General features: G+C 39.8%; 1 long non-coding RNA gene across 1 annotated transcript; it reads right to left on the bottom strand.

Moving 5' to 3' along the window:
* Positions 1–47,992: 47,992 nt before the first annotated feature.
* On the bottom strand, positions 47,993–64,007 carry LOC125963146 (uncharacterized). The gene is made up of 4 exons (XR_007474965.1): positions 60,728–64,007; positions 59,441–59,608; positions 49,421–49,625; positions 47,993–48,380 (listed from the first exon to the last, which is right to left on the bottom strand). It is a non-coding gene; the product is annotated as an uncharacterized LOC125963146 (long non-coding RNA).
* Positions 64,008–72,089: the final 8,082 nt, after the last annotated feature.

Below are 72,089 nucleotides of genomic sequence, written 5' to 3'. Positions count from 1 at the left end.
ATTTTTCTCATGGAGCCTGTATACAATACACACAGCACTTACTAGGTGTTCAATATACAGAAGTCGCTTGATTTGTTACTAAAATTCTTATCTATTTTGTGAAGAGTAAGTTTTCTCCCTAATCATTTGAAATATGTGGAACATTTCAAAAGTCCTAATCAGATCAGAATTGTTATTAGTGAACTCTGGATTTCCAAGCACACTGGGACCATTTAAAAGCATGAGTTTAGACCAATACAACTTTTTAAATGTCAAATTAAATACCATTTTGGGCTTTTCTCTAAAGGCATTCGACCATTCCCTGCTTACCTTGAACATAATAAACTGTGCTCCCACCCAAGGCTTTTGCCCTTGCTTTTCAATTCAGCTAGAACGTTCTGTCCTCTCAACTATTCATACCTGCCTCTTACTTTTCATTCAGGTCTCAGCTTAAATATTCCCCTTCAGGAAGGGACTCCAAGACCACTCAATTTAAAACAGCTCAAACTCACACTCTCTCTCACATTACCTTACTCTGTTTTCTTCATTACACTTAAATATCAGTACACATTTTCTTTCATTACAGTGAAAATATCTCATGCATCTATTTGTTTATTACCTAGTTTCTGACATTCGAGTGCATGCTCTCTGGGGGTAAGGAACTTCTCTGTAATGTTCACCCCTCCATTCCCAGTACTCATAAAGTGGTGCACAGCAAACACTTGATAAATATTTGCTACAGATACGGATTTTGAAGAGACTGAAAGTTGAAAAGCGAGCACTCTCTTACTCAGAAATGGGGTAACCATTTGAAACTTAAAACCAGTTCTCATTTACACGTCTACTTCCTACGAGACCCCTAAGTTCTTAGAAGAAAGAGACCTGAAACCAGTTACATGGAGTTGACAGAGGATAGAACTTGCTTGATAAAAGAAGTGGCGGCAATACAGGCTGGTAAGAAAAACTGGGCCCCTCCTCTGTCTTCTCAGCCATGCACCAAATGACTGCAGGTAATATCAAAATAATCATTATTTGTTGAAATGAAATCAATAAATATTTAAATGAGTCCACCTTGTCAATTATCATTTCTCTCATTTCTCGTTCTACGATATTGGTATAATTCACTCATGTTTGACAACTCCCTGCCAACAAAGATCAAGTTCATACATTAAATTAAAATGATCAAGAGTATAAATAACATTTATGTGTCTATGAGCAAGCAAGTAACATTTACAGTGCATTACTCAACCTTGAATATAATACCATCTTTAGCTTCAGTAACCTTGGGATTTTTTAATAAGCATCAGAATCCTGAGTTCAAAGGGTATACGTATCTCAGGACCATGCAACTTCTTTTCTTCCTTCCTTATCTCTAGCAGAGCTTTTTTTTTTTTTACTTAACTCCAGGATGAAACTCATCAGGTTTTCTTTATATTCTCTCAAAGCAGTTGACACTTCAGTGACTTAGATGTTCGACGGCATTTGTTCAGATGCCTTTCTGACAATGATCCAGTGTTGTAATATCTTTCCACCCCAAAGTTTCTCACCAAGAGAAAATTGTTTTCTTTACCATTATACACGCCAACAGACTAATTCAAATCAATTCCATCTGAACCTTCACTAAAAATGTTTTCTTGGTTTTGCTACCTTAGATGCCTGAGATCTGCCCTGATATGCATTTTGTCACAAGTAGGCAAAGAGCTAGAGTGCTGGAAGGAATCTTTCTGTGAGGGTTTAGCAGCACTAATTGAAATTTAAATGACAGAGAATATGAAAATAAAACGACAACATTTTTCTAGAGACAAGCAAAATTTCCAAGCCATAGGATGCCTTTCCAAAGAAATAATTGAAATGCAAGAAGCTATAAAACTGGTTTTAGATGAAATAGTGAATCATCCTAGTCAGATCTCGCCACGTGCCAGCCACTTATCAACCCACTGCTACATCCTCAAAAGTTTCTGCTCCTTGCATTCTTGAATGATGATGTTTCTAATGATGGTTCTATATTTGGTTAGCTGTAACCAAAAATTTTGATGAATAATCAAAGTACTATTCAGTAGGATCTGCGTGGAAAAATCCATGAAGATTCTCTTTGGTGAGTGACTACAGCAACACTGTGCAATATTTGGTGTTTATGGCCCCGCCATTTTGGTTCTACAAGTTGCCAGTCAGCTCGACAATGTGTTAGGAACCTGAGAGAATGCAAACAAGTGTACTAAATGGTATGATGCTTGTGCTGGTCATCACTCGTGATCACTGGTTATCATCCCTCCAGATGCACTCTCCACCATTTTTCATCTTTCTCTGTACCCTGGAAAGGTGGTATGCATGAATCACATCGATGGGTTCACTTGTCCTCTGGCTTCTGGATCGGTTTGGCCAATAAGAAGTATCAGCAAGAGGTGAAACGCTGAGAGGAGAGTGAGATGAGTATTTATTTCCTGCAGGCTGTCTGTGCACAGCACAGCTCTTGGCGGGTGGCCCTCTCCACACTGCTCCCTCTGCCTCTGGGTTTTGGCGACTACTCCACTCACCATTTGGGGCCTAGAGGAGAGAATGCTGTTACTAACACTAAGGATACTGCCTCACGGTTTCCTTCTACCTTCTTCACACATCTGTAAATCATCCTTTATTAAACTCTTCTAAAATGACCCAACTTGAGCTTCCACTGGCTTCCTCATGAGACCTTCAAAGTTCAAATGCCTGTCTTTGAGGAGTCTCCCATGTGGTAGGAAAGAAAAAGCATAATCTGTTAAGAGAATGATAATCAAATGACTTCAGAAAATGACAAAATCAAATATTAAACTATGGAGTCTCCATAAAATGTTACTGGGATTAAGAGAAATGAAAGACTAAAGCTGGACCTGAGGAGGTTTCCAACAAAAGATGGAACTTCAGATGGAGTGGCGAGATAGGAGAATATTTGGACAGAAGAAAGAGAGTAGATCTTAAATACCCTCACCACAAAAAAATTGCTAATTATGTAAGGCAGAGAATGTGTTAACTAACTTTATTGTGGTAATGATTTCACAACATATACATGTATCAAATCATCATGTTGTAACCTACAACTTACACGATATCATATGTCAATTATATCTCAGTAAAGCTGAGGAGAAAAAGAAAAGAAGGGATAAAGAATCTCTGGTGGGAGAGTGACTTTGGCAAAAGTACAAGTATTACACATATATGTGTGTATATACGTATATATACTTATATAATAGAATGTGAGAGGACAGTTAACTGGGTAGTTAACTGGTTCATATGGTTTCCAAAACCTCCAGTGGTGAGGTAAATTTATGGTTAAAATACTGGCATAAACTATCCAATCTGGACCAGGCAACGTACGGGTGAATTCCACCCACAGGGATCAAGGCGCCCCAGTGAGGATGAAGAGACCAGCTGCAGCTCCTAACACTGACACTGACACTGACAAGTGGGTTCAGTTGTCGGCTACCATATTACGCAAAAGAACAAATAAGAGATGCAAAATAATTTGTCCTGGGGCTTATATTGTTGTTTTTTTTTTAAAAGCCTCTGATCAAAGTTTTTTCTGAATTCTCATCACATCAGACATCTCTGAAGTTTGAATGGACAGTTTGTGTCTTTTACATAATACAGAAGCCCCAGTTACACCACACTTCAGAGAGGGAAGTAGTGGCATGAGCTAAAGACCCATGTGCTACTTGCCCACGGTGATCATCATAACATAACAATCTCATTCGGTGCTGAGATTCTCAGAGCCAACCTACCCTCAGCTTTTAGTCTGTTCTGGTGTGTAATCCAGAAGCTCTGAGTTTCTGGTTTCTGACCCTTACTTTCTATATTACCCCAATTCTCTGAGATTCCATGGCCACACCTGCCCTTCCCATGTTGCTAAAATTGCTGTGAGGAACAAGTACACAATGTCCATGAAAGCACTAGATAAGCTGAATAAAAGGTCATTCAAGTGAGACATACTGCTCAGGAGGATGGAGATGGTGGGAAAGGCAAGGTAAAAATATCTCCCTCAAATTCTTAGCAACATAAACGCATAATTTTGGTGTTCATCCCATAAAATGATTTAACAGTATACTAAAGGATTTAAATGTCACGAATCTATGGGTTCCCCCAATTTGCTTCAGTACCAATACTACTATGTGAAATACTATGTTGAAATATAACATCGGCTTTTGAGCATTGTTTCACAGATCCTTTCACATCAACTAAAAGAATGTCTCCTATACTTTGTAGAATATCTTCTATCCTTTACTTCATAGAAGCTTTTGAAGGCAACTCAGGCATATTAAAATGTGTGAGTCAAGCTTCTCTCGCTTGCAAAAGCAATGTCTGTTGGAAGATGTCAGTGCATCACATCACGAAAATTCCCCCGATCTACTATGAAAATTCAGAAGGGTGACCCTGACTGTGACCTTCTTTCCCTGAAGTAACTCCAGTGCCTGCATCTGTGCACTGGAATAACTATAATTATAAAAATACAGTTTATAACCTGTGGGAAAAAATGACCCCCAAAATGGATGTGCCTCTCCTATCACAACAGATCTTAGGGATGGGAGAGTCTACCCTGAAATGAATGAGTCAAGGACACAGAAGAGAAGCAAAAGAGAAGCATAGGGATAGGATTTTACATGGTTTTGATGTCCAAAAGCAAAGCTCAAAAATAACACTTATTCCAGAAGCATTGTATTTACCTAGTATGAACTGGTTAACTACTTAGTTAAATGATCAAAGAAACATTTTAACCACAATTAATGATGTCCTGCTTTATGTTACAAAAATTATTCACAGCATGGCTTTTCTACAAAAATATCATGTGGGTCACTCTTGAAAGAAGGCAGCAGCCATGGCGTTTCATATCTGCCGGTGCATATTCCACTGCGGGAAATTAGAAGGTATTTTCTCTATAAAAGAATGCCTCTATGGCAATTTTTCAAGCCTACACTTAAGTTATGGCTTCTTCTATTATGGCTTTTGGAGCAGCAGCTCTTTCATTCCAGAATTCTGGCTGTACATTTTATTGCAGTAATAAAATAATAAGAACCTAATCTCTTTTGAAAGGGTTTGCAGAAAGGATGGGTGCAAAATTGGCACAGGACAGAGTTTTCAACCTTTCCCCAGTGAAGTACAGACTAAGTAGGTCACAGACAATCTGATTTTTTCCTAACTTGTCTTGATTCCAGCATGTCCTTACATGGTATGCAGAGCTCGCCAATATTCATGACGATTTCAGAGTAATAAGACATAGTTCATACAATATTTGAGTCAATTCCACAAGGTTGCTACATAAATATTGAATGTGCAGAATGAACTTCCAAGTCCCTTCAGGATTCCTCAGCTGGATCCCCACAAGGCTGGAGCTTCTGACACCCTACTGCTTGTAAAAATGCTTTTGATCAAAGAGAACGCAGCAAATGTATGCAGAGAGATTCCGAAGACCTGTGCCTTTGAGTGAAGGACAGGACACACATATAAGGCAGTCAAGTGCAGTGCTTCTCCTGGCTCCCCAGTGCCTTGTCCAGACCATGTTTCCATCAACCACTTGACCAAGTCTATAACCACATTATCTGATTATAGTGCCCTTATCTCCACTCTTGTTATATTTTAACCAACTGACTGCCAGAACACTGATTATTTTGGAAACTAAAAAGTTTTCCTCTTTAGTAAAAGCCCTGATCTGATGCTGGAGGTAGAGTCATGTAGTAGGTACGAGTGGATTCCGGAACAAGATTCAAATCCCGTGTCTATCATTTAATAGCTGTACAGTTTTGAAGAAGTCAGCAAAACTCACCAAGCTTTTGTTTCCTTATCTGTATACTGATGGGAATAATAATAGGGTGGTTTTGTATAAACCCACATAAACTACTTAATTTAGTGACTGTCATGTGATAAATGCCCAATGAAGATTTGATGATGATGATAATCACTGGAGAGAGCAAAATCCACTTAAGAAGCCATCCCCAAAACTTCGGCTAGAAGATGGTACAGTAAGAGCAAGTTTACTCTACACCTCCTTCCGAAAACCTCCACACAGAATGGAAATATATCCATCTACATGAACCCAGGAAAGAGCAAAAAACCCCAACCCAAAGTTCGTAAACAACATCTGCCAAAGTTCAGTGAATTGTGGGCTTAAATGAAGAAGGATGCTGAAAGCCAGAACTCCCTTCTCCCGTTCTTGAGCAGTGTACAAAAATCCTCGAAGGTATAGGATCCTGAGAGGCTGAACTGAGACTCCTATACTTGGACCCATGAAGACTGTGGATATGTGTAGGCTACGAGGGTACTGGGGACCTGAGGGAACTGGGGGTTCAGTTCCGAGTCACAAAATGTCATGGGAGGTGGGTTGATGAAGGGAACACACAACTCCACTCTATTATTTTCTGCCCCAAAGTCCAAATCAGAAGCGAGACGAGAAGAAAAGGAAGAACACCAATTGGTTCTGCAGCAAACTCTTATAAGCAAAGATGAATAAATACTAAATAGTAAACTAAAAGACTTGTGAGCTCAGAGGCTCCACTTTGGTCCATGTTGATCTCTTACATGGTTTCTGAGCTCTCGGAGAGGACAAGCAGATATAGTGAAAAAGTTCCCTTTAGAATTATACTAAAATAATATTCTAGTTTAAGTATGCCCCAAAGAGTGCATGGCATATACTTGTAATAATAAAAATATATTCGTTGTCTATTTCAAATGCAACTTTAATTGGATGTCTTGTATTTTTTGTTTGCTAAATTTGGCAATCATACCTCACCCACAGATAAGAAAGAAGCAGAAAGAGTTCAACAGGACCCGTAACATAGATACTATAAAAACAGGGGGAAATTAGCATAGCAAGCAAAAGGAAGGAAAGATGTACTTCAGATGCATTGTCCCCAAGAAATCGAAGAAAAGTTCAAATAAGCATCTTTATAATCTCAAAGAAAGTAAAGGAATATGGACTATGGGAAAAAAATATCTCAAATAATAAATAAAGCAGCAGGAGGTGAAAAGTGATTTGACAAAACTGAGGAAAGGAATTGAAGATGATAAATAAAGCTACCTCAAAATAAAAACAATGAGGAGGAAAACACATTCCGCTAAGAAGGAGCCAACTATGTGGAAAAGAGACATGAGAAAATAACAAAGTCCAGAAGATAAAGGCAAATGAATGAAAAGCAGAAGGAAGAGAGGCACGGGAACTCCAATGGCCAGGTGGTGATGATGAACTCAGGTCTTAAGCCCTAAACAAAACTGTGTCTAGGGCTTCCTTGGTGGCGCAGTGGTTAAGACTCCGCCTGCCAATGCAGGGGACACGGGTTCGAGTCCTGGCCGGGAAGATCCCACATGCCGCAGAGCAACTAAGCCCGTGTGCCACAACTACTGAGCCTGTGCTCTAGAGCCCGCGAGCCACAACTACCGAGCCCGTGTGCCACAACTACTTAAGCACACGCACCTAGAGCCCATGCTCTGCAACAAGAGAAGCCACCACAATGAGAAGCCTGCGTACCTCAAAGAAGAGCAGCCCCTGCTCGCTGCAACTAGAGAAAGCCCACACGCAGCAATGAAGACCCAACACAGCCTAAATAAATAAATAAATAAATAAATAATAAAAAATGGAAAAAAAAACAAAAAACTGTGTCTTCCTGGCAGGGATATACTCACTTCATGAAATGTCATGTCAGGTCAAGCATATTCAGGGCTCGACAATCCTATTAGGCATTTCTTCTTTCTCAAATGGTTCCCACATGTTGGGAGTCCAACCCTTCTGATTCTTATTAAATAAAATAACAGGGCTTCCCTGGTGGCACAGTGGTTAAGAATCCACCTGCCAATGAAGGCGACACAGGTTTGAGCCCTGGTCCAGGAAGATCCCACATGCCGTAGAGCAACTAAGCCTGCATGCCACAACTACTGAGCCCGCGTGCTGCAACTACTGAAGCCAGTGCACCTAGAGCCCATGCTCCACAACAGGAGAAGCCACCGTAATGAGAAGCCCACGCACCGCAATGAAGAGTAGCCCCCGTTCAACGCAACTAAAGAAAGCCCGGGCGCAGCAACGTAGAACCAACGCAGCCAAAAATAAATTTATTTTTAAAATAAATTTATTTTAAAAATAAATAAATAAAATAACAAATCAGTGTGCCTATAATAAAGAGCATTTGAGAATCAGGATGGGATGGAAACAAACTTTGTGTCTGCAAATATCCAAAAATAAGTTACAAGATATTTCTAAAATACAACTGTCTGTAAAAATGAAAACATGATGAACACTTAGGAAGGTTTTGACCGAATTAAAAAAATATCACTCTACTGAAAAAAGAAGTTCCATAACAAAGAATTGTAAAATACAGTCAAGACACAATCTATTCTCTTAACTGAATTTTATACATTAAAAAGAGAGAACATTTAATCCCATCAAAATATAGAACTCTACGTGTATATTTTCCTTTGTAGTGAAGATGTGAATTAGAGAAGATTTTTGAATACTATATATCAATCAATAAATATTATTGTCTTAGAGGTTTGCCATGTTTGACCTATTTAGTCATATAGCCTCTGTGTCCAAACAGAACCCTGCACTGTTGTTATCTTTCCCCACGTTCAGTATAGAGAGATGGCCTTAGTTTTGTCAGTTGGCAGCACGCTTATCCTGAAGGTCTCAGTGTCCTTCAATCAAAACGTTATGTGAACTATCTGTTTTCCTGAGTCATCTTTGATTAGGAATTAATTTGAATTTTCTATGACCTCTATCAAGAGGATAATTCTCTCTCTCAGTGATGTTACTGTTCTCAAATGAAATACTCTGGACTTAAAGACACAATAATATTTTCATTTACAAGCCTAGACCCTGGTACATAAACATGTTGAACTTAATTCTTGGGAATTGTGTGGTACCTACATAAAGAGAAATGTGGACTGGGGCTAACAAAGGTGGCAAACAAGCTTCGAAGAAAATAAAGGAAAAAGACTGTGCTTCTTCCCTTCTCCCTCTCATCGTTAAATTAGCATTGCTATTGTCTCCCACGTACTCTGGGTAGTTTAGTGTTTGTGACGAGGTTGCTGTCAGATTCTGCAGTTGAGTGTTGATGGATTAGATATTAAGGAACATAAAGTTCTTCGAAAAAACAGGGCATGATCTTTGTACTCTTAGGAGAACATAGGCAGGAACTTATAATCGCTTGCTAATTACCCTGAGTGAAGTAATTTGTTTTATCTGCCATTTGGTTTCCTGCAAAATGCGGGGGAAAAAAAAACTATTATGGGATTTTGCTCAAACTAATTACTACTATTTTATCATGAAGACTGTTCAAGCGTAATCCTCTTTCCTTGGCTTGCTTCCTCCTTGAATTTAAAGTCTTATGGTAAGCCAAGAAGTAGTTTAAACATCCTAGACTGTAATAGATATTCCTGATTTTTAGCCTCCCCTATAATAATGTGCAATGATACCTCAGTATTCAAAGTCAACAGTTGTTAACAAGTGTTGTAGATGGCTTTTCTTGGTAGAAGGTTATGGAATGGGTAGTAGGTCAATATCAAAAGAAAACTTGCTTGAATCTATAATGACAGAGAATTTATAAAAGTCATTGTTACACAGTGCCTTACAATTAACAAAGAGCTGTTACATACATAATTTCATAGCCTCTTCCCAATCATCATGTGAGGTAGTGTGGTAGATTAGATTACTGTTCATAAAGAATTCACTCCATACCTCTTCCCACACCACAGAAGGAGCAATTCCTCTCACCGCTGATGTTGAGCTGGTGACTTGCTTTGGTCAGTGGGATATTAACAGACATGACAAAACCAAAGGCTTGAAACACGCTTGCAAAATTAGGCTTTTCCCATCTCTGTGAGAAGAACATGTCCTAGGAAGCTGGTCTCAGAAGAATGAAGGACATGTGTGTGGAGCAGACCTGGACCAACATGGAGCCTGGAGCCCAGCCTAGATCAGCTTCATCTCAGCTGACCTGTGGACATGTAAGCCAGAATAAATGTGTACTGCCATAAACCTTGGAAATACTGTGGTTGTCTGTTACACAACGAAAGCTGACTGATAAACCTGAGGCTATTATTCCTACTTTTGCAAAGAATGAAAAATAAGACTCAGAGAAGTAATGTGCTCAGAATTTTCCAGGAATTAAATAACAGAGCTATAATCGCCCATCTGAAAAGTGAAAGAAAAAAGGTCAATAACATTTATGAGGCTGTGTGTGGTACGTGTTTGAGGCCAACAAAAGATAAATCTACATGTTGCTAGATAAAAATAATACATATAAAAGCCTGTTTTCCCTTTTGTCTTATCCATTCAGGATGAGTTCTAAACATGGATGGCTTTGAGAATGGATACTGACAGTCTCAGTCACAATATTAATGAGATATATTGGCTAATAGAAACCCTGAAGTTTTATTTTCTTTATCGAGCCCATTAAGACGAAATCCAGCTCTGGCAGTATTCTCTCAATTGAATGGCTGGTGTGTATGGTTTCCTTGACTGAAATGACTGCTCTGTTGAGTTGAATGAATGGCACTGCTGAAAAGTACACTGTCAAATACTGATAGCTAATTAGATGGATTTTATCATAATAGTCAACTGTACTCACACAAAAAAAGAAGAGCTATTAAAGACCTTGACAAGAAAATAAACTGAGCCCCAGAACCTCGCTGTTTATTCAAAGCTCATTGCTAAGTTTCGCGCTCAAAGTAGGAAGATCTATTTTTTACAAAACCAGTGAATGATAAACCCAAGGGATTATGTACATATTTTAAGAAAAATCAGTACTGAGGTAAAGTCTATTATAGAATTCCTAGGATTCTTGACCAACCAGCTTTTTAGAAACTCTGGATTCTCCTAATTGGTCGGGCTGTTAAAAATTTTTAGGAATAACCTGAGAAAGTTTTTCTAATGCAGAAGTGGTCCAAGGACAAAGAAAAAAAATTGCTGATACTTGAGGCTAAATAAAAAACTGTGGATAATCTTTAAACCTTGATTGACAAAGATGTCCATATTGGGTGAAGTTTGAGGAACCAAAGCAAAGATAAAGAGTAAAACTGAGCACAAATTGGGAATAAAGTAAATTAGTCTGAACAGAAGAAGGAGAAAAAGGACAACTAAAGATCCTCAGTAGTTTCAGGAAGAAATTACCATGGTGCATTCAGTGGAAGCCCAGGCCAGAACTAAAGTTAACAAGTACCAGGGACAGTAATGAGGACAGGCCAGGAGCAGGGATACCAGCTCTATTGGATGGGAAAGGGGGTTGGTGGATACTGAGACTATTTAATTAATTTCTGTTCTCATAAAGTTTGATTCAAGTTAGCATAAATAATAATAGCATAAATAGCTATTACCCTGCCCACTACACTAGAGGGAGAGGAATTAAAAGCAGAAATACCAAAAAATACATTGACTCATAAAGACATTGAGATGGCTCAGGCTGACACTGCCACTTCCTCACAGATTCATGAATTATTCTTGGCAAATGCTCACGGGTTATTTAGCCAATTTGTAAGATTCCTTTCAACATTTCTTTATTCACCTTGTTTCTCTTTACCCTGTGGACTTTCCTGCATGCTGACACTTCTTCCGAAGGATGAACAGAGGAATGGAAACAATGCGATTTAACAAAAAGTTGAGGACTGCTTAGACCATGTGATGATAATAGGAGTAACAACATTAGCTACCGCATATCGAATATTAGTATGCTCCATGAAAATTGCTTTATAGTTAAGGAAGAGCAAAATGTAGCATTATCCTTACTCTCAAAAAGCTTAGAGGAGACTCTAATGATAATAATTTATTAAGCAGTTTCTATATGTCAATCACTGTTCCAAACACTTTTCTTGTGTGTATTAATTCATGTCATCCTCATAAAAAACCCTATGAGATGGGAGCTATTATTATCTCCATTTGATAGTTGAGGAAAGTGAAACCCTAGAGGTTTAACTAACTTACATAGTTCATACAAGTTCATAGAGTCTGGCTTTACAATCCATGCTCTTAACCTCGACGCTACAATGCTCCTTGTAATATCATAAATAGCTATGAAACAAGATATAATGCCAAGAATGGAGGCATTCTTTCCAACTGAGAGACTGTAGTAGGTGTCAGAGAGACACTATCATTTGAGATGAATAAAAAGAAAGTGAATTTTAGTCAGTCCACTTGGTCACCCTTAACTAATGTCAAAAAGAGGGGTGACTAAAATGATAGTTGGACATTTTTTCAAGTTCAAAGATCACCCCGATCTACACCTTCAAGGTACCAAACGCCTAACAGTATATTAGAAGAAAGTTCTTCAATTACTGCAAATACATTGGCTAAGTTCTTTCGGGCCTTTTAAAAATTGTAGGACTTCAATCTTTCAGAGCATAGAAACCACATATGTTATTCATCTACTGCAACATACTGATCCATGCAAAATGATTACATTTATAAAATATTCTGCATAATAGATTAGACCAGCAGTCAGCAATTACAGCCCATGAGCCAAATCCAGCCTGCAGCCTATTTTTGTAAATAAAGTTTTACTGGAACACAGCCATCCTCATCATTTACTTATTGTCTGTGGCTATTTTTACACTACAACGGCAGAGTAGAGTAGCTGCTGGCAGAAACCTTATGATTTACAAAGCTAAAATATTTATTATGTGTCCCTTTACAAAAAAAGTTTTCTGACCCCTGGATTATAAGAGGACTTTAGAATGATGTCCCAATTTCATAAAAAAATTTTCCTACCCTTATCAAAAACTGTCCCTGTGACTCATAACATTCAAAATAATGACTAAAACAGCAATATTATCTTTTCCCAAATAAATTAAAACCCAGTCAAACCAGATTCATAGCTGCTTGTTCTTTCACAACTTCCTTTGGTTTTTCAAAACTGTTCTAAGTTACTGATGCCACAAGAGTCATTCGTCATTTTCAAGTATTAAGTACATACAAGTAGAAGGAACTCTCCTGTGAGCTATAAAATTCACTTTAAACAGGACATAGGGCCATTCTCTAAAACTTCATACTCTGGCATGGACGGTATGAGTGCAAACAGGTGCCATGATAGGATGAATAAAAAACATCCAAGAAGGACATGTTCCTTCTTCCCATATCCCCCTTCAAAATTCCTCTCACATCTCCATCTCCTCACTGTGGCCAATCTAGCCAGCATTCTTCCAGGCTCTCTCCTCTGCAAGCCAAATATCGTGGACTGAATGATTGTGTGCCCCCCAAATTCATATGTTGAAGCTCTATGAGGTCATAAGGGTGGGGACCTAATCTGATAGGATTGGTGTCCTTTATAAGACGAGGAAGAGAGATCAAGGCATGCCCTCTCAGCCAAGTGTGCACACAAAAGTGTTATATGAGAACAAAGCACACAGATCACCATCTGCAGGCCAGCAAGAGAGCCCTCACGAGGAAGCAAATCAGCCAGCATCTTGGACGTACAGCTTCCAGAAGAGCGAGAAAAAGAAATCTCTGTTGTTTAAGCCACATAGTCTGTGATGTTTTGTTACGGTAGCCTGAGCAGACTAATAACTACACCAAACCTAAACATCACCTAGAGATCACCTTTCAAAAGTGGCACTGGGTTTCCCTGGTGGCGCAGTGGTTGAGAGTCCGCCTGCCGACGCAGGGGACACGAGTTCGTGCCCTGGTCCGGGAAGATCCCACATGCCGCGGAGCGGCTGGGCCCATGAGCCATGGCTGCTGAGCCTGCGCATCCAGAGCCTGTGCTCCGCGGCGGGAGAGGCCACAGCAGTGAGAGGCCCGCGTACCGCAAAAAAAAAAAGGCACTTTAGGCCTGTCACTTTCTCCTCAAGAACATACATTTTGTTGATGTGATTGTCTATCCCTGTGTAAATACAATGCTGTCCCAATTATAGCCCTTAGCCAGCACACAAGGCTTTCCATAATCTCAGTACTTCTAACTTTATTTCCAAACACTAACAAAAGTTAGGTGCCTTGCTCACTATGCCTGAATACACCTTGCTCATCTCCACAGCTCTGCCCTGAAGTGCCAGGCACATCCTCATCTTTTTTGTCCATTTTAAAAATCCTTCTTCTTCCTTATAACTTTAGTCACCTCTGACAGCCTACACTAACTTCTTCCTCTGAATCAAGCCTACTGCTTATATTACTTGTTTTGCACTACATATATACATATTGAAATAAACCAAGTATGTCTTCAAATATATTTTCAATCCAGTGGCAGTAGTTAATTAAAACACAAAACAGAAAAATAAAGTTAATTTTTGCTACAGTAACAACAAAAAATACCTAATTTATCTAGAAATATCTTCACCCAAATATATGGGATCTATAGAATAAATGAATAATGAAAAAACTCCGAGATAGCATATTTTTATACGAACAGTGAATATATATACAAATATTATTATGTTTCACATATATGCCAACTATTTCCAAATTAACTTACAGTAATAAAACAATATCAGAATCCCAATATGATTGTTTGAATCTTGATAACAATTAGTCCAAAATTAACAACTATAGAAGAAATTTAAATAGCTAACAAAATTTGGGAGAAAGAAAAGGTTATGCAGAAATACCTATATTAAACATTAGACATACAAGTTACAATAATACAGTATTGTATTGGCACCAGGATAAATCATATAAACATAGAATAGCTTATGAACAGATACTAGTCTATAAAAGACTTTAATATTTGTTTATAGAAACATTGTAAGTGAATGGAAAAGATGGACAAAATTAAATATAATTTTAAAATACTGACTACTAGGAAATAATGAATATACTCATACAACTAAATTACATATGAACTACATAGTTAACTCTAAAAACTGAAACCTTAAAAAATAGATGGGGCTTCCCTGGTGGCACAGTGGTTGAGAATCTGCCTGCCAATGCAGGGGACACGGGTTTGAACCCTGGTCTGGGAAGATCCCACATGCCACGGAGCAACTAGGCCCGTGAGCCACAACTACTGAGCCTGCACGTCTGGAGCCTGTGCTCCACAGCAAGAGAGGCCGCGAAAGGGAGAGGCCCGCGCACCGCGATGAAGAGTGGCCCCCGCTCGCCGCAACTAGAGAAAGCCCTCTCACCGAAACGAAGACCCAACACAGCCAAAAATAATAAATAAATAAATAAAATAATAATAAAAATAAATAAAAAATAGATGAATAGAGTAAATATATATACTCTGTGTAAAAAAGTCATTTCTAAGCCAAAAAGCAGGGAAATAAATACAACAATAGATTTGATTGCACAAAAAGGAAAAGTCTCTATATTTAAAATACTAGAACCAAAGCTTAAAGGCAAAAATTAAAAGCAAATCAGTGAAAAATCTTTGAAGCAACTATGGCAAAGGATTACTAGTCTTACTCTATGGGGACTCAAACAATAGGCAGTATGGTGGTATGAAAACACCCAAACGTTAACAGGGCTTCACCTCTGCATGTTTTCCTTTCCCTCCTCCAACTTTAAGTATATTTAAAAATTTCAGAAGTAGGGCTTCCCTGGTGGCGCAGTGGTTAAGAATCCACCTGCCAATGCAGGGGACATGGGCTCGAGCCCTGGTCTGGGAAGATCCCACATGCTGCAGAGCAACCAGGCCCGTGCGCCACAACTACTGAGCCTGTGCTCTAGAGCCCACGAGCCACAACTCCTGAAGCCCGCGTGCCTAGAGTCCGTGCTCTGCAACAAGAGAAGCCACCATAATGAGAAGCCCACGCATGGCAACAAAGAGTAGCCCCTGCTCTCCGCAACAAGAGAAAGCCCGTGCACAGCAACAAAGACCCAATGCAGCCAAAATTAAATAAATAAAATAAATTTATTAAAAAAAAATTCAGAAGTAAACAAAACGACTTATAAAAAAATAATTAGGAAAAAAGTGATTAGAAGAAAGGAGAAGGAAAATATTGATAGAAATGAGAGAAAGAAACTGCCAAGGAGGTTCTGATTAGCAGAGAAAGGTTGTTTTTGGTTAAAATGTCACCTCAGATTTTTAAAGTAGAAGACAGGTGATCCAAGAATTAGTGTATAAGTGATAGCAAAGGGTTCTCTCCTGGAACGTGTGTTACTTAGTATCTGATTCTGGAAGGGGCTTTGGTCAAAAGGACAAAGCCAAAGGAAAAGAACTTGGGAAAATGCTAAAAGCAAAAGCAATTTCATAAAGTATAATATCCTGCTCAATCAATTATATACTCTTAGACTGAATAAAATGCTATAATCCAATTGAAAGCTCGCTACTTCCATCTCATGGTTTATGAATAGTCACAAAAGTCTACAATTGAATTACTGTGTCAGTATTCACTTTTGGATAATAGCTTGATAATATTAATACATATAAAATCAGGGTAATTTTAAAGGGAGAAAATCATATTTTTAATATGGAACAGTATCAGCAGACAATTAGAAGCTGGAATCAAGAAATTGTTGTTTGTACCCTGCTTAAAATAATCTGTGTCAAAAATGAAGTGCCACTGAATTTGAGATCTGAATAGAGTAACATTTAATTAATCACTCTAACAATTATTTACAAACAGACTCCCATGCGCCTCTGGCATACGGAGGAGTCAATACAAGGAACGAAATCATTATTTCCCATCTTGAAGAGCTTTCAGGCCACTGAAGGTTACAGAAAAGTAAACAGAAAAGTAAACAGGCAGTGGGCAGTGATTACACAGTGTGATGAGGGCTGGGCTGGAGGCATGTAGCGAGCTTGGACAGTGTATAAGGAACATTCATTTCCAATATGAGAAATCCGAAAAAACTTTCTGAAAGAATATACTTTTATTAAGCTGAGACCTGAAAGAGGGTAAAAGTTGGCCAAATTTATATGGGAAAAAAATGAGTTAAAGGCACAAGGGAAAGGCATGTGCTCAGAGGCAAGAGAAAGCACATCTGGTTGTTAAGCATAGAAAGTGGAGAGCGAGGAAGAAACAACTGGAAGAGCTGAATCGGGCTAAGAAGCTCAGACTTCTCCTGAGGGTAATGGAAAACCATTTACACAGGAGTGGGAGGGGTGATATCATCAGGTTTCCACATTTCACAAATCATCTTGGCTATTATACAGAGGAACAAATAGAGAGGGGCAGGGAGAGTCAGCGGGTTCAGCTAAGAGTTTCGTACAACGAGCTAAGATGATGCCCTAAGCTAGAATATCATGCGGGAAGACGGAGAGACATCAACATATTTTAGAAATATTTAGGGGCCAGAATCTTTAAGACTTAGTGATTGTATGTGGGGAGAGTAGAGCCTTTGAATATGTGTAGATTCTTAAGTCATCAAATTTGTTGCTATAATTTTTCACAAAATTCTTTATCCTTTGATATCTGTAGAATCTGTAGTGGTTCCTTGTGATTAGTCTCTTCTCTCCTTTTTTCCTCATGAGTCTGGCTAGAGGTTTATCAATTTCATTGATCTTCTCAAAAAATTACCTTTTGGTTTCATTGATTTTCTCTACTTTCATTTTGTTTTCTGTCACTGATTTCTACTCTGATCCTTATTTGTTTCTTCTGCTTATGTTTGGATTCATTTATTCCTCTTTTTCTATGATTCTCTGTTTTCTAATCACACTTGCTTTTAAGCTTTATGCCTGGGGATCAGAGCACTAGGGTTAATTTTTCTCCACTTCTGAGTACTCTACCCAATGTCCTATGAATTATGAGGTTTTCCACTCTAGATGGTGGGAATAGTAACTATTCCTGTCCCTGTGTGAGCGCTGAAGGTTGTTCTCTTTAATCTTTTCCAGTGACTCCTTCCATGGCTTCCAGTAATTCCCTCACAAGTATACTGGATCAGTAGTCAACTGAAGACTGAACGGAAACCCTCTGCACGTTCCCTGTAGTTCTGTATCTGTGCCGCTCTCTCCTCTCCCTCACTCTATTCTGCATCCTCCAGCCTACTGGAGGTGGGAAACGGGGAAGACTGGATTGACCATCTCTTAGCAAGTCCTGCATAGATGTGCCCCTCTCTTCAGAATGTGTGGGTATGCGTCACCCCCACTGCCCTGAATTCTCAGACAAAACCCAGAAAAAAGAAACATTCTGATTTGCTTCCTGAGTCAACTGCCTTTGGGGTCAGGAAGGTCCATCCAAGGCAGTATGCAAGGAGAGAAGGTAAGTACCCATCTCTTAGCACTACTATTGGTAAGAACTGTACTAGTCAGGGGGTCAAGTGAGGTAAGATCCAAAGTTCTTCCCAACTCTAATATTCTATGATTTTATGCACAATGCTAAAGGAGTCATTTTGAAATACAGTATGAGAAAAAAAAGTACGTACCACAGACAAGAAGAAAAGATGTTATTTCATCATATTAAAATGAATGGCTAAATGACAGAAATGAGTGAAGGGGGATGGCGATTGTTTCATTAGCAGTGTAAGGGGAGTAAAAAGCATTATATCACTGATGTACTGTAATGTTTTCACATTTAAGGAGCATCTCAGAAAAGCCAACAACCTCAACTCAGGGTCATTCTGTGTAACCCTCATGGGCCATAGCACATGCAACATTAATTACAGTCATTAAGGAAGAAGTCTCTAAAATGCCTTCAACTTAGGGTCTCTCCCAGCGAAAGCTAAAGATCTGACAGACATTTACATTCCTCCGCTCCTGATTCAGCTTTTGTCTTAATAAGAGGGAAAAAAATTATAGGGCTGCAACATGTCACCCTTTTGAAGAGTTACTCAGAGGACAGAATCAATAACCTACTCCCACCTACCGAAGCCTGTCGTTCTAGGTGATTGATTCGTAATCCCCATCCTCAGCAAAACAGAGTAAAGGCTATTATTCTGGAGTTTCGCCAAATTGTGAGAAAATACAGGTCAATCCTTGCCGTTTGAAGTTTCAGAATATCAACAAATTTCATTATTTGAGGTAAAGGAGTGGCCCAATGGGTAGACAATTTCCTAAGTTATCTTTGGAATGCAGTTTATATAAAATCAACAGAAGCAAGTTCAACCATTTTCCCCTACCACCTTTGTTTTTGCCGAGTTTAATTAACACCTGCTCTTTCCATTTGAGGGGTTTCAAAACATAATACTGTCATCAGTACTGCCCTTAGAGCAGCCAAACAGAATCCCTGCCCTGGGTTCTCACCTTAGAAGGACCAGCTCTGGCCTTTCTCTGGCCATGATCCTCTGTGCAGTATGAGGAATCTGAAGGTCCAAGGGGACAGGTCCACTTGGAACCCATTCCCTCCCCCGACCTGGGATACAGAATACCTGGAATTCCCAAAGTCACTTCCCTGAATCTACTCTCCCGGGGGCTGGCAGGGCGACATCATGAACGCCCCTAAGCCTAAGAGCTTCATAAGATATGGAAGGGGTCTAGATGGGATGTGCATGGCCCCTTTTCCTAATAGACAAGCCGGGGTGGGAAGTAAAGGCAAGCTGATGGGCAAAGACCTCAAGTTTTACTTTCCCTGTGTGGAGCATGCCCTCACAGAAACCCCAGGCGAGGAGCACACCAGCCACCATAAGAAATGAGTCAAGCTGGTGAAGTCCGAGAGTTAAATCACATATGCATTGGATGAAGGGAAAACTGGGGAGACTTCACCCCTTCATTCTCCCCCTACCCTTCCCTCTCCTCCCTCCTCTCCTCCCCCGGGTAGGAGGCTGCTGAATATGGTGCCTCCAACTTCACAAAACCGGAAAGAGGGAACAGCAGCATCAGGGGATCCCTCGTCCCTTAAGCCACAGTGTCTGAAGTCTGAAGCTTGAAAGGAAAACACAAAAAACTCCAAAATTGAAATTCATCATCTTCTTTTCCATCACATCTTCCTATCTCCCTGCTTCTTAGTCAAAAAGACAACCAGGTTCATGGAGCACTTCTGTGCTCAACACAGAGGAATGGCTGCAGCCTGGGGACATGGGAGGCTGCTGGATTCCAGTTAACTCTGCCACTTAACTTTGACTGCTGTGTTACTCTGGATGAACTCGCTGTTTATTGCTAAATGGCAATGAGGGTCTCAAAGATTAATGATGGCACTGATTGCGGCTACACAACGGGACCCAGATGTTCCCATACTTACGGCTTCCTCTCCTTGACCCTCTTTCCTGCAGTTACTAGAGAGAAAACGCAAATACGGCATTTAGGAAACCTGACACAAGCCCAAACTACTGAGACTGTATGGGTCTAAACTTTGAATAACACTTTGTCTTATGCTCAGATTTCAAAAGTTACATAATACCATAACAGAGATACTAAAAGGGAAAAAAAAAAACATACTGCATACTTAAACGTGGGAATAGAGAAAAAGTTGAAGACACATTGAACATGTGTAACTGTTTGATATCAAAATCAAATTTTGATGAAAAAGATATACTCTGCTATATATCAAGTTCGTGTATCACAAAGTCAGTCATAGAAAATAATCCATGCTGAGGGCTCTGCAAAGAAGAAACTACATACATATATCATCCATTTTTGAGCTACTCTTACTGGTCAGTCATCTCTTTCACAGTATAGAAATTTAATCTCTCTCTTCCATTGCTCTTAATTGATTTCCTACCTACCACAGAATTTTGGTTGGGAAATCTTAAAAGAACTCTGGTCTATCTAGAATTGCAACCTGATCAAAGTTCTTACAAAACTAACAGATCAAAGACCAATTACAATGTAAACCTCTCAGTACACTCTGAGGATGAGGCGAGATTACTAGCTCTTAACAAATCTGGCTCCTTTCTTCTCCCTGTGTACCTGGCCCTCTCACAATTAGTCAAGACCATGATTAATTCTGGCAAATGGACTGAGTGGAAGGGAGTAGAAGAGACATGTCTCACTTTCGCACAGAGGCAATGAGAAAGTCTCACGTCACCCTTCTTCGCTTGTGCCTGTCTTCAGCAAACGTGGAGCCATGTGTCGTGAAGGTGAAATCACCGGTTGGTACCCACCTGGATTTCTGAGTCACTTACTGCTTGGAAGGAAGCTTCCCTGGAGAATCTCTAGAACTGCAATAGACTTTATGTAAGTAAGAATTAAGCCATGGGTGGTGGTTATTACTGTAGCATTACCTACCCTATCATAACTAGGATAGGTACATTCTGAAAGTGAAGATATTTAATATATTAGAGGTGGCTTCATAAATTTAATCATTAGACCAAGAGATCACTGAGTTGATTTGACAGCACATCTAATATTAACATACAAATAACTGAATTTTGATATTCCTAGTCCCAAAAAACCTTCTAAATTTACAATCAAATTGGTTTAATATTTACCTTGTCTGAAATTTAATTTGAGTGCCTACTGGTTACAATTACCCTGAGGAATTTCTGGCATCAGACATCAAAATCACTGAATCACTGAACCATGAAAATGAAAAAAAAAAAAAAAAAAGGAAAAACCAAAGACAATCTATTTTTCCTGCCCCAGGCCCACAAATATACCTTACCTCTTCACACACACACAAACACACAGAATCACAGAACTGATGCACCGTCCACTCTATGCCCTAGCTCTGCTAAGCATCAGGAATAGAGACCTAATAAGACACGATCTCTACCCTCCAGGAGGAAGTTAGGGGGAAAAAATGACACAAATAATTATGGTAGAGTGTAATAAAATTTGTTATCTAGGCTATGGTGGGAGTTCAGTGGAAGGAGAAACCAATTCAACCCAGAGGGAGGTGAAGGTGTCACCAGAGAAAAGGTGACACAAAGTAACGCGTGAGGGGAATAAGAATTTTCTAGGTGGGCAAGGAGTAGAAAGGTATTCCAGGGAAAGGCACAGCACATGCAAACAATCGAGTTGCAAAAGAGCTCACCATGTATTTATAGACTTGCTGGAATATAGTATGCTTGTAGGATGATTGTGGGATGTGAGTTTAGAAGAGCACAGCAAAACAGCATCATAAAGCACATTTTAAGTCAAACTCCTACAGTTATCTATTGCTGCATAAGATAAGCCACTTCAAAAGTCAGCAATGTAGGGCTTCCCTGGTGGCGCAGTGGTTAAGAATCTACCTGCCAATGCAGGGGACACGGGTTCGAGCTCTGGTCCAGGAAGATCCCACATGCCGTGGAGCAACTAAGGCTGTGCACCACAACTACTGAGCCTGTGCTCTAGAGCCCGTGTGCCACAACTACTGAAGCCCGCGCACCACAACTACTGAGTCTGTGCTCTAGAGCCTGTGAGCCACAACTACTGAGCCCAAGTGCTGCAACTACTGAAGCCTGCATGCCTAGAGCCCATGCTCCGCAACAAGAGAAGCCACCGCAATGAGAAGCCCGTGCACCGCAACAAAGAGTAGCCCCTGCTCGCCGCAACTAGAGAAAGCCCACACGCATCAACGAAGGCCCAACATGGCCAAAAAAAAAAAAAAAAAAGTCAGCAATTTAAAACAACACTCCACTAATATCTCTCCCATTTCTTTAGGTTGACCGAGCTTAGCCTGTAGTTCTTTTTTGAGGTCTATACTTTTGTAGTCAATGTTGCCGGGGGGGGGGGGGGGGTGCAGTCTATCTGAAAGCTCAATCAGTTGGGCTGGAGGCTCATGAGAGCTCACTCTCATGGTTGGCGATGGATGCTGAGAGTGCAGATGGAGTTGTCAACTGCAGCACCACACTCGGCCTCTCCACAAGGTTTGTACTTCTCGTGGGATGGTGCTGGGCTACAAGAGGGAGTGTCCCAAGAAGGAGTGGTCCAAGAAACAGGAAGTACCCACAGCCAATCTCTTAACTCCTGGGCCTGGAAACTGTAATAGCATTACTTCGACTGTTATTTTTTTTTTAGTCAAAACAGTCGCAGAGCCCATCCATATTCAGTGGGAATTAGCAAAGACTCCATTTCTCAAGGGGAAGAGTATTAAAGAATACGTGGCCATCTTTAATCTGCCACAGGGCAACAGCTTGAACTGAAAGCAGTGAATGGAAAGCAAACAGATACTTTTAAACAGGAAATGGATAGGACAGAGTTACATTTTGAGAATGATGATTCCGATGGTAGAGATGGATTGGATGGTGGAGGTGATGAAAGTGGAATGTGGAAGCTCAATTGAGAAGAAATGAGTCCATATGATTAACTAGAAGGGTTTGAAATCCTGATAGCCTCTATAAAGCTGCAGACGGGAGAACAGAATCACGAAAATTGTAGGAGGCATAAATGGCAGGACTTAGCCCCTACTGTGACATAGGGACAAAAGAGGGAAAGAGAGGAGATAAAAATCACTCCCAGGAGGGAGGGAGACGCAAGAGGGAAGACATATGGGAACATATGTATATGTATAACTGATTCACTTTGTTATAAAGCAGAAACTAGCACACCACTGTAAAGCAATTATACCCCAATAAAGATGTTAAAAAAAAAAAAAATCACTCCCAGGCATCTAGGTTCATGTCTAAGTTATATGAAAAAAGGAGAATATAAATTTCCATTATAGGAAAAAGAAAACTTAGAAAAAGAAAGTAGAATGGTGAGAGGCACAAAGAGGATGAATTTTGAATACAACTTTATTTTTAACACTATACATAAATAAATTTCTTCTAATGGACAAAAAACAAGTTTGTTTTTAAGGGAACAAACATTAGACAATGCATTTCTTTAGCACTCAGAGCTATCTTCCTGATCTTTTCTCTATTCAAGAAAGTAAGTGTGCGTTGTGAAAGGAAGAAATATTTTTCCTTCCCCTTTAAAATTTTATCTACAGAGTATTCCTTGGCAAACTTGTCAAGATTCTATCACCTGGTAGGAATTAAATTTAATATATTTGCCTATATTACGAGAAATAGGTGATTTTATAAACTGTAAATTTGTCATTCAAGACTCAAAACATTCATTTTCTACAAAGCAGTTTTCTACCACCTTCCATTTTTCAGAACCATCTTTCAGAATATAATTAGTTTACATTTTGATCCCCTACAAGTGATATAGGCTTTAGCCATTTCAAGTGAGCCCCTACTTGAATTCCCTGGCAGCACTGAACTAAGATCAATAATCTTCATAAACATCTACTCAGAGGACCCAGTAATCTCCACTCTGCAAATGAAATGGAATGCTAGCCCCAAATGCTTCCTATTGTTAAGCATTACTACTGCCCAAGAATGGCTAATGGCAGATGGGAACAAGGCACAGGCCGCACAGAAACTCCACGCTATTGAGGAAACTCTAAATGATCCAATGTGTCACAGAATGTATATATTGACTATATTTCTATGACCATGCCATAGAAAATGGTTTGAAAAAAATATTTTCATAGGATCTTTATTTTTTAATTAATTTTATTATCACACAGTATCCTCAGACTTCACCTCAGTCTGGAGAATCCCATTAACATGAGAGAACCAAATTTCTTTGGATCTCACCACCGCTCTAAGATTTCTAGCCCCATATAGGTATCCTCCACACATACCACAAAACCATTTACTTCTAGGGGTCATCAAGGAGTGTTTCATGAGCACTAATGAACAAGTTCTATCAGTTTACACTTGACACTATTTCTTTAACCTCTTGAACCTGCCCCCTTCAGTGGTGACTGCTGAGGCCTCCATGTGTGATAGAGCCTATGTGAAGGTACCTGGCCTCCTCCTCTGTCACCATGGTCACACCACTTCTCACTGGATATATACCACTTCCAACACCTTGTGGCTTTTATAATCTGGAGCCCTGAATGAGTTATCTCCCAAAGATCATCTCGTTCCTTCTTGTAAATGGTCTCCTTCAGACCCATTCCATCTAGCTGCCAGATATATTCAAATGGGTCTCTGGGCCTTGCTTCTATTCCAGGCAAAGAGGCCCACAAACATTACTAGCACATCTCACAAAACAAGCTCATTGAGCCTTTGAACCTAAATGGTACAAACTTGCCAAATGAAACTGTTTCTTTATTCATATTTGTTTTCCCCGGTTTCAAAACACATTCTGAGAGTAACATCAGTGAGTTGGCAGACTAGGAAGCTCCTGGCCTTCATTCTTCCATGGAAACATTTTTTAAATAACTATAGACTGGCTAAAATGACTTTATAAGAGTTCTAGGAACGAGTCAAAGATCTACAGCAACCAACCAAATACCTAATCAACATAGCTGAAATTTTGTGACGTTTTTACTTGCCTCTGTGCCCCTTCCTCCCCAGCGTAGTAGAGTCAGGAGGAAGTGGCCCAACTCCTGTTTCCCTCCCTCAAGCAAGGGTAGAACATACTTGCAACTTTCTAATCTGTCTGTGATACCTTTGCAGAAAAGGTCTGTCAACTCCTAATCTAAAGAAGAAAGTGAGTTGAGCCAAAAAGACTAATCAGGATGCTGCAAAGTAAGCATGGTTTGAGGTCATGTCTAGAATGAGTGGTTGACAACAAGAATACAAAAGAAATTAATCCAAGAGATAACAAGTGTACAAAATGTAGCAAAATTAAGCCAGAGAGGCAGTAATGAGGAACAAAAATAAAACCATTTCCAAACTGATGAATGGGAAAAGTACTGGCCAACAGGGAATTTAGGAAGAGAAAGCTTATTCTGGCAAGAGCTCTGGACACAACTGAGTTTGAGGTGGTAGCAAGAAATAAGTAGAAACTGACCGAACAAAAGTTCGTGTGCCCGATGCACAGGGAGGCCAAACAAACCAAAACGCTAGAGTTTGGAGCAGAGAAAGGTTTTTTGCAGGGCCAAGCAAGGACACGTGGCTCTTCCCTCCAGGATGGTTTGCGGGGAGAAGTTTTCATAGGCAAAATTTGGAGTGAGGGCTGCAGGGTGTGTGACTTTCTTCTGATTGGTTGGTGGTGAGGTAACAGGGCAGTGCTCCAGGAATCTCCTGTTCAGCCTGAAGTTACCATCCTCCACCTGGTTGGGGGCCTTAGTTCCTGCAGAAGAACTCAAAGATATATATTTTTTTAATAAATTTATTTATTTGTTTGTTTATATTATTTTTGGCTGTGTTGGGTCTTTGGTGCTGTGCGCAGGCTTTCTCTAGCTGTGGCGAGCCGGGGCTACTATCTGTTGCGGTACGCGGGCTTCTCATTGTCGTGGCTTCTCTTGTTGCGGAGCACGGGCTCTAGGCGCACAGGCTTCAGTAGTTGTGGCACGTGGGCTCAGTAGTTGTGGTTTGCGGGCTCTAGAGCTCAGGCTCAGTAGTTGTGGCACATGGGCTTAGCTGCTCCGCAGCATGTGGGATCTTCCCGGACCAGGGCTCGAACCCATGTCACTTGCATTGGCAGGCAGATTCTTAACCACTGCGCCACCAGGGAAGCCCTCAAAGATATCTTGTTATGTATATTACTTGAGAAGGAACCAGGATCCTGCCCCAAGGCTACACTATTGTTTGTTTGTTTCTTTCCTTTTTTTTTTTTTTTTTTTTTTTTTTTGCACTATTGTTTCTGCATTCCCTCCCTTCCCTGATTAGCAACTATTTGAATCTGCCCTTTGGAACTCAGGGAAGGTCTAAGAGGCTGCAGTCTATTTCCTACAAACCAGAAATGAGGGACACTGAAAGGCTTTTGTGCCCAGGAGGGCCCCCCAGGGTCCCACTCGGTTTCACAATCAGACCAGAGGGCAAGCTTTAAACTCTAGGTTAGAGTCATCAATACAGAGATGACTGCTTCAAGTTGTGGGAGATGATGAGCTGTGCAGGAGAAAAAAATAGAAAGAGAAGAGCAAAAGGCCAGGACTGTGAAGACAACAAAGATCTACATTTAATGACCAAGTGTGACACTTTGTCATTCATATAATACAGGTATTGCTAAATATAAAAGGTTATCCCCTGTATAATTCCCCAACACTGTAAAATGCATTCTCACATTATATGCTATTTTTAAAATCTCTGTTGAATGCCTAACAGGTACAAAGCATGTGTCAGGTGGTACGAACAGAAAAGAACCTGGTTCCTGTGCTCAAAAGAATTTCTAATTTATTGATGAAGGGCATGAAAGTGAAAGAATCGTGACATTGAATGACAACTTGGGGAAGAACGAGGATGAGGTAGGTCTAAGAAGTAACCAACCTCAAGGTTACGTGTTAAAATACAGAAGTTACATACATAATGCATGTGGGATACTTTAAAATCTCATTTTATTGCTCTATAGTAGCTATAGAGAGTGTTCCCAAGCCTAGAGGGAGGGAAACAGTAGCTCTTAAATCTTACTCATCTAACTGTCCACTATTGAACACTGCAGACATTAAGTACTTCCAAAGGGGTACCATGGTAACATCAATATACTTGCCTTTGACTTACAATTACCCCACTCTCTCTACAACATGCTCTTTGAGTCCTTTTTTTTTCACCGCTGCTCTACCTGAAGAAACCTGCTGTCCACTGTGCTACTTACACATGGAGAAAATAAATTTATCAATAAAACTTTCAGACAGATTCCTTCTAATCTATCAAAAAATCAGGCCTGAAGGCATCAAAGCTCACCCCAGCTGTGCTCTTTTTCTGCAAGGTAATGGCGACCTGCAACACAATCAGGGAAGCATTTTTCTCTCAACTGGCTTTTAATCACCTCATTTTATAATGTAAATAGCAAAAGTGGTTTACAATGACCCTGAGGCCATGGAATCCTCCTGGGCCTTCCATATTTCTACTGGCTAAACTCTAACAACACCCAAGGGTAAGGAAGAAATGTGCTAAGGCAAAATCCACACTGCTTAGAAAGTGTCTAAGGAAAAAAAAATGTAAAAATAACTCTGTTTTTAGACAAATCCCCTGATGGGGGGGGGGGGGGAATCTTGATAGACCAGTTAAGAAAAGTCTCTGCTTCTGAAGAGACCAACCTCTGGGAAACTTTCACAGATGATAAAGTTAGCAGTCACAGTGATTGAAAGGGGACATTATACTTTAAAATGTAATGCTGTTAGGACAGATGTGGTTAGGAAAAGAAAAAAAAAGGCTACACTGCATATATCTAGGAAACTAAAACAGCAATTAAAATGCCTACTTTGCCATATTTTCCTAGGAGTTAGTATATTTATCCCCTTTCGGTTAAGCAGGGAAGGAGGTTTGAGTTGAAGATGTCCTCCCTGTCAACAGGTTAAAAAGTGATCAACAGTCAGATGAACTATCATAAGCTGATGGGGTTTTGTTTTGCTTTTTTCTGACGGGGGTTTTATTCCACTCAATTATTTACTGCTCCTTTAAGTTCCCTTTTCCCCATCCAATAGGAAACTGCCTTTCTTAGAAATGAAAAGCACCCATCAACCTACACAAGTTTTATTATACACATAAAAATCCATATTTTACCCCCAGCCAATGTTTCATGGGGTCATATCACCCTGTCTTAATAGTAGTGTAGTTCTCGAATTAAGAAGGTTCTGTGAGAGTATTCATATAATAAAAAGCTTCCTGCACTTATTTTCAATTCACAAGCTATATACCAAATGAGAGTTACCTATGGAATCCAGGTACAAGTATAGCTTGGTTTTCCAATTCCTTTAAGACTAAACAATTTTTTTTTTCTCAGAGCATCTTAGAGTTGGCCAGGTTTTTGTTAGGGTGGGGATTGGATTTGGGGTGATCATCGAGGAAGGTGTTTTCCCTGGGTTTAGATACTGCTGTTTCATAACCAAGACTAGTGCTATCAAGTAAGAGATACATAAAAAGAGGCTCGTTTAAAAATCAGACTTTTAAGGAAAGAGAATGCATATTACATTTAAAATTCTGCAAAACCTGGAAAAAGGAGCAGTTGAGGAGAATGTGTGAGTAGTTGGACAAGTCTTTCATTCGTCCACAAAGCATTTATAGCACAAAATCATATAAATTCTAGTCCACATAACCAACATGACTGGGCCTCTAAACCATCCAGCTGGATTTGGGAGTAATTCGGCTGCCTTAGAAGCCATTCCATAGATCAAGAGGGTTGATTTGGTAAATCTGTTGCTTTGCAAGCGTTTCATTCTTCCATGTGTATTTCCCTTGAAGCTCTGTAACTGACCAAAACGTATAACTGATTCTGATAAGAGACGCACATTTTCCAGCCAAAGATACACAAATAAGTAAGTTTCAGGCCCGACATTTTGACTGTGCCTTCCAACCCTCCTTGCAATCCACCAATATCTTACCTTTCAAAACCCATCACCAGGAAATTTATCATCATTTTCTTGGCACTGTTAATTAAATGGATTACAGTGATTCATATCTGCAACTACTTTGAGTGCATTATTTTTATAATTTTATATTCACACTGCTTTTAAAACTACAACCACCATAAGCAGTACTATGTAAATATATAAGTGGCCACCTACTTTGGACATTTCCATAATAATGTAAGTTGTCATTGTAAATGCAGACTTTTTCTAATCAAAATTATAAATAATTATTACTTTAAAATGTATGTCTCAGAAATAACTAAAAAAAAAAATTATAAATAAATCCTGCTAAATTCATCTTCAAGGCTTCAAGCCTCTGGTTTACACTGGCACTGTTCCATAATGTCCAATTTTAGATATTAAATATTTAACATTAAGATTTCTTCTGTTGGCATAAGCAGAAAATGTGTTTCCTGGCTCTTAGAACCCAAGCTATTAATCTTATTAAATAACTAAGCAATTTGTTCTCTTCAAATACCAAAATAAAGTGAATTGACAGCTTAACTGTGCCACCTTAAAGACTATCTTATTTTTTAATTCACCTGGACCCCTGGACCCCATGCATTCCAGGTCTGCCTCATTGAGCAGACCACTAGTCAACAGCTGCTATTTAGAGCAACGAGCATTTCTGAGTGTTTAGTATGGAGAAACAGAGCTTACTTGAAACTCAACCTAAAACCATATTTAGTGAATGAGACAAATCTTTTATTCAAAGACTGAACTACACTTTAAAAGTCCCTAATTATCATTACACACTTTTAAAGTCTTGGAGCCCAGATGCTGCAAGGTAACTGAGTTTCACTTTATTGCTATAGAAACAAAAAGCTCAAAGCAAATAGGAAAACAACATTCAATAATCCATCCAAGACAACACCAAATTTAATTTGGCACACCCTAAGGGTCAAGCATCCAGCAAGGCAACATTGATTAAACTCCCTCAGCAAAGATCAATTGAAGAGATACCGGCAGAGTCACCACAAGAGAGAACCATCCGATTCTAAAATGGCAACAAACAGAAATCTGTGAGATCTGGGTTTCCACATTGCAATGGATGGATCTTGCATATACTGATTTCTACCTTATAAAAATTTGGGAAAAATCTTTATGATTATTTTTCCCTCATATTTGGAAAAACTTAACAATTACTTGTGTGAGTAAACAAAAAAGATGACTCACTTTGGGTTTGCAGTTGGTTACCTTTACTGGGCCACAGGGAGACAATCAGCAGAGTCAATCACCTGAAAAAATATCACATATCATTTAAGAGGCTATGGAAAGACACTCCCACTAAAAACATCTTATTTGCCATCTTGCCTCAATGCCTGAATTTCTATCAGCATTAAATCATTTCTTGTCCTCCTTGTCTCCAGATGTCTCCTTAAAAGAGCAAATATTCTTGGAAAGGGGAGTGTACTCAGGTTGCAGCTTCCATATATGATGCCTTTTTCGAATTACAAAGGTTCCTGGTTGGGCGAACGCTGCTGTACTAGAGCAAGGCTATGGCTCTGGGTTCAATTTCAGCCCTCAACAGACCCCACAGCCTGCAACATTCATGTACAGTAATACTAGGTTGCCTGCTGATGGTCAATAAATCCAGCTCTTATTTCCTTGAGAGCTTCCATATCACTGTTGATGCTTTTGAAACATCATCTCCTACTTACAATAGGCAAAATCTTGAGAGACCCCAAAATGAAATTTCACCATTATATTAGCAATCCTGAGAAAAGGCAGGTTTTAGGCTGCACGTGCCTGGTACCTCGAGGACAGTTGATCCAACCAAACCTCTTGTCCCTGACATCCTTGATAGCTGCCACAAAAGGAGACCCTCTATGTCACCTAATGTTACTTAGTTTCACCTCTCGCCATCTCCTCACCCCCAACCAACTCTTTCTCCACCTGAAAATCTTCCAAAACTTTTATTTCTGGAGCTTTAATTCAATGGTGTACTGAAGCTGGCTCATATGGGCCTGCTAGGCAAGTTGGGCACATCTCCTCCCAACTCTATATTCAGTAATGTTATGTTGGTAGCCTGAAATCAGCCAAAATCACAGTATTTATACTATGAAAATCAGCAAACACTACAAATCACGGCTTTTTCAAAATGATGAGCCAATTTTTAAACATTTACCAGCACACCATTGCTATATTTTCAAAAAATAAAAAATTCTCCTACTCTCTCGCAAAATTAGTTTTTTCTTTTCATTACTGTTTTTTTAATCAGTCAGCTAAAATCTGGTTCTCCCAAGATATCACCATTTATCTTGAAACCCTCTCAAGTTGAAGTAGGTCATTTTACCATATTCCTGTTACAGATTTCCTTCGGGAAACTCTTTAAAGCATTATACTGAAGGAATACTTTTTCTTTATACCATTCTAGCATCCCGTGTATATTTCTGTAATCAGCTGCCTCATCACATTAAATTTTGTTATGCATCTGCCTCCTCACTTTGCTGAAAGCTATTTGAGGACAGGAGCCATGTTATAGTAGTCTTTGTACATCCAGTAGATTCTTCCGGCTTCCTATTGCTGTTGAAAACCACTGCTCTGCTCATCCTCCTGTAGAAACATTTCAGTTTGCAAGATTGTATCGCCTGGCTCTACTTCCTTCTGCATCTCCTCCCTAGAGTCACATTTGCATCTCGAGCAGCTCCCTCATATTCAATGAGAACTTACAGTCCGTCCTCCTTTCAAACCTAAGACCCACTCTCGTGTTGGCAACTTCATCCCCCTTTAGGATGTCTCATGTAACTTACAGCCACAAAGATCCACAATTTTTCCAACCTCATTCTCCTTCAGCTACTATCTCCTAAGACCACGCCCCAGACCTTCACTTCTCTGGGAAAATTTCCACTTAAAATATACTATGGAAGTGTATATATGTCGATGCTACTCTCTCACTTTGTCCCAGCTTACCCTTCCCCTTCCCCGACATACACTACCAAATGGAAAATAGCTAGTGGGAAGCAGCCGCATAGCACAGGGAGATGAGCTGGGTGCTGTGTGACCGCCTAGAGGGGTGGGATAGGGAGGGTGGGAGGGAGATGCAAACGGGAGGGGATATGGGGATATATGTATACATATAGCTGATTCACTTTACTGTACAGCAGAAACTAACACACCATTGTAAAGCAATTATACTCCAATAAAGATGTTAAAAAATAAGAAAATAAAATATACTATGGGGGAGGAAGAATAATTTTCCCTCTACCCTTTCAGGTTCTTGGCTAAGACCCCCTGGAATAAATGACAGAGTAATAGGAGAAAAACAAACAGAAGTTTTATAACATACATACCTCCTGTATAAATGGGAGATATCCAGGAAAATGGAGTAACTCCCCCAAATGGTCCAAGCCATATAAACCCTATACTTCAAACATACCAAAAATGTTGCCATCTCCAAATGCGCCATGGTCTTACAACTCTGTGACTTTGACCGTTCGATTCACCCCATCTGGAACTTCTTTCCGCATCCACTAGCCTGTTAAGCTAACTCCTCTCAGACCCGGTTTACCCATCATCTTCTTTGGGAAGACTGAGTTAGTTACACCTTCCCTGTGCTCCTACAGCACCTAATCAATTTCTCTGTTACTGCACGTATGTATCACATTGTTGTGGCACGTTTACATGCCTATCTCTATAACTACACTACGAGCTCCTGAAATGAATGGACTATGTTCCATCCATTATTTCTGAAGGGGTTTAGAACAAGCTTCACCAAAATGTACCCCTTGGCATATGGATTATTTTGAGCTGAACACAGTCAAGACCCAAAAGACTCAGGAAAAGCTTTTATCTCCCCCTCAACTGCCTCAAAGAATTAAGATAAGGGCCTGGCTCAGAGAGAGAGCTATTACAGAGATAACTCTTATCTGAATGACCTATCTGTGTGGCAGGGCAAACATCTAATTACCAAGCATCTACGCTTCTTATCATCCTGTGAATTACCCTCTTCTCCTTTGAAGCCACAGGCCCCCATCTCATTCCTTAGCTCAGAATGGCATATAAACCTCAACTGCCCAGCTGGCCCTTGGGTCTCATGTTCTTATGGGGCCCCCATACATATGTAATTAAACTTGTTTTTCTCCTGTTAATCTAAGGTCACTTTGATTATTAGACCAAAGAACCAATAAGGGTAGAGGAAAAAATTTCACTCCTCAACATTTCATTCACTGATTCTAAAACTTTTTCCTAATTATGTAATGAGTACTGGGAATATAAACTCAACAAAGTGGTAAACAATAAACATTGCTTGAATAATTGATGAATGATTGCTTATTTCTGATATTTCTGTAGTATCTTATAATATAATATGACTATTCTTTCTTAAAATTTAGGAGGAGATTCTTCTATTGTTTTTTTTTTTGGCTGCATTGGGTCTTCATTGCTGTGTGCAGTCTTTCTCTACAGTTGCGGCGAGCAGGGGCTACTCTTCATTGCCGTGTGTGGTCTTCACACTGCATTGGCCTCTCTTGCTGCAGAGCATGGGCTCTAGGTGCGCGGGCTCAGTAGCTGTGGCTCACGGGCTCTTGACGCAGGCTCAGTAGTTGTGGAGCACGGACTTAGTTGCTCTGCAGCATGTGGGATCTTCCCGGACCAGGGCTCAAACCCGTGTCCCCTGCATTGGCAGGCGGATTCTTAACCACTGTGCCACCAGGGAAGTCCCCAGCTTATTTTTTAAACAATAAATTCCCGTAACAAAACAAAGACTACTTTCTTCTCTATCCAATAGGATTCCTATATCAATCAGAAAAAAAAAAGATTAGGGGGCAAATTAGAATTTTGGGTCCCCCCAAAAGCAGACCCTAGGACAAGGATTTGGGTACAATTAGTTTGTTTAGGAAGTGATCCCAGAAATCACTGTGAGGGAGTAGAAAAGAGACAGCAAAAAGAGGAAAGCTAATAAAAGGTGTGTTAATAAGTGATTTCTGCTATGGGTATCTGCATCGATAGTGTCTGCAATATTACCTCTGTGCCTTCTCAAAGGGAAACAAGAAAAGGTGTTTACCTTTTGAGGAGAAATTAACTAAAATAAAAAGCTCAAAGATGCTCTGGTCTCATTCTTCTAAACTTCAGATCCACCTACTTCAGGAACTTTAGGTTCCTCTACTGCATGACCAGGTCTTTGAAGCTCTCCACTGTGACTCCCTGTTTTACACATGTGCACTTCATCATTTACATTAATGAAGAAAAATTAGGCCATGAGACCTTCTAATCTGCTATGCCAAATGGAGTGTATACAGCTAAGTAATGTAAATTGCAGATTCTCCGCCCTAAACTTAAATGTATGGTAAACCTTAGATATTCATAGAAGTTAAGACCAAATGCTTAATTCTCAAATACTACCTTAGAACACTATTTCCCCCCATAAAATATGCATGCAATGAAGAGGAAACAAAATTGCCCTGAAAAGGAAGTACTGGCCCCACCTGCTAGATGAGTGCTCAAAACTCAATTTCATCCTGTAGCAAAATTCAAGTTTCTCTATTTCATGGACGTGTGAGGAGGGTTGAAATTGTAAATGTTAAAATTGCTAATGCCAAGTGTCTCCGTTAGCTTTTCTTGTATAACAAATCACTCCTAACTCATGAGATATAACAATAGGCATTCATTTTTTGCTCATACACTTGTGTGATCAGCTGTGAATTCTGATGATCTAGACGGGACTCAGGGGACTTCCCTGGTGGCACAGTGGTTAAGAATCCGCCTGCCAATTCAGGGTCCATGGGTTCGATCACTGATCTGAGAAGATCCCACATGCCACGGAGCAACTAAACCTGTGTGCCCCAACTACTGAGCCTGTGCCCTACAGCCCGCAAGCCACAACTACTGAGCCCGTGTGTCACAACTACTGAAGCCTGTGCACCCTACAGCCTGTGCTCTGCAACAAGAGAAGCCACCGCAATGAGAAGCCCGTGCACCACAACTAAAGAAAGCGTGCACGCAGCAACAAAGACCCAACACAACCAAAGATAAGGAAGTAAATAAAAAAAATTAAAATTAAAAAATTGGGTTATAAACTGGACTCAGGCTTAATTCTAAGCTGCATGTTGGGTTCAAGTCCGTTTCACGTGAGTAGCATCTTCCTTGGACCAGAGAGCTAGCTGGAGCATGTATATTTCACAGCAGAGGCACAGACACAATAGGGCAAGCGCAAATGCACTGGTACATTTCAAGTGTCTACTCACATTGCATTCACCTGCATCCCATTGGCCACAGCAAGTCACATGGCCAAGCCCAATATCAGTGGGATAGAGTGGTATGCAATCTTCCCATGAAGATGGAAAGGAAAAGGATGATTATTTGCTGAATAATCTAATCTACCACACAAAGAGTAGTCTCATGTTCAATTCTTCCTAGGTATAGAAACATCAAAGCAAGCCCCCTGATAATGTACCAAAATCAGACTATATTCAATAGTTAGAAGTTCACGGTGGAGTTTTTCCTAGTTTGGTCCATGAATATTTTGTAAACAACATTCAATGCATCTTCACATTTCTATGTTTTATAAACAGTTCAACAAATTAGATGTCAAAGAATCCTAGGGGTGGAAGTTCCCTGATAAGAGGAATCTCATAAAGAAATTATGGTATATTTGGAAACCAGAATGACATTTCTATCCTTTATTTGTTTACCACTTGAACTTTAGCAACTATACGGCAATGCATTAGAAGTCGGCTTAGTCATTTTCTTGGCGATTTTCCAGCCTCCTGAAAAATTATAGACCCGACAATAAGAGTTCAAGGATTTCATAATTCACCAAAATTGTCTAAACTTCTGGAAAAGCTTTTTTTCTGAAACGCTCAGCACTTATAGCCTATGAAGCTAAGGCTGACCTGCTTTCAGCCTTGAGGTCTTTCTCAATCTGTGGAATTTATGAATAAATCCACTTTTGTTATGGTATCTGTTTATGGCAAAGAGATAAAAAGTGATTCTCATTTAGATGCCAACAATAACAGCAGTACTAGCAGCAACAGCTATTCCAATTACAGCTCTGACCAGTGGCTACAAAAGTATCACTTTATACATAAGTCTCATGAAAGTACCCCAGCATGGCCGCATGATTCAAGGAGTTGCTTTTCCCCTTCTGATGTGCATCCTTACATTTGGGGGGAGTTATTCATGTTTCTCTTTTCTCTGATGCTCTTTAGGTTTCTGGTCAGTGATATTTTATCATAGATAGGGAAAAAAACAATACTTAATTAGGTTTTTAAAAGGGTTGGCTTTAGCTTTAACCATAGTGATTTTATCACAGCATGGGCAGAGAGAGGAGAGAAGCCAACACAAAGTAGTGAAAAGGAAGTCTCAGCAGGCAAGATGGCAAAGTATTTCAGTGAGAAAATTAGGTTGGACAGGAGACACACGAAGCTCACTCCAGCAAGCAATCGATAATGTAAAACTTGGTACTTAGAGGGCATCTTTTATTCTAAGAATGCAAAGAAACTTCCAGGCATGAAGGACCCACTCCTAACAACATTCACGTGTGCCAAGAAGCAAGTGCTGATGGGTCAGAGTTGCAAAGGAGAAAACGAGAAAGCTGGGTTATCGGGTCACACTGAAATACTGTCAACCAGGATCTGTAAAGTTAGATCTAGCCATCTATACAACAAGATATATAATGTTAAACTGATAAAATCAGGTGGTCCTAGAATGTCACAGTATGGCAAACAAAAAGGACTGAGAGCACATCAACCAGCAATGGGCTTACACCTCAAAAGCTACGGTTTGGACTCAGAGAAAGCATATATAACGTAATATCTTCCCAGGGGTGGTGGTTTGATATTTCTGGATACTTGAAGTCCAAGTAAAAGAGGACTTCATTTCTGGTTCTATTTCTGATAGGAAATCCCCCAAAGCACGCGCACGCACACGCGAGCACACACACACACACAATCGCCTTGAGAATCATTTTTTTTTTGGCCACGCCATGCGGCTTGCAGGATTTTAGTTCCCCGGCTGAGGCAGGAGACAGATGGGCCCCCGGGGCAAATGGTCTGAGTTCGTCCCTTGTGCATTCTTGAAATCAGGAGACCTCCCCGACTACACATGCCCAGAAAGGCTCCTTGGAGGTCAAAAGGGGAGTGAAGCCCACTAATGCTCACTTACCCATAGGCCTCTTCAGTAGAATCCATCTTGGCTAAGAAAGGCATGCACACACAAGGGAAAATCCTGAGATACACCAGATACGGACTTTGAACCAGGCAAGTCAAAATGATTGGGCAAAGGAAGCACGGAAGAAATGCCCCATATAAGTGATTTAAACTGCCACGAGGGTGCGATTCTCTCTCTGAGCCTGCCTGTGTGTCTATCCACACGTACTCTTTTTTTCTCTTAATAAATACTTTACTTGTTTCGCTACTTTCCATCTTCGTGGGAATTCTTTTCTGCAAAGCCGCAGGGCCAGGGCCTTGTCACTGACCACCGGTCTAGTGGTTAGGATTCGGTGATCTCACCCCTGCAACCCAACCTCGATAACTGGCCGAGGACCAAAACCGTGCTTCAAGCTGCTGCAGGCCGAGGCCACCCAAGATCACAACCAGGGATTCAACCCGGGCCCCGGCAATGAAAGCGCCAAGTCCTAACCACTGGATTGCCAGGGAATTCCCATAGAATAAAATATTTAAACATTCAAGATTATGAAGTCTAGAAAGGAATTAAACATCAACACAAAAATGTGGAAGTAAAATATACAAGCAAGGGTCCTAGCAAAAGTAATGAAATAACCTTATTGCCTACTATAAAAATACTAGCTTTAGTTACTGCAGTATTTAGAATTCTTTGATAAGCTCTATGATAAATAACAAACTCTTGATAATTGATTAAAAAACATAAAATGCATTTAATAATGCTATTTCCCATTCTGGTCTTATTATTATAACTTTATGTATATTTTAACAACTCTGGGAGTGGGAAATACTTTCTCCTCTACCCTTCTAGGTTTTTTGGCAGACACTCCCGACCCCAGAATAAAAGACAGATTAATAGGAGACAAACAGAAGTTTAATCACATGGACACCTCCTGTATACATGGGAGATACCCAGGAAAACTGAGTAATCCTCTGAAATGGCCCTAGCTACCCCTTAAATACCATCTCCAGCCAAAGACAAAAGAAGTTGTTGAGGGAGGGGGAGCCAGTTATCACTCAGAAAAGCACAGTAAACAAGGATGAGGTTGTTATGCAGATTTAAGTCATTGCCAGGTCCAGTGATAAGTTTCTAGAGGTTTAGAGTCATCCTTCTTTCCTGGTATAGAGAGGGAGAAACCAGTATAAATGGAGATTTTCCTTATAAATGTAAATGTCTCTTACAAAAGGGTAACTTCTACTGGGTTTTCAGAGCTTTTCCTGTGTCTGCAGTTTCTTAAAAAATAATCAGCCCAAAATAATCTTTATGCCAAAGGACATATTTTGGGGTGGCAAATTCTGCTCCCCTTCACATCTAAATAAGTAAATGCCCACTCATCATTCTCCTTTTCCAAAAGCAATAAAACCTCATTTCATCATGAATTAGAGTAAATATATAAACTCTTTTAGAAATCATTCCCTTAAGTCGTTTCAAAGCAAATGACACCTTACCTTCAGAATATGCAGATTCCACCATTTTTGCTAATGATATAGATTTGATCAACTGATCCCACATAATGTGTTTTGAGGACCACTATTTCATGTATTAATTAAATTTCTTCAGAAATTTTTCCTTTCAAAGAACTAATATTATTTACAAAAACTTCGCACTTAACATTTTGTTGTTGAATATTGAGAGCTCAAATGAGAAGGACAGCAATACAAAAGTTATCAGATTTGTTTTTTATGGTTCCAGCATAAAATCCTTATAACCTTTCCAACACAGTGATGTAACCTCTCACTAGCTACAGAAAACTATGGATAAAATCAAACCTAGGAAAAGATGAGATATGCCGATAGAAATATGTGAAGAACCATTTTGTTTTCATTCCTAGGGAAAGGGAAAGATATTGTAGCTACTGTTGGAACTTTCTGTGCTAGAATACACACACACACACACACACACACACACACACACACACACACACACACACAGAATTTTGAAAAAGAACTTACAATGCTTGGGTGGTGCTGACAGAAGTAGATTAGCAAAATAAAGACACATGGCAATGAATTAATCTAACACCCAACTCTAACACTTTACAGCTATGTTGCCATTACACACTTTTCTACTGTACTAATTCAGACTTCAACTTGACATTGATCACAAAAATATATGCATATATTCAACACCATCTGCTGCATAAGTACAATTCAAGGGAAAGGCGCTTGCCACCATGGGATGTTAGCAGTAAAAGCTGATTTTAGGCTAACACTCTTCTAATGGGAAGACCTAAAGAGCTTGGGTGGCCCAGTTGCTGACCCAGTTATATTTGCCAAAATCCAAATGACACTTCTCCCAAAATATTTTCCCAAAACCAAAATGGTGCGATGCACAGACCTTCACGTGAAGTAACCCTGCTATGTTTTATATATGTTTAAAATGCTTTCAACTTGAATTAAAAATCAATACAGGTTGTATAAATAGACTTTTCATTTGCTCTTTTTCTGTCAGTAAAGTTCTAAGCTAACAAAACCGGGATGTTCAACGTACCGAGTACGGAAAGAATTTAACGTTCTGTATATACATAGCTAAAAAGATACAGGGATATCAAATGTCACGCTACTGTAAGGGAGCAAAATTTGCCACTCCACAATGTGTCTCTCTGGCATGAAGATTAGTTCAAGCTGATTATCTTTAAGAAACAGTAGACTCAGGAAGTTTTTCTTCCTACCTCACCCTTAACTGCGTGAAAGAATTTAGATAGAGGTCCTGTTCCTGGAATAGAGCTATCACCAGAGCTATCTGCAAAGAATATGGGCTACAGGTGGCGGGGGGACTAGGCAGCACCTAAAAGTCAGAGTCCACTCTGTGGCCCATTGTCTCTGCTGGGCCTAGCAAGCATTTGTTTACCAAACATTTGCTTTTCCATGTCCATGCTTCTTCCTCCCCTTTGAAATTCCAAACCACTAACCCCAACATCATCCTCTTTTGCCTTTAGCTGAAGATGGTATTTAAGGTGAGGGCTTCAGCCATCTGGGGGAGTTACTCAGTTCTCCTGTTTTAATAACATGTATACATGTTATTAAACTTTTGTTTGATTTTCTCCTGTTAATCTGTCTCATGTCAAATTAATTCTTACACCAGCCAGAACCTCAAAGGGTAAAGGGAAATTTTTCCTTGCCAACACTTCCAAACAAACATTAGAAGCACCCAGCTTTCCAGAAAACTCTTACTCATCCTTACTAACCAACCAACTTCTTCACTTCCTAACCCTAGATCAAGAGAGGCTTGAGATCTCTCCTAGTCGGGATGTAAGGAGGGGGTTACAGGCAGGTCGCAAATGTACAACAATCATGCATTTCAGGCTGGCCATCTCTGGGAGAAGAAAACAAAACACTGGATCATGATGATTCAGAATCATTTAATGCACTGCTTGGACAGACTTCAAATTCCTTTTTTTTAAATATAAATTTATTTATTTATTTTTGGCTGTGTTGGGTCTTCGTTGCTGTGAGCAGGCTTTTCTCTAGTTGTGGCGAGTGGGGGTTACTCTTCATTGCGGTGCGCAGGCTTCTCATTGTCGTGGCTTCTCTTGTTGCAGAGCACAGGCTCTAGGCACGCAGGCTTCAGTAGTTGTGGCACATGGACTCAGTAGTTGTGGCTTGCGGGCTCTAGAGCTCAAGTTCAGTAGTTGTGGCACATGGGCTTAGTAGCTCCGTGGCATGTGGGATCTTCCCAGGCCAGGGCTTGAACCTATGTCCCTTGCATTGGCAGGCAGATTCTTAACCACTGCGCCACCAGGGAAGCCCTCAAGTTCTTAAAGTAAAAGAAAACCTCTTAATAATAAAGCAGAAACAAAGACAACTAAGCAACAAAGAATATAATGGAAGATATCTGAAGATATTTTGACACGTTCCCCCAAACAATACACTTTTAGTAAATTTGTAAACTAAAGCAAATATATTTATGAGTTGAGAAGAGAAAACAACAAAAATATTTTCGTGAATAAATTGTTTTAAAATCATGCCAAGCAGCACATTTCCAATATTAGCACTAAGACTTAAATATAAGTAAAAACAAAACAAAATGAGGGGACTTCCCTGGTGGTCCAGTGGTTGAGATTCCGCCTTCCAATGCAGGGGACGTGGGTTTGATCCCTGGTCGGGGAACTAAGATTCTCACGTGCCACAAGGCAACTAAGCCCGTGGCATCGCAACTAATGAGCACTCGAGCCACAACTACAGAGCCCAGTGGCTCTAGAGCCTGCACACTACAACTAAAGAGAAGCCTGTGCAATGCAACGAAAGATCCCGCATTCCGCAAGGAACGTCCCACGGAACTAAGACCCAATGCAGCCAAAAATAAAATAAATTTAAAAAAAAAAGGAAAAAAAAGAAACTATCAAAAAAAATGAAACAAAAAGCAACATGAACATAATGGGGTTTGCCCTTATTATAATAGCTATGAATGTTCAATAAACTCAAAAAGGCCCTTAGAAAGAAGAAAACCAGCCATAAATGATGTTTCAAGCCTTTAATTCACTGGTAATATAATGGAAGTTGAAGATAATTAATGCAATTAACCAGCACCCCAGGAAAAGAAACCTTGAGAAAGCTGCACCTATAGTTATGCAACCCCGCTTTCCCAGAGCTCCAGGACATTCCAAAATTAAAATTCCCTATCATCAAATGAGGTAACAGATAATGGGTTCTAACTTTTACTTGGAATGTCTGACATGCCATGAGATTTAAATAGAGAGTGCTTGGTGGTGTTTTAACTATATGAGGTTCTACACTAATGAAAATATAAAGTAAAAAATAAAATATGAAAAACTTGCAATTCACGGTCTTATAATTCTGTATTCTAATCCATTTTAGAAAATTTTGGTGTGGCGTATAGCATTAATCAGCTTTATAAAAGATGCTCGCCCAAAGAAAGGCAATCATGTTAATAAATATCTACCTCAGATGTTTCCTTTTTATCACATTAAGCCAGGTTGAAGGGCTACGGAGAATGTCCCATTTCTATTTAATTGCTACTAATGGTAACGTTTGTAAGCATTTGGGTAAATTTTGCTAAAAACATGGCTTGACTTTAAGACCAGCTTAGATTCAGCATCTACATGCATAATTCACAAAGATTATGCAAAAGACTAAAGGAAATGTGTAGTAGTTTGGGGTGAGAAACCAGACATGCAACGTATCATTCACTCTATAAAGGATTTTATAAATCTGCAAAGTAGGTTTACTTGTAAAACTTCTACAGTAAAGTGACATAGGTCTCAGAGCCAGGGTGAGAAAAAAGGCAGATCGAAGGGTTTGCAAAGAATTTGGAAAAGCATGTAAAAAAGAAACTAGAAGCATCTGTGAACCTCATGGAACATCGCAGCAAGTGGACATTTCGATGGGCTTTTGATTCGTGACAAGTAAAAGTGTAAATGCTGTTTTAAGATAAAAATATATAAGAAGCAAGGTGATTTCATTCATAGTTGTTGTGTTTAGTTTGGTTTTGGTTTTGTGTTTGCAGAGTGTCCTGTATGGTGTACTTTAAAGTCAAATATAAGTTTGTGCTAATAACAGGTGAGTCTAATTACTCTCATATATATATATATATATATACACACACACACACACACACACACACATACATACATATATATATATATATATATATATAGGGGTAGCAAAGTCTGCTTCCATTCACCATGTTCTGTTATTTCCGTGTGTGTGTGTATATATATATATATATATAAAAATGGAAACTCTTATCAAAGGAGAAGGGAAGGATTTAAATCTGCATTACAAACTTACCCTTGTTTACTGTACTTTGCCTGAAAACCTCCCATAATTGGCTCCCCTCTCCCCCAGTATCTCCTTTTGTCTTTGGCTGGAGATGTTAATTTAAGGTGGGGTTCAGGCCATTTTGGGGAGTTACTCAGTTTCCCTGGGTATCTCCCATGTATCGAGGAAGTATACATGTTATTAAACTTCTGTTTGTTTTTCACCTGTTAATCTGTCTTTTTATCCCAGCCAAGAACATAGAAGGGTAGAGGGAAAATTACTTTTCTTCCCCTACAATAGAAACAACGAGGGAAAACGTACTATGCTATTCAAGTGCAAAATTCATCAGCCTCCCCGCTTCTTCAGCAGAGGGCACTCTGCAATGAAAAGTGGCTGGAAGCTGAGGGACGCTATCTTCCCACTGCAGTATCCAAGACTACAGTTACAATGTCAGTTAGAAGCAAAAGAACCTTCCCTGGTGGCACAGTGGTTAAGAATCCACCTGCCAATGCAGGGGACACGGGTTCGAGCCCTGGTCCGGGAGGATCCCACATGCCACGGAGCAACTAAGCCTGTGTGCCACAACTACTGAGCCCGTGTGCTGCAACTACTGAAGCCCACATGCCTAGAGCCTGTGCTCCACAACAAGAGAAGCCACCACAATGAGAAGCCCGGGCAGCACAACAAAGAGTAGACTCCGCTCACCACAACTAGAGAAAGCCCACGTGCATTAACGAAGATCCAACGCCAACAAAAATAAATTAAAATTTAAAAAAAAAAGAAGCAGCAGCGAAAGAACAAGTTTCCCACCTTAACTCGTCTTATCTGTGTGAAGCTACAAGCGCCTCGGGGGTGAATACACACCTATTCAGGATTAGTCTGATGCTCAGCCTCCACCCACGCTGCTTCTTGATCTGTTCTAAGCATGTATGTGTAGCAAAGTGACCAATCCTAGGAAAGCTGAGAAATTACTACAAATTGCTGAAAATATCAATGTTCCGGCCTGCACACCCCTTATTTAAAAACTGATGGTTTCAGAGGGAAAACCCTACAGAAATTAAGCCTTCCTTTCTGCTCCAAAATAACACTGAAAGTCAGATAGCCCTTCCTTCTGCTCTCCCAGCCCCATAATGTGATTATGGTTATCATGTTCCAGGAGCCTTAGTTGCCTGAACAGGTATCACAGGAATGGAGAAAGCTGTAGAACAGAACAGAAGCACAGCTTAGCAGCTAACAGCATAGACACTGGAGTCGGACCCAGGTTCTGCCACTTAGCTGTGTGTGAGTTGTTTCATCTGGTGCAAGTTACTCAACTTTGCAATGCCTTAGTTCCCTAGTTTTAAATCAGTATGCAGGTATGAGAAATTAAAGGAGATAATGTATGTTCAATGTTCGGCTTTTGGCATAGTAAACACTCTGCATATTTCCATTAAATCATCATTAATAAGAACAATATTTCTTCGTTGATGCCATCTGCTTCTGATTATTTCATTACTTTCTCTTAGAACATATTCACTTGTTTCGATATTTTTAGAATCACAAAAATCATACACTTATGTAAACAACTTAACAGTAAAGGGTCTAAAATAAGGATAAAAGGTCCCACCCCTCTCTGTCCCTATAATCCTACTTTACTGAGATAATATTGCTAAAATATAGCAGTAAAATTTTATAGCTTATCCTTCCATAAATTCTCTCTCTGTATTAGTGTATATGGCATGCATATATATATATATATATATCCATAATATACATCTTTTCTTCAACCTTTTCTTTTCACTTAAAAACTTCTGTCTGACATCTTTCATGTCAGTACCTACAGTGCTACCTTATTCTTTCCAATCTAGTATTCTGTTTCCAAGCTGGACCATGATTCGTTTAACCGGTCCCGCATTAATGAACATTCCGGTCGCTTCTGCTTGTATTACAAATAATACTACAAAGAACAACCTTTCACGTAAATTTCTGCATATGTGTGCAAATATATCCACACAACAAATTCCTAGCAACGGCAACGCTCCGTCAAAAGTCATGTACTTTTAAAATATGTTTTCTCTGTATCTGTATACAAGCTATAAACAGCTTGTATCATCTCTCATACTCTCCAACCACTTATGAGAATAACTACACTTTCACTTTGCTAACACTCTCAGTGAATTATTATTTGGGAGGTACAAGCTATGTCTCAAATTAAAACGCAAAGTCATACAAGAGCAAGGACACTGTCTTTCCTGTCTTATCTTATCCTTTTCCCCTAAACACACACAATGCCTGACAGACCATTTAACCCTTAGGAGCCTTCCAGAATATGTTGATTTAGTAGGCGGTAACACTGGAGAAATGACAGAGGAGAGTGGGCTCTATAGGCTATCTAGGAAAATTCCATACTCAACATAAGCTTTCTTCCTGATTTCTCACATCTTCCATCTATCCATGGGAGTATTACTTCCCAACAGCTTCAGAAAACTGTTGTCACAAAAGATATGGTTTATAAGTAAACCTCTTTTTAAAATTCAGAGTTCTAGTGTGCATTTTTTATGTCACTGTAGTGCACTAAGTCTTCAGGTGGTGGCACCTTGGTGGCTTCAGAAGTCTTACCAAGACTAAATTACTCCCCCCAATTTTTAGATGGGGAAATTACTATCCATTAATGCAATTAGGATCAATCTGAAAGCTAGCATGAGGTAGCATTTGAATAGTTCAAACCCCAGTAATTCAGATTTGGCAAAACGTTAAATGGAGCACCAAAAACAGGCCAGAGAATTGTCTGAGTGTTATAGAACGTTTCAACAATACCGGGCATAGTACAGTACTGTTCTACCAATCACACGAGGTGGCAGCTAGTGGTTTAAGGAGCTATGGTATTTGGTGACAAGTTGCAGCACTTAAAATGCCAGCTATTAATTTTGTTGTCTATTATTTATCTTAAATATTAGTCATAGAGTGTCGACTAGACTTCAGGCTGTTAGAAATCCCCTAGATAGTATAATTTCTGTGAAAGGAAACGTACCTATCAGTTTATCATTTAACAACATTTGTCATTTATGAATGATGGGAAGGGGTGAGATGTTTTGATTCTTATAAGAGCACTTATTTGTGTTCTCCCATTTCCTTCAGGTAGAAAAGGCTGCAAGGCATCCTTCTTTGAGGCATATTCACATAGAACCAATGGCATTTAATACACATTAAAACCAAGGAATGGAAATGAACATTTTTTTTTTTTGGAAATGAACATTTTTGAGCACCTCATATATCCCTGACACCATCCCAGGCTCTGTGTATGTGTTATTTCATTCAACCCTTACCACAGCCTTGACAAGTATGTACTATTATGTGTGTGTGTGTTTACATATATGGAAGTGGACACAGAGAGCGTGAGTAACTTGCTCAGGGTTTCAAAGCTCGTTATCTGCCTCCAAAGCTTATGCTCTTCCTACTGTACCGCTCGCTACTTTGTCTGCAGCTGTCAAAACTTCAAGAAAATGTTTTCAGATAAGAGCCTAAGCAAAAAAGAGACAGCATTTTCATCTCTGGGAATTTTTAGCAATGAAATGAGCCAGCTCTCCCAATCAAGAATGAATGGTAAGGAATGATGAATGCAAATGTCCGATTTATAAAGAGAGGAACACTGTACATCATTAGTCAATTCTGGATTGCTTGTACGAACAGAAGAGCGTGGACGTGTAGACAGTCTGGGAATAGAGGCCTTTTATAAATTATATTTGACTTCAGACTGCATTTTTTCACCTATGAATTATTATAAATAGTAAATTATCACTGCCTTATTATTATAAGATCTTATTTCCTAGACATTAGCTTCCAAAACATTTTGTAAAGGGGAATTTATCCCATGCTGGAGAGACCTGATTCAGAGGCACTGGGCCCTGCATTTTCCACTCCAGCCTCTGCTTGGTTTCTCCTAAAATCAATTCATATGCTCAGGCTGATGTCAAAAACCAGTGAGAGCAAAAATCCTCACATCTCAAAACTAATGTGATTTTAGAAACAGAACACTGCTCCAAAGAAAAAAAGTCAAGCTGGAACATAAGCAAAGTAACAACCAGATAAAGAAGGGGCAAAATACAAATCAACAGAAGGAAATGGAAGGGTTGTTGTGTGGCTCAGACAAGATAATGAATAAGAATGGACTTACTAGGTAATGAAATTTAATATATTTGCTATTCGGTTTGTGTTTTAAAAAAAAAAACACCAAAACATTAAAGGTAAAGACAAGGAATTCCATGGGGGGACTTCCCTGGTGGCGCGGTGGTTAAGAATCCACCTGCCAATGCAGGGGACACGAGTTTGAGCCCTGGTCCGGGAAGATCCCACTTGCCACAGAGCAACTAAGCCCGTGAGCCACAACTACTGAGCCCGCATGCCACAACTACTGAAGCCCACACACCTAGAACCTGTGCTCCACAACAAGAGAAGCCACAGCAATGAGAAGCCGGCGCACCACAACAAAGAGTAGCCCCCACTTGCTGCAACTAGAGAAAGCCCGCGCGCAGCAGCGAATACCCAATGCAGCCAAAAATAAATAAATAAAATAACTTTAAAAAAAAATAAAAAGAATTCCGTGGGAAAAATTTTACACGAAACCACAAAGCAGATAATTGAGGGTTTGACTATATGACTACAAAAGTTGGTAGCAGGGCTTCCCTGGTGGCGCAGTGGTTGAGAGTCCGCCTGCTGATGTAGGGGACATGGGTTCGTGTCCCGGTCCGGGAAGATCCCACATGCCGCGGAGCGGCTAGGCCCGTGAGCCATGGCCGCTGAGCCTGCGCGTCCGGAGCCTGTGCTCCGCAACGGGAGAGGGCACAACAGTGAGAGGCCCACGTACCGTAAAAAAAAAAAAAAAAATTGGTAGCAAATCAAAGATTTCACAGCCTGATGTACTATACTCAGTTCTCTGACCTGTGCTTCTCAGGAACAGGCTCAATTTAGGTTCCTCAAGCATTGGAATTACTTTATTCAAAGACAGAATAACAATCCTGTATTTAAGTTGCATGGTTTTTCTAAGTTGCCATATTGGCCTCTTAAACTTTTTATTTTTAAATCTGTATATAATAGAAAACTTTAAAAAAGAGAATTTTAAGTATAGATAAAAACTTCAGTGCCAATATGAGTAAAGTTAGCAATAGTTTCTTCATTCATTCTTAATTTATTCCTTTACAAACAGAATGCCTAACTCAGGTGCTACTAGTTACACAATTAAATGAAATAATAATTTCATGTGGGCAATTGGTTTGAAAGAACATATCTGTTGAGTACTTACCATGAACATGGCATTCTAAAAGTACTTTATATCCACGATTTTCTTCAACCCTGCTCCGTGAGGAGAGCATTATTATCCGCCATTGTAGGAATGAAGAAGCCAAGTCTGGAAGAAGCACCAGGTTCCAGTGATATAAGCAGCAAATGGCCACCTGCGTTCTCTGTTCTAAACCACGGCGGCCTCTTGTTCCTAAGTTCAGGAGAACTGAGAAGCACCAGCTGAGAGTAAGAGATGTGGGTTTCAGCCCCCAGTCTACCACTCCATAGTTGGGGGACCTTTAGGAAGATGAGTCACCTGACTCTTCATTTTCTCATCTGTAAAATGGGAAAAATAATGAATCTAAACCTTAGGGTGGAATGAAAAAGAATACATACATACACACACACACGTATATGTATGTGTGTGTCTATATATATATATATATATATATGAATCACTTTGCTGTACACCAGAAACTAACACAACATTGTAAATCAACTATACTTCAATTTAAAAAAATGTTTTTAAATCTTAGGGTGGATGCAAAGGTTAAATGAGTAAGCATTTAGTATATGCCAGTCAGTATTATATTATTAATTTCCAAAAAGAATTATATGTTGTTTATATAATAGTACAAATACAAAAATTATTTAACAAACTGGAGCAGGCACCATCATAGGAAGGAATAAAGAAACAAAGGAACAAGAGGAGTCAATACAGTTGTGTTAATTGAGATATAAGCCTTCCAGAGCCCAAAGCAACATACCATACCACTCTTTCTCCCAGAACAGATCCTACGTCAGTTTCTTAGTGAAGACAGGGTTTTCAGGGTGGACGAATTCAAAGGGGGCATTATGTAGACGAAACTATGTCCAATAGCAGGGACCATAAAATCAGCTTTACAGAAAAGTCTTAAGCAGACAGATATCAAAAGTTGTTTCTTGCAGCAGCCCTCAGTGAGAGATAAAGGCCTAACAATAAACTGGAATTCTGAGGCAGCGGCTCAGCACAGGGCTAAGGTAATGTGGCTCAGGTGAGTGCTATAGTGGTGGTTCTCAAAGCGCTGCCTGCCAGCATAAGCATCACTTGAGAACTTGTTAAAAATGTAAATCCTATGGCCCCACCCCAGACTTAACTGAGTCAGAAACTTTGAGGGTGGAGCCCTGAAATCAGTATTTTAACAAGCCCTCGAGGTGATTTCGATGTTTGCTCAGGTGTGACTCAAGAGTGGGTAGGCCCTGAAATATCTCAGAGAAGGGGTAGCAGTGGTAAATTGAATTTGCAGAGCCTGTAATTCTGGCCATCTCCCAAAGACAAAGAAAACTGCCTAAAGGAGGCTCTGCCTCTAAGAAATACGGCCACTCATTTTGCCTACCAAGATGTTAGCTGCAGGGCTTCCCTGGTGGCGCAGTGGTTGAGAGTCCGGCCTGCCGATGCAGGGGACACGGGTTTGTGCCCCGGTCAGGGAGGATCCCACATGCCGCGGAGCGGCTGGGCCCGTGAGCCATGGCCACTGAGCTTGCGCGTCCAGAGCCTGTGCTCCGCAACAGAAGAGGCCACAGCAGTGAGAGGCCTGCGTACTGCAAAAAGAAAAAAAAAAAAATGTTAGCTGCAAAATACGCATCTCTTAAGTTTACCGGTCAAAGGAGCCTGCCAAATGCACTTACGATATTGATAACTTTAAGATTAGAATGTTTGCCAACGATAATGATTTTTTATTATAGTTAAAATTAAGTCTTTCCTCCCTACTCCGTAAGTGTGGACTGCACATAGTGACTTCCTTCCAAAGAACACAGTATGGAAAGGGGTAGAAGGAGCAACTTTACAATGAAGAAACGAAAATGGTACTTTACCTCTGTGTTCTTCTTCCCAAGAATCCATAACCTTAGTCTATCCGTAAGAAAAACATCAGACATATCCCAATTAAGGGACATGCTACAAAACACCCGACCAGTATTCCTCAAAACTGTCAAGGTCATCAAAAACAAGGAAAGTCTGTTTTTCCTTGACAACAAAATGTAATGTGGTAGAGGAGACACGACAACAACACATAATGTGGTACAGAAAAGGATATTAGATAAAAGAACAGAAAAGGATATTAGATAAAAGAAAAAAAAAACCTAAGGAAATCTGAATAAAGAATGGACTTCACTTAATACTAATATATGAATACTGGCTCATCCATTGTGAACAATGTACCACACAAACGTAAGATGTTACAAAACGGGAAACTGATGTGGAATATATGAGAACCCTTTGTACTATCATAACAATTTTTCTGATATCTAAAACTATTCTAAAATTAAAGTTTATTTTAAAAATTCAGTCTTTCCTCCTGATAATGAGAGATATCGAAACCATCTGCATGCCAAGTCCTCACCTTAATAATGAAAATAAATCCATGGGAAAATACATATTTCAGCCAAAAAAAAAAAAAAAAAGTTGCTCTTTCTACAAATTTGAAAGCAGATCTTATTGTTTTAACAGCTTCCAAACTTCCTAATTTGCATCATTCTTGTCCTAAAAATATTATATGAAAAGACTGTCAATTTTTCATATTTTTTTCTCCATTTCTTCTCCTTAGCTGGACATGAATCTTCACTTTTTTCTATTGGAATGACTTACTGCTCGTTTTCCCACATCTGCTTAAGTGAACAATATTGTAAGCTTCAATTAATTGTATCTTGAATCTGCATATTCAGTTCCTTATCCTGGACCCTTTTATTTAATGAACCTAAATGATTCTATTAAACATGAGGCACTCAGCTTCCCTTTAATTATCTGGAGAACTCTGGAAGAGAACTGGGACCATTTTGTTCCAGCTAACCTTAGACTGAGGTGGAAAGTCACCCTCCAGCTGTTTTTGCTACTTTGTAAAAGCAGCTATAAAAGGAAACAAAACAATCAAGAATTTCACAGTCGTTTGGCAAAGTACAATGTGAGTGGGGAATTCTATATAGTTTACTAAATAAGAATAAAAAATAAAAGCCATTTCTGCAGCGCTTTGCTCCAGATTAATTTTTTTCTTTTTTTGGCTGCACCGCACAGCTCGTGGGATATTAGTTTCCCGACCAGAGACCGAACCCCTGCCCTCAGCAATGAAAGTGGGGAGTCTTAACCCCTGGACCACTGGGGAATTGCCCCAAGTTAATATATTTTTTAAAAGATCCATAGAAGAAGCGTGCTGTAAAATCATGATAAGAAGCTGACTTAAGGCAGGGAAATACTGCTCTACGTATAAATTGGAGATTTTTATCACAACATAACTAGTTTAAAAAAAAAAAAAGAAACAGAACCAGCTTTAGGTGATTATCCTGCCACTACAGACAGAACAAGGTCCATCAAAATAAACCAACTGCTTCCTCTTATCCAGGAAAAGACATTAGTAAGATTCAGAAGTTCATGTCTTTATGGAGAGTGGCATAACTTTAGAGTTTGGGTAAGTTCTCTGAGTATCTAGATAAGCAGATGAGCAAGTTTTAAAAGTTATACTCCAGTGGAAAGACTATAGACTGATTTAGGAGACCTGGCTCTACCACTAATCAGCTGGTAAATTTAGGCAAATCCCTTCATGAACAGGGGTTTGTTTTCTACTTCATAAAAAAATCATCATACATTTGAACAGGAGCTTACAGTTCCCAATAGACTTTTTGTAGACTGTATCATTTGGTCCTGACAATAAAGCAATACAATTAACAGGGCAGGGATTATCTTGCTTTCACACATGAGGAAATTTACGTTTAAAGAATTTATGTCAGTTGAGTTGGGTCACACAGTGAGGAAGTGGAAAGCAGGAACACGACCTCAGCTTTTCTGACTTTGGTTCTCTGCTCTTCACACATCACCACAAAGCTATCTGGAGATGCCTTTCGGCTCTACAATTCCATTACCCGTTGACTAAAATATGGCTCTGAAATTTCACATTCATAATCTTCTCTCTCCAGCTAAATAAATATGAATGTTCCTACATCTCTAACCCCCAAAAGTCAATATGTTTTTCCAGTTCAAAATGAGAAAAAAGATTGGAGATTTTAAAAGCATAAGAATCAATCATAATTTTAGCATCTTTTATGGATTTAAAAGGCTTTGCCTGCTTTAAAAAAAAGAAAGTGAGGCAATTCTTCAAAGGAGCATAGGGATTCTTAATAAAGCTGCAATCTAATCTGGGACCAATATATTAACACAAAACAACATGAGTCAGAGGGTCCACGAGCTTGTTTTGTTCCTCAGTCTAAATTGTAGTAGGTGATAAATAACACGTTCTTAAAGAAAGTTAAAGTAATGAAGAGCAAATAAGTAGGTGTTTTTTCCATAAATCATGTTTAAAAACTACGGGAGACAATATTCCCCCACTTTTGGCATTTCAAGTGTGAAATGAGAATCTAAGTGATGAAAATTATGTTATGAAAAGTGAAAATGAGAAATCTTGGTAAAATTCTGACACTGCCACTTCTCTGTATAATTATCAATTTCACAATTAGTGACTTCAATTTATGTTGAGGGGTAACCTAAAAAAGAATTTTAAATATTACCTCATAAATTACAAAGAGAGGCAGGCTGGCCTTTAAAACACTAGATTTATCTCTATCTCAAAGAGACAGCTACACTCCCATGTTCACTGCAGCATCATTCACAATAGCCAAGATATGGAAACAACTCGTGTCCATGGACAGATGAATGGATAAAGAAAATGTGGTGTATACATGCAATATTATTCATTCTTAAAAAAGAAGGAAATAATGCCATTTGCAACAACACAGACGAACCTAGAAGACACTATGCTAAGTGAAATAAGCCAGACAGAAAGACAAGTACTGCATGACCTCACTCATATGTGGGATCTAAAATGTTGAACTCATAAAAGCAGAAAGTAGAATGGTGGTTGCCAGGGGCTGGTGGGTGGGGGACTGGGAAATGGGGAGATGTTGGTCAAAGGGTACAAACTTTCAGTTATGCGGGATGAATAAACTCTAGAGGTCTAATGTACAGTATAGTGACTATAGTTAATAATATTGTATTGCATACTTGAAATTTGCTAAGAGAACAGATCTTAAGTGTTCTTAACACACACAAGAAAACGGTAACTATATGAGTTGATGGATATATTAATTAGCTTGACTGTGGTGATCATTTCACAGTGTATACATACAGCAAAACATCATGTTGTAACCTTAAATATACATAATTTTTATTTGTCAATTATATCTCATTAAAGCTAGGAAAAATATTAGATTTCTCTTAAAATAGCTACAAATTTGGAAAACCAAAATTATTTCACTACTAACAGAGAATACACACACACACACACACACACACACACACACACACCTGTTTTGGAATCCTATTAAAAGTACAGGAGAAAGAGAACAATGCAAATAAATCTTTATTAGTCCTAGAAAGCTGAGAAAGGTATCATCAGAGGACCAGAGCAGTGAGGAAATCCTGAAAGACATAAAGCAAGTCAAATTGACAGAAAATCTCAACAATGCTGAAGAATTTGTAAACCTGTCAAGACAAAATGCAGGAAAACGTGAATTTTCTCAGAAGCCTGAAATAATCCCAAAACCAGAGCCATGGGGGGTAGGAAAAGGAAAGACAGTAAGTAAACAGGTGATTAAAGGAATAGAAATGAGCTGGACTGATCCCCTAACCACAGAACCATGGCTGTGGCATTTGCTACAGACTCAAAAGCATTCACAACTCTACACGTAATACTGCAGTTCTGACAAGTACCCTCAGAAGGTCCCTCGTGGTGGGAGAAGGAGGTCAGTGCCTTGAGTCATGTAAGGCCATTATGAGGGAAGGGAAGCCCCTGCACCCAAGAAACGAGCTACCCACACACCCTAAATGAAACGGCACGCAGCCATATAGGCTCTGCCTCCCCCACTAAGTGCTGGATTCAGAAGCCCTATCATCAAAACATTTACTCATTGCCAAGGAAACAGGGATTCTCTCCTAGGATGCAGGAACTATGCTTGAACTAACCAATACTGATCAATCTAGAGCAACATGTGTAAATATGGACAGAACACCAAGAACCCTCATGTATTAGAGGAAAATCAACAAAATGAAGGAAAACTACCAAACTCAACAACCAGAAAAATTAACTTCACAAGAAACAGTGTCAGTCAGTACAGAAAAAAGAAAAAAATGTAAGTTTTTCAGTGAGATTTATATCCATTTAGAAATAACAGGCTTCTCTAAAAAAGGAGTCCCCTAGGTGAAATCTGAAACCAGCCCTGGTACAGGGAGGGCAAGGAGAGACATAAGAAAGAAACAGCCACTCCAGATTGGTAGGTGGCAGGTTTAAGCAGCAAGGGAATTACCCAGGAGGCTTGTCTGGGCGCCGCAAGATGACTCAATCTCCACTCCGGCCCGTCAGAATCTTAAAAGTTTATACAGAGGCCTTAACAGAGTTCAGTCACATATTCAGCCCAGATGGTCTCAACACACCTGACTCTCTCAAGGATGTGTCCCTGAAATGGCTCAGGCTACAAGAGCAGAGGGTGGAACGTATATTACAAGGACAGGGGAGGAGAGGAGGAGGGGAGGAGAGGAGGAGGGGAGGAGGGGAGGAGAGGAGGAGGGGAGGAGGGGAGGAGCTTCGGATAGCCTGAGTCAACCAGCGATCACATCCTCCCCACGCCCTCTTCCAACAAGAAGCAACCGAGAACTTGATTTTTTTTTTTTTTTTTCTTCTTTCTTTCTGTACGCAGGCCTCTCACTGTTGCGGCCTCTCCCGTTGCAGAGCACAGGCTCCAGACGCGAAGGCTCAGCCGCTCCGCGGCATGTGGGATCCTCCCGGACCGGGGTACGAACCCGTGTCCCCTGCATCAGCAGGCAGACTCTCAACCACTGTGCCACCAGGGAAGCCCCGAGAACTTGAAAATTTTAAATATCATGGCCACTTTTAAAAAGCTCATGGGATGGGCTGAGGTCATAATAAAAACGCAGGAAAATAAAATCAAGGGGTTCTTGGGCTTCCCTGGTGGCGAGTGATTGGGAGTCCGCCTGCCGATGCAGGGGACACGGGTTCGTGCCCCGGTCCGGGAAGATCCCACATGCCGCGGAGCCGCTGGGCCCGTGAGCCATGGCCGCTGAGCCTGCGCGTCCGGAGCCTGTGCTCCGCAACGGGAGAGGCCGCAACAGTGAGAGGCCCGCGTACCGCAAAAAAACAAACAAACAAAATCAAGGGATTCTTTCTTAGTACCATGCAGAAAACTAAAGCTGAAGAGTATGAGAAAAACTAAAAGGCTTAGCGGGTAGATTCAGTGGTTCCATTACACTATTAACAGGGGTTCCAGGGAGAGAGAACAGAGAGAATGGAGTTGAGAGAATAATCCAAGAAATAAGAGAAAATGTTCGCTGACCTGAGCAAAGATGACTCTTCAGGTTGTGAAATCCACCAAGTGCCCTGCAGTAATAACTGAAGGACACCAACACAGACAAGTACTGGTAGAATTTCTGAACAACAGTAACAGCTTTCTGAGAGGTAAACCAAGTAAGTTACCAAGAAATGAGAATTGGACTGGCATCGTATTTCTTGTCCATAACGGGATGCTAAAAGAAAAGGGGAAAAGAAAAGGTGTCTAAGTTCTAGGAATACATTGCTCATGGAAATGTAAATTGATCCAACCTTTATAGGGAGCAACTCAGCAATAACTATGGAGAAATTAAGAACGCACATACGCTTTGACCATGCAGCTGCATTCCTAGGAATCTATCCCACAGGTAAATTTGCACAGGTACCAAATGACATCCGTAGAAGCATACTGACTGGGCTACCTAGAGTAGACCCCAACCCACCTCAGCAAGCTGTCTTCTCCACCTAATAACCATGCCTATTCTTCTCCCTTTTTAACTTCCTTGATTTCCTCAGAGGTCCAACGGGCTGACTGCAACACTATTTCTTTCCCTCCTACCCAACCCAGGCTCGTATTTTCCTAAACGATTTTACATTTCTGTACATCTACAAGCAAGGTAATGATATATTTTAGTATTGGGGGAGTATTTTTATGTATGTCCAAATAGTCCTCATTTAAAGATAACCAGTGCTACTGGAGAATGCCAAACGGGAAGATTCCAGAAGCCAAGGTGTCTTTTTTCTCTCCAAATTTATGATTTTCTTAAAGAATCTTACAAATAAGATGTTACGGTTCTCCCTAGAAGTGTAAGATATAGCTAGAGGTGGTCCATGCTAAAGGAGAAAAGAGCACAAGTACAAGATGAGAAAAGAGACAAAGGAGAGACTTTGAAAATTAAGTCTACAAACTACAGGTTTGCCTGGAAAGAGTAGGAGGGTCTCCTCTATGAGCTCAGCGTGGGTCTGTTTTAAGCTAATTCAAAATCCTTCCAAATGAGCTTATTAGATTCTAATTTGGTGGCTCAGAACCTAATAAGAATTCAGATCAAACTGTTCTTCTTTCTCAAAGAGACAGCATTGTCAAAGAGCCAAAATTGGAGTGGGTGTTTGGGGAACTGAGTTATACAGCTTTCACATTATGATTCACCTCTCCACTAGCGAACCCTTCCCCCATCTCAACAGCGTCGGTCAGACATTTTTATTCAAATTCCTCTCCGCTAAGGGCAATCAGCAACTGAAAAGATGCTCCTACAGAAGTGACCTCCACAAAAATAAAAGTCAATAATGTGGCCAGCTGACACATAGGATGTCAGGAAGTGCAAAATGATGAGGACAAAGAAAAAGGCAAAACTGTGTAAGGCAGTAGAAAAGGAAATAATCACAGGCCAGGATGAAAAATTAGGGCAATTATCTGGATAATTCCGCCTCAAAACGTGCTTCCTGATGATTGACATAAATGTGTTTTCTTCTCTGGGCTCCATTTTTACAATAGATGGAACAGTGGAGCTGCAATAACAGCTTTCTATTTACAGTAAATTTAAAGGGAATATACCTTCTTTGCTCCTGCTTTACACTTTATATCTGGTGCAAAGGAATGCTTTATAAATAGGATGCTACCTGACAGTTTGGCTTAGAAGGAAAATAAAATTATTTCTTGCCTGGGTTATCCAAATATCAGATATCGATCCCAATTCTTCACTTCAGTACCCTTCTAGAATTGGGGTAACAGGGGTGATGGATTTAGAGGCAACTCATGGATCACTCTAAGTGGGCTAGGACCTATACTGATTTATCATTTCATAGGAATTTCGAGTTTACACACATACACATGCAATCACAAGCCCAGAAACTCACACCCTCACTGTGGACACACACAAACACGCTGTGCCCTGTTTAACAGAACTCTGGGGAAGGGCATCCATATTTAGCAACATATTTAGCAATCTTTAGAATCCTTTCTAAGACGTCTACGATATTGGCGAATGATAATCCTACTTAATAAAATGAAGAGGAAGGAGAAGGAAACTATTTGTTGAGCGCCTCATTTGCACCATGCTCTACGGTGCATGTTGCTTTATTTCATTAAATCTTTATATAACCCTTGTCAGAAAGGCGTTGTGAGATGAGAAAACTGAGGAGGCTTAGAAAGGTCTAGTACCTTGCCCAAAGTCAAACAGCTAAGAAGTGGCAGGCCCAGGAGACCAAACTCAGATTCATCTTGTTCTGAAGTCAGACCCACTGGTAAACCGGGAGATTAAAGGCCATAAACATGTACAGCTCTCAAGGGCATATACAGTGAAGTAAAAAAATTAAATAAACTGCCCAAACAGAAGGTGAGAAATCTTTAGTTTTCTGGATGAGCCAAATGACACCCTGGCATCTGCAGTGCCGATATGAGTACAAAAAGAAACCTCCTTTCTTCTCTTCTTGGCACACTAAGATGTATAAACCCTAGTAAACCTCTGGCATTCTCAGATTTTTTTTTTTATAAACTTATTTATTTTATTTATTATTTTTGGCTGCATTGGGTCTTCGTTGCTGCGCGCGGGCTTCCTCTAGTTGCAGAGATTGTGGCGCAAGGGCTTAGTTGCTCTGCAGCATGTGGGATCTTCCCGCACCAGGGCTCGGACCTGTGTCTCCTGCATTGGCAGGCAGATTCTTAACCACTGTGCCACCAGGGAAGCCCCATTCTCAGATTTTATTTATTTATTTATTGTTTTTGTTTTTGTTTTTGTTTCGCGGTATGCGGGCCTCTCACTGTTGTGGCCTCTCCTGTTGCAGAGCACAGGCTCCGGAAGCGCAGGCTCAGCGGCCATGGCTCACGGGCCCAGTCGCTCCGCGGCATGTGGGATCTTCCCGGACCGGGGCACGAACCCGCGTCCCCTGCACCGGCAGGCGGACTCTCAACCACTGTGCCACCAGGGAAGCCCCATTCTCAGATTTTAAATCAACAGTTTCAACTCTTCCTAAGTAATGCCAAATACCTATGACATGTAATAATTCGCAATTGCCCCAAAGCACAAATTTGGACTTTATGTACCATGAGGCTGGTACGTAGAAGTGAGTCACTTAGTGAGTGAGGAAATCTAGTTTACCACCCAGTATTCTCCCCTAACTTGGGTTTGTTAGTTTTCACTTGTTGCGATGTTCATAATCTGTTGAGGAGAACCAGGTGATAGGGTAGTTATTAATGAATATCAAAGTTATCATAGGTGAGGAGAAGGAAGGAGCCCACTGAAATGAGGGCTCGCCACCTATATTGGGGCTATAAAGAGAAACTTGCTGAGCTACCATTAGAGAGACGCCCGAGCATTTCCCAGATTTTAGCACTTGCAGGACTCAACCGCTAAAATGGAGAGCTCACCATATACGTTGCACCTCTCAAGTTCCATACTTTGGGTCCAAGGTGAATCAATAAGACATTTCAGTTCCCAGAGTTACTGACTGCCATGAATTAAAGTGCGATGGACCCATGATGTTGTGCGACACTGACCTCTATTCGCTTCAAGTTTACTGCCACCCCAGCATACTAACCATCCACTGCTAACCTCGACCATGACTATTGTTCGGGGAAACCTTACCATTCTCTTCTACCACCCAAGGAATGATTTCTCCTTTAGCTGCCAAAATTGGTGACCACTTTGGGATCCATACTGATGAATTAAACATTATCATCTGCTGCATCCTAAATATCTGTGGTGGGCTTGGCACCCCAAGAGAACATACCTTAAGTACAGTGATGTGAAGAAGGCAGAGAAAAAAAACGTTCTTCCTTCTTCATCCTAACAGCAATTGTCCTACTTCACAATGAATAGCAAAGGAAAGTTTGAATGTGAAAACTTAATTTCTACAGTCAAAGACTGTCACGATAAACATCTGAATGATTGTTCCTACAGATTCTTCAAGGGCTGCCTACATATATATGGACACAACTGCTTTCTTGAACTAACAGGAGATAATATGTTAGAAATATAAAATAATGAAGTCTACAGAACTTGAAGACTTTGAAGTCTTGAAGTCTACAGAACTCACCCAACATTCATTCATCACAGCTTGAATAAAAATGGGTGGGACGACAGGGCAATCCTGGAAAGGGAGCTCTGCCTCCTTCCCTTTGTCCCTTTGCTTCACTTCTCTTCTTGTCTCTCTTCATTCTCCATAAGGGGCCCATATAGATACTTCCACCACAAGGTATAAGACCTGAGTGCAGAAAGACACCTTAGAAAGTACGTTGGCCAAAGCCCTCCTATGTCCTTCCCTACATTAGCTAGTTGCTGATGCAACTGTAGCCCTAATGCCAGTCTCTCCATTCTCAGCTAAGGGTTGTCAGCACACAGAAATAGAGACAATGGCAAATGACATTAAGTCAAAATGAAACATAATTAAGATGATGATCGATCAAAACAGTTCGGATCTACCAGCCATGATGTGCTTTTTTTAATAGTATATATTTCATCCAGAGATGAAAACTAACAATGCTACAAGTATAGACACAAATTTAATTACAAACACCAAAAATAAACTTTAATCTAAAATACGGATTTACAATAAGGAAAATACTTGAAGGAAGCTTATTTAATAATGTCATTTTGCCACTATTCCTTACATGTGATAATGAAAAAAGGCAAATTTCACTTTCTCCCACTAATTTTTTTTTAATGTCTTTATTGGAGTATAATTGCTTTACAATGGTGTGTTAGTTTCTGCTGTATAACAAAGCGAATCAGCTATACATATACATATATCCCCATATCTCCTCCCTCTTGCGTCTCCCTCCCACCCTCCCTATCCCACCTCTCTAGTTGGACACAGAGTGAAGTAAGTCAGTAAGAGAAAAACAAATACTGTGTGCTAACACATATATATGGAATCTAAAAGAAAAAGAAAAAAAAGGTTCTGAAGAACCTAGGGGCAGGACAGGAATAAAGACACAGACATAGAGAACGGACTCTCCCACTAATTTTTAATTAACAGCTGATACCTCTGTCCTGAGTTGTCATTCCAATTCTCTGTAACTCGATCCAAATATATTTAAATTAGAAAAGGAAATAGCACTGCTCTAACTCTTGTGGTTAACTAGCTTCACAAACAAGTGGAGAATGGTCCTTTTGTCAAATACTGTATAAGCTCTTTTAGCTATATAATTCCTAAAACAATGCACCAAGATTGGCATTATGGGACGTTAAATGCGGAATCAGCTTGGTAGTCCTCTTTTCATTGTCAAGTAAGAAACTGTGAAGATAAATGAACCTTGGGAATTTCAAGATCTGGAATGTGACGCCAGCTGGTACATGGAAGAAATGAATTCAATCAGGCTACCTGATGCTTCCTGCTGCAGCCTGGAGCAGGGCAGTCTGCAAGGTTGTAATAAGACCCAATTTGTCCTTGTCTCTCTCATAGTTTAAGTGCCAGGGGAAAAAATGATCTCTTTAACTCTGTTTAAAGAAAGAAAAAATATGTAAGCTGAAGGAAACTTCATAGCAAACCTAATACTCTGGATTTTAGAGACTGAGGTGGAATTTTGACGCATGATTTTAGCTATTATAGTTTAATAGATAGGAAGGCTGATATTGTACAATGGCTAGTTTCTAAAAATAGAGATACATTTTTTAAACCAAACTTGTGCTTTTAACCCTCTGGATTTCACTTGATAAAAGCCATAGTTCAACAAGATGTAAACCCAGTATTTTAGAAGTTTGAATGAACTACTTACTGTACTGTTCTATGAAACATTCTAAGTAACTTTACATGTTTTTTAATAGTATCTCCAAAATTCATTTGTATGAGAAACATGTATTAACTACCTACTCTGCAGTGAATTCTAAATGCTGAATGCTGGAGATAGAGTTACATAAGGCATACTCCCTCCTCCAGGGGACTAAATTTCCAGAACATAAAGGTGCTGAAAAATCAAACCACAAATAGCAGTCTGCCCTTTTACAAAATCATCTGGTGATAAGAGGAAAATATGTAATGATTATATTGGTCCCTGAACTTCAAGAATGCTGTGAAGTAGAGCTACTATTTGATCAAGGATAGAAATGAGTAAGATTTTTCAGTCTGGAAGGACAATGTCAGAGAGGGGTTATAATTAAAAGCTATAAAATTGGGAATAATATGCATAATTTAAATTTAATCACTGTCATCCTGCAAGATCCAATCTTCTACTTTTCTCTAATATGATTTCTCCCTCAGAGATCTGGTCCACGTTCATACCCTCAACCATAACCTCCCTCTTGGCAACTCTGAGTTAACCTCATTCTCTGTCCTATGCTGGAAAGTTCTACTAAGATATCTTACTATTACTTTAAATTTAAGGTTTTTTAAAAAACCAGCACCTCAATCCCAGAACCAGCCTCCTCTCTTGCTTTCTCCATTTTTGTTATTAAGGCCATTCTTTTTTTTTTTTTTATAAATTTATTTATTTTATTTTTGCCTGTGTTGGGTCTTCGTTGCTGCGCGTGGGCTTTCTCTAGTTGTGGCGAGCGGGGGCTACCCTTTGTTGCGGTGCGCGGGATTCTCATTGCGGTGGCTTCTCTTGTTGCGGAGCACGGGCTCTAGGCACGTGGGCTTCAGTAGTTGTGGCACATGGGCTCTAGAGCGCAGGCTCAGTAGTTGTGGTGCACGGGCTTAGTTGCTCCGCGGCATGTGGGATCTTCCCCGACCAGGGACCGAACCCCGTGTCCCCTGCATTGACAGGCGGATTCTTAACCACTGCGCCACCAGGGAAGCCCAAGGCCATTCTTAAATTCACTCAAATGCAAAACTCTGATGTCATCTCCTTTGACCCCACCTCCTTCTTGCACAATATATCACCAAGCTCTCTCAGGTGTTCTCCAAGCCACCTTAATTTTTCCTTTCCACCCCTACCACTCCAGTTCAAGTACATATAACACCATAGTTACACTGTAGTAACAACAAAGTCAGCAATTAATAATCTCTTACTTGGTTCCCAGGTCTTCAGTCCTATAAGTCTCCAATCTGCCTGCACAACAAATTGGTCTCAACAAATATTTGTTAAATAAATATATGCTGAATTAATTTCCTAAGCTGTCACTTCCAATCTTCTTTTCCAGACAATCTTTGACAATTTATTCGCTAATTTCATAAAAATAAACGGGAACTCCTTAGTCTAGCATTGAAGATCTTCGTTGACATACGCCCAAGATACTTTTCTAGAACTTTCCCTCCTGACTCCTGCATGTGGACTTACATCTCCGGTGAAACTGGTCCCCTCACTACCCACCCCCAAATACCCATCACTTTCCAGGGTCTTCCTGAATCTTTCCCATCTTTTAAGATGCAATAATTCTCATTCGATGTTTATTATGTGGTCCCTTTTATTGTTAGAAATCTGTATAACATCACCTTCTAAATTCCAGTGTAACCTATTAGGTTGAACCATATGAAATTGTCACTATTTAACTAATCTTTTACCCAAAAAAATAGCAATTTCATATGGTTCAATATAATAAGCATTATATAATAAGCATTATATCTTTATGCTCCAGAGTTCCTAGAATATGCCACACATAATGGATATTCAATTCTATTCGATCCAACTTTCTTTGCCACCCTCATCTGTAAGCTGGGCAAGGAAGTGGGTAGATAAGAATCTGCCAGTGCAGAGGTAGCAGTTTCTTTCCAGCTTGATATTCCTTCAGGACTCATCATACCTTTGACTTGGTAGTCACATTAGCATCTCCACACTGAAAAGACTATTTCCTGTTTCACTTAGGATAGGCTGGCCTGTTGTAGCTAGGATGCTTCAGTCACAGCCCTCTGGTAAAATTAATAGGTTCTGTGTTGATTACCTACTGGCTGCTGTATAACAGAAACTTATTTCCCCACCATTCTGGAGACTAGAAGTCCAAAATCAAGGTGTCAGCAGAGACGGGCTTCCTCTGAGACTGGACAGAACTCTTTCCTGCCTCTTCCTTGCTTCTGGTAGTCACTGTCAATCCTTGGCGATCCCTGACTTTCAGCTGCAGCACTTCAATCTCTGCCTCCACTGTCACATAGCATCTCTACCCATGTGTCTGTGCCTGTGTCTCTTCTCTTCTTACAAGGATACCAGTCATATCAGATTAAGGACCCATCCTAATCTAGTATGACCTCATCTTAACTAATTACGTCCGCAGTGACCCCATTTCCAAATAAGATCACATTCTGAGGTACTGCGAGTTAGGGATTCAACATATCTTTTTTTGGGGGGGGGCGGGGACACATGTCAACATATAACACGTTCATTCTTCAAAGTTGTAGTTTATCTGAAATGTACAAAAGTATACTTTTATACAACTCATCTTTCAATAACTGAACTTTTAAAAATTATATAAATTGAAATAAGCGTTTAAAGTAAGCAAGCATGTAGGCACTATGCAGTAGCCTTCTGAACTATTATTAACTTATTCCAGTCCATAATCTTATGCATAGAATCAGTTACAATGTCCTCTTGTAACTTACATAGTGAGGAATTCATCCCAATCTTTGAGTTTATCCAGGCTCCAGACACTCATTTATTACCTGGGATGACAGTCGTTGCAACCTCTTTTCTGAATTCATGAGTTTTTACTCCCTTGTGACTGTTATTACCTGCCCTCTGCAAATAAATGGAGAAAAGACATCATTTTACCTTTTAACCTTTCCTATTCACTTCTGTTTCTATTTAATTCCCCTGATGTTTCCAAGCACATCCTAACTGAACTTTCCACTATCTAGCTGCCTGGATCTCACTCTGAGGCCCTCTTCTCTGCTGTAGGCTAGTCATTCATCTATACCATTCTCCTTTAGCACCTTACCCAGCTCACTGCGTTGTCTCTACAATCCCTTTATACTATATACCAAAAAGAATGTTATCCAACGGAGATAAAACTTTTGATATTCATAAAGAGAAGACTGTGCCATCACATAAACTCAATCCAGAGAATTAATGTGCTGAATTAGAAACTCTACCGGCACAAATATATTCAACCACAGCAATGGATATCATAATCAATCATTTAAAGAACCAAAATCACACACAGTAGGGGAACAGATATCTGTTTGCTTATTTAAATGTTATATATATATATGTTTAAAAAATACATATAGTCACTACAGATGTAATTAGTTAAGATGAGGTCATACTAGAGTAGGATGTGTCCTTAATCCGATATGATATATATTTCATATTATAACAATTCAATATAATATTAAGTAGCTATTAAAATAATAATTAAGAAGGTGATTTAACAATGAACATGCACATGTAATATTAATAAAAATGGATATGAAAATGTTTCTCCGATTTTATTATAGCTAAGAAAATATTGTAAGAAGAGCAATACTGATTGATTCTAGAAGTGGTAGAAAAATATGTTTAAATGTGTGGTAAATTTTAAAGCTAGCTAACAGAAGAGCATAAGTAGCATACTCAGTTATCAAACTACTTGAGCTAAAAACTGAAACAAAGGAAATTCAATAAGTAAAACAAAAGGCTGGAAAAGAAAAGAGAAATTGTGGTTAAGAGAAAACATGAAATAAATCAGATGGCAAGAATGCATCCTACATATCAGGAATAACAATAAATGTAAAATTGGTTAAATAACCATGTTAAAGACAGAGAGTCTCAGGGCAAACACACAAATAAAATAAATTCCAGACATGATGTTTATAAAGGACATTCTTTTTTTTTTATTTCATTGAAGTACAATTGATTTACAATGTTGTGTTAATTTCTGCTGTACAGCAAAGTGACTCAGTTATACATCTATATATACTTTTTCATATTCTTTTCCATTTTGGTTTATCACAGGATATTGAATATAGTTCCCTGGACCTTGTTGTTTATCCATCTTATATACAATAGTGTGCATCTACTAACCCCAAGCACCCAATCCTTCCCTCTCGCAACCCCCCTCCCCCTTGGCAACCACAAGTCTGTTCATTATGTCTGTGAGTCTGTTTCTGTTTCATAGATATGTTCATTTGTGTCATATTTTCGATTCCACATATAAGTGATATCATAAGGTATTTGTCTCTTTCTGACTTACTTTGCTTAGTATGATAATATCTAGGTCCATCCATGTTGCTGCAAATGGCATTATTTCATTCTATTTTATGGCTGAATAGTATTCCACTCTGTATATGTACCACATCTTCTTCATCTATTCATCTCTCAATGGACATTTAGGTTGTTTCCATGTCTTGGCTATTGTACCTAGTGCTGCTATGTACACAGGGGTGCATGTACCTTTTAGAATTATAGTTTTGTCTGGGTATACACCCAGGAGTGGGATTGCTAGATCATACGGCAACTCTATTTTTAATTTTTTGAGTAACCTCCATAATGTTTTCCATAATGGCCACACCAATTTACATTCCCACCAACAGTGCAAGAGGGTTCCCTTTTCACCACATCCTCTCCAACATTTATTATTTGTAGACTTTTAAATGATGGCCATTCTGACTAGCGTGAGGTGGTATCTCATTGTAGTTTTGATTTGCATTTCTCTAATATTTAGCGATGATGAGCATCTTTTCATGTGCCTATTGGCCATCTGTATGTCTTCTTAGGAGAAATGTCTATTTAGGTCTTCTGCCCATTTTTTGATTGGGTTGTTTTTTTGCTATTGAATTGTATGATCTGTTTGTATATTGTGGAAATTAAGCCCTTGTCAATTTCATCATTTGCAAATATTTTCTTTCAGTCTGTAGGTGGTCTTTTCATTTTATTTATGGTTTCCTTTGTTGTACAGAAGCTTGTAAGTTTGAAAGTTTGATTAGGTCCAATTTGTTTATTTTTGCTTTTATTTCTATTGCCTTGGGAGACTGACCTAAGAAAACATTGGTACAATTTATGTCAGAGAATATTTTGCCTATGTTATCTTCTAGGAGTTTTATGGTATCATGTCTTATATTTAAGTCTTGAAGCCATTTTGAGTTTGTTTTTATGTATGGTGTGGGAGTTTATTCTAACTTCATTGATTTACATGCAGCTGTCCAGCTTTTCCAGCACCACTTGCTGAAGAGACTGTCTCAAAGACACTTTTTTTAAAATAAATTTATTTATTTTATTTAGTTATTTTTGGCTATGTTGGGTCTTTGTTGCTGTGCATGGGCTTTCTCTAGTTGCGGCGAGCAGGGGCTACTCTTTCTTGTGGTGTGCGGGCTTCTCATTGTGGTGGCTTCTCTTGTTGCAGAGCATGGGCTCTAGGCCCGCGGGCTTCAGTAATTGTGGCACACGGGCTCAGCAGTTGTGGCTCACAGGCTCTAAAGCACAGGCTCAGTAGTTGTGGTGCACGGGCTTAGTTGCTTTGCAGCATGTGGGATCTTCCCAGACCAGGGCTCGAAGCTGTGTCCCCTGCATTGGCAGGCGGATTCTTAACCACTGCACCACCAGGGAAGCCCCTCAAACACATTCTTAAAATGAAAAATAATGCTTTTAAATATAGGGATTGGGACTTCCCTGGTAGTGCAGTGGTTAAGACTCTGTGCTCCCAATGCAGGGGGCCTGGGTTTGATCCCTGGTCAGGGAACTAGATCCCACATGCATGTTGCAACTAAGAGTTCACATGCCACAACTAAGGAGCCTGCAATGCTGCAACTAAGCAGCCGGAGAGCCGCAACCAAGAAGCCCACAAGCCACAATTAAGGAGTCCACCTACTGCAACTAAAGAGCTCACGTGCCGAAACTAAGGAGCTGGCAAGCTGCAACTAAGGAGCCCACCTGTCACAGCTAAAGAGCCAACAAGCTGCAACTAAGGAGCCAGCGAGCCACAACTAAGGAGCCCGCCTGCTGCAACTAAGACCCAGTGCAACCAATTAAATAAATAAATAAATAATTTAAAAAATATACAGGGATTAAAATGATACCCAAGCCAAAATTAGCTAAAAGAAAAGTGGAGTAGAATTCAAGGTGAACATTAAAATGGACAAAAGGAATTATATTTCTTTTTATGTTGATGAATAATATAATACAAGAAGATACAATAATCAAAACTTTTTGTGCATGTAACAAGATAGCTTCAAAATATTTAAATAGGGCTTCCCTGGTGGTGCAGTGGTTAAGAATTTGCCTGCCATTGCAGGGGACACGGATTCGAGCCTTGGTCTGGGAAGATCCCACATGCTGCGGAGCAACTAAGCCTGTGCACCACAACTACTGAGCCCGCATGCCACAACTACTGAAGCCCGTGCGCCTAGAGCCTGTGCTCGGCAACAAGAGAAGCCACCACAATGAGAAGCCTGCACACCACAACGAAGAGCAGCCCCCGCTTACCACAACTAGAGAAAGCCCGCACGCAGCAATGAAGTCCCAACGCAGACAAAAATAAATAAATAATATAAATAAATTCTTAAAAAAAGAAAAAGATTTTAACAATATTTAAATAACTACTTATAAAGCAAACAAACGAAAAACAAAAAAGATAAATTATGAGTCATGAATTGCAGTGGAACACACCAACCACTTTTTACAGAAGTTCAGTTTATAAATTAAGTCATAAGAGTGAGATGACTAACAACTGAACTAGTAGCATATACTAGACATCTTACATACCATCTTTTTAAATATCCATAAAAATATTTATAAATGACTGTGTTAAGTAAGCCATATGAAAATTTTCAAAAAAATTTAAAAAGAACATTTGGACCAAATTCTCTGAGAACAGTGGAAAGAAAAACTTTTTAATTCTTAACAATTTAAGAGTATCCTTCTATGAATTCCAGCACATTTATAGATTCTTTACAACAAAAAAGGCAATTTTACTGCATGCTACTTTACTAGAGGTTTAATAGAAAAAATAATCTTCTTGTGTTAAGGTACATAGAAAAAGTATATTTTAAAATCCTCTAGAAATAACTGATAATCAGAGGACTAGATATCAAAACACTGCACTGCAGGCCAAGTGATACCAAGAGGAAAATTTATTGCACTAAAAGCATTTATTAGAAAACCTAAAACTTCGAAAATAACCTTACTCCAAGATGCTAAAAAATAACACCAAAAAAAGTAGATGAGATCATTATAACAACAAAAGTAAAAATTCCATTTATAGAAAACCAAAAGAGGGTGTTCCCTCATGATCCAGTGGTTAAGAATCTGCCTTCCAATGCAGGGGACATGGGTTCGATCCCTGGTCAGGGAACTAATTTCCCACATGCCGCGGTGCAACTAAGCCTGCATGCCACAACTACTGAGCCCATGCACACTAGAGCTCATGCGCCACAATTAGAGAGCCCTCCTCATGCCACAACTACTGAGCCCGTGTGCTCTGGAGCCTGCGCACCACAACTAGAGAGCCTGCGTACCGCAACTGCTGAGTCCATGCACCACAACTAGAGAGAAGCCCATGTGCCACAACAAAGAGCCCACACACCACAACGAAAGACCAGGCATGCCACAATGAAGATCCCGTGTGCCACAACTAAGACCCGATGCAGCCAAATAAATAAATAAATATTTTTAAAAGAAAGAAAATTAAAAGAAAATCACAAGGATGTAGTTGACCTGAACAACACAGTCAACCAGCTTGATCTGACTGACATTTATAGAACACTCCACCAAACAATAGCAGAATACACAATTTTTTCAAATATACATGGACCGTTTACCAAGATAAGCTATCTTCCAGGCCATAAAACAAATCTTAACAAATTTCAAAGGACTGAAATAATACAAAATATATTCTCTGAAAATAATAGAATTAAACCATTTTATAGATGATAGAGCACATATGTCTCCTACTTATTTCTTAAAAGAAAAATTCAATGACAGTAAAGGAATTATTTTTTTTTAAATAGTCACAGATTTCCAAAGACACAAACAGGAGAAGAACAAACAAAAACAGAATTTTGGTACCTGCAAAGCAAATGAACAAATGGTTGCCTATGTACCAGAACTGAGAAAGCTGAATCCTATGCCAGCAATGGAGAAAGCCAAGGAAGAACTTGGTTTATACCACAGATCCTCCAAAATGCATCAGAATTTGTTGTTCCAGTTACCTCTGAAGTGCAGTGATGAAGAGGCGAAGACAAGAAGATAAAATCAACATCTGGTGAGGGAAAGAAGATCTCCCATCTCACTCCATGCAGTCAGGAAAGGTCTCTCTACTACCCAGAAGAAGACCGTAGTTTATTCTCTGGAGGCAAAAAAACACAGGTTCTGTAGACTGTGGAATATCATACACAGTTGACAGAAGGGTACCACACTAAAAGTGTGGTATGATGTGAAGTGTGGTATGATTTGCATGCTGAATGTTAAGACTTCTAACTTTCTTCCTCTACTTGGCTCTCAAAATATGGCAGCCAGTGTTATACACCACCACCGCCCCCTACCCCCACCCAGCAGGGAAATGGAAGAGTACTTTTCTAGGAACTCTGACTGCCAAGAAGAAATATACTTAAAAAATGACATTATGGAGTATGTCTACAGAAAAGTCTAGCCAGAAGCTACAGACAACAAGTCTCAGCTATCTGCAAAGAAGTCCCTGATGAGCATTTAGTGGTCACCTGTTATGCACAAGTGAACACTCAAAATTCCCTAGACGTTAGAAGGCCTCTGGGACTTCCCTGGTGGCACAGTGGTTAAGAATCTGCCTGCCAATGCAGGGGACACGAGTTCAAGCCCTGGTCCGGGAAAGATCCCACATGCCTCAGAGCAACTAAGCCTGTGTGCCACAACTACTGAAGCCCGCGCACCTAGAGCCCATGCTCCACAACAAGAGAAGCCACTGCAGTGAGAAGCCCACACACCACAATGAAGAGTAGCCCCTGCTCGCCACAACTAGAGAAAGCCTGTGCAGCAACGAAGACCCAACACAGCCAAGAATTAATTAATTACTATTAGAAGACCTCTAATATCACACACACACACACACACACACACACACACACACACAGATAAAAAAGCAAAGCAAAAGTTGGAAGAAATAGAAAGAAAGGGAAAGAAAACTTAAAGAAAAACTATCGTTATTTTCCCTGTAAGGAAATGAGAAGATGTTGCTTCTAGGAAAGAAGAGAAGGATGCTTTAAAACAAAGGAATATTCCAAGAATTAACAAGAAAATCAAATGATAGCTGTTTTTAAAATTGTAAGAGGAGGGAAAATATTATTCAGGATCTCCCAGAAGTCACAGTAAAAGGACAAAGAGATGGAGAAGAAGAGAGAAAATGAAATCACAGGACACTTCCAAGAGGTCTAACATCCCAATAAAAGAAGTTCCAGAAAGAGAGGAGAGAAGATGGAGAGGAAGAAATCATCAAAAAACATTATTCATAAATATGTCCCACAACTGAAAGACCTAAGTTTCCAGATTGAAAGAACCCACCAATTGATAAAAATAGATCCTCTCCATGTCACACCATCAGGAAATCTCAGAACATTAAACAAAGAGAAGATCCTCAAAGCTTTCAGAGAGAGAAAAAAAATAGGTCTCATAAAAAGCAGAATGACAAGAGACTTCTCAGTGGCATCACTGGAAATTAAAAGGAGGCACTTTCTTTTAAAATTCTGAAGAAAAATGATCTCCAACCAAAATTTATATAGGCAGCTAAAGTATTACTGCAAAGATAATTTCTAAAAAGTCACCTTCTATGAACTCTTCTCTGTATGGAAGTTAAGAGAGGTGCTCTATCATAATGAGGTAGTAAACCAAGAGGAGAAGAAGACATAGGATCCAGAACACCAGAAGCCAAAACAAGAGAAGAGAAAGGAACTCTCAGGAGGATGCTGGAGTAAGATACTGAGACGACTACTTGGAACAGCTTAGAGAGCAACTAAGTAAGGCAAGAACTGTTCTGAAGGCTCCCAGACTGATTTCTTCCAGAAGGTAACACTGAATGAACACTTGATGAACATGAACATATTGAGAGGAATGTGGGGTTGAATTAAGGATAAGAACATAGAAAATGAAGCAAATGTAAAAAGAAGATAATACCTCTGAGGAAAATTAAAAGGTTTTGCAGAAAGGAAAATTAAACCGAGTAATCAACTGTGAATAACCTTTTCTTGGTTCTCAACCTTGGCCAAACATTAGAATCATCTAAGGAGCTTTTAAAACTTCAGATGTCCAAACCACACCTGGATCAATTAAATCAGAAATAGGCATCAGTATTTTTTTTAATCTTCATTTCATTTATTTAGTTTTTGGCTGTGCTGGGTCTTCGTTGCTGCACACGGGCTTTCTCTAGTTGTGGTGAGCAGGGGCTACTGTTCGTTGCGGTGCGCAGGCTTCTCACTGCAGTGGCTTCTCTTGTTGCGGAGCACAGGCTCTAAGCATGTGGGCTTCAGTAGTTGTGGCTTGCAGGCTCTAGAGCGCAGACTCAGTAGTTGTGGCTCACGGGCTTAGTTGCTCTGCGGCATGTGGGATCTTCCCGGACCAGGGATTGAACCTGTGTCCCCTGAATTGGCAGGCAGATTCTTATCCACTGCGCCACCAGGGAAGCCCCAAGCATCAGTATTTTTTAAGCTCCCCAAGTGATTTAAATGGACAGCCAATATGAAAACCACTGACTTATTCATAATAATGTAAATCCTCAATATTGATGTAAGCAAAACTACAACAAATTGGGAGCCTGGGGAGCATGGTTAGAAAATGGGGGGATGATAAGGATGGGGAGTAGCTGGACAGAAAGTTAATTCTCCATCATATATGATGGGAAGTCAGTTGATAATGCTTGAAACTGAGACATCGAGAAGT

This window comes from Orcinus orca, chromosome X, assembly GCF_937001465.1.
Source record: "Orcinus orca chromosome X, mOrcOrc1.1, whole genome shotgun sequence".
Classification (NCBI taxonomy): Eukaryota; Metazoa; Chordata; class Mammalia; order Artiodactyla; family Delphinidae; genus Orcinus; species Orcinus orca.
Note: the sequence above shows the minus strand (reverse complement) of the source record. Positions and strands in the feature narration are given on the sequence as shown.